Genomic DNA, 52,153 nt, shown 5'->3' with positions numbered 1-52,153 from the left:
CGGTACTAGGTTTTATCGAAGGAATATTGTTTTGAGAGTATCGAAGCGCTGTCCGAGTGCCGAGTCACCACCTACTCAGGTGAGTGCATAGTCTCTTTCATCTTACACATAGATATGAAGTATTTTATATAAACTACGTGCTATGTGTGCATATTATCTGAGTACTTGCTGTCTATGTTGGATGAACGTTTTATACATGTTTTAAAGGATTTAAACTGTATACATATTTTATATATACGAATATGTTGGGTATGAGATGGGTAGATGAATGATGAGAGATAGAAGATGACGTGAGTATACATTGGCAGCTACAGACTTAGTGCCTATGGGACAAACACCGGTAGCTATGGAATTAGTACCTTTTAGACGTTGGTAGCTATGGATTTAGTACCTGTTGGGAATTGGTAGCTATGGACTTAGTACCTATTAGTTAGACGCTGGTAGCTAAGGATTTAGTACCTGTTGAACATTGGTAGCTATGGACTTAGTACCTATTAGATAAAGACTGGTAGCTATGGATTTAGTACCCGATGAATAGACTATAGCAGCTATGGAATTAGTGCTTTATGAACGAACATTGGCAGCTATGGATTTAGTGCCAGTCCTATAACCCTGGAAGTAAGGGACTTCGGAATAAACAAATGCAGGATAGACGACTCTTAGGTTAAATCCTTAAGAGTAAAGAAGATAACGGGGATGGGTAATGGGGTTAATTGTTTGATGATTAAACATAACAATTATATTATTGTGGGTTGAAAACCCTATGTACTCACCAGGTTTCCCAACCTGACCCACTCATTTTATGTATATCACAGGTGACGAAGTGAAGTGACATTACACTGAGAGATTTAAAGAGATATAGATCACTAGTGTAAATCATTGTAAGTTCTGTTTATGCTTATGTTTCGGTATTAACGATGACATCCCAAACGTTTTAAAATGAAATAAATACATTTCCTCGAAAATGTTTTAATAACGTATTTACCATGTTTTTCTGGGAACAAATTCCGCAACCTTTTTATAAAATGAAGTACTCTGATTTTTATAAAGCATAAACAAAATCGGTCTTTTCTGGCCGTGATTTGGGGGATGTCACAGTTGGTATCAGAGCATTAGTTTAAGCGAACTAGGAATATGGATTTATTTCTAGACTTAAACTTAGAATGCTAAGCGATGATTGTGAGGTGTGAGCACTAGCTTATTTTAGGAATGATGCCTAAAATGCTTTTATGTGCTAAATACTTGTGCCTGATATGCTGTTAGTTGTTCGGATCTATGGTCTGTTGCCGACCGGATCTGGAAACCTTATGTGTTTAGGATTCTAAACGTACGAATACGATATTAGAACTAGCATGTAAATGTTTCGGAGTGATAAGGATGATTTAAACGTCAATCCTAAGTAAAGGTCTAGATTCACCTCATTAGGTGTATAGATCAAGATGGTAAGGACTCGTAGCGGAAACGTAAACGCGAATGGGAACAGGAACCAACCCCCAGTGGTTCAGCAAATACCTGTTGTAGAAGAAGTTGCGCCTGAGCCAGTCACCATGGCTGGAGTTCAAGCCATGATTCGGGCTATGTTGGCTGAACAAAGGGAAGAAATGAGACGGATGTTGAATAGGGACGAACCTACCGTACATGTTGAACCGACGGAGCCAGTTCCCGAGCAATCCGAGGAAGGGAACTACAGCCGCCAAGTGAGTCAAGTAGGGACTCAAGGTGAGCAAAGGGATGGCCCAGAAGGGAGAAACAACAAGGATGGGCGGATGTACAAGAATTTCTTGGGTGCGAAACCGCCAAGTCTCTCAGGAAGCCCGAAGCCGGTTGAGATTATGGATTGGATCTCTGAGATGGAGATGGTGTTTGAGAGCTGCAGCTGTAATGAGAAACAGAAGACTGTCTTCGCAGTAAGACAGCTGAAAACTGGAGTCTTGAGCTGGTGGAAGCTATTGGCAGATACGATGCCACGAGGAGAAGCCTTAAGGATGTCGTGGGAAGAGTTTTTGGAACAGTTGAAAATGCAGTACTGCTCAGAGGTAGATCTGATAGACCTAAACAACGAGTTTCAGAACCTGAAGAAAGGGAAGATGAGTGTTGATGAGTATGCCACCGCATTCACCGAGAGGATGAAGCTATTCCCCTACTTGGTGCCTACTGAACTCTCCAAGATTGATAGGTTTGCTAACAGACTGCCCACTGACTTTGGCCCAATGGTCAAGATGGCAACTACCTTGAAAGCAGCTGTTAGGGCAGCTAAGAACGTAGAGGCCCAGATAAGAGAAAAAGGTCTAGAAAAAGATAAGGCAGGAGAGAAGCGGAAGTTTGAAGGATCTTCGAGGTCGAACAAGGAAAGAAAATTCTCAAAGCTTGGAGGAGGAGATGGAGGTGAAGCAAGATGGTGTGATAGATGCAAGAAGAAGCATAGTGGGAAGTGCAATGAAGAAGTGACTTGTTACAAGTGTGGGAGGACTGGTCACTATTCCAAAGACTGCACACATGATGATAAAGTATGCTACGAATGTGGAGGCAAGGGGCATATGTCCAGAAGCTGCCCAAAGAAAAATAAAGCAGTAAGACCAGAAACGCCACCAAGGCCAAGGGCATTTCACATGATCCTCGACGAAGCAGAAAACCGTGCGAGGAATCAAGGATGAGGACTTCATATCAGAAGATCAAGTTATGTAGTAGCCATAGTATTTTATGATGTAGCCTAGTAGAGGCATAGTCTAGGGTGAACTTGAACACCTATGTAATCGTTTCAAGAATTAATATAAAACCTTCGTTTTGTTATCTGATGTGTCGAATGATTGTGTGATTTGCTGCATGGTGACTTGGGAAACTGCGAGACAATACTTGGGACGAGTATGAGTAGGTGTGAATGGTAGTAGAGGCCTATACTACCGGAAGCACAGGACTCACACTTGGATCAGGGAAAGTCACAAGGTTACCAAGAAGCTAGTAATTGATTTCGTTTTATTCAAGTGTGTTGTTACCATCGTTTCGGTAATGACTAAGAAGATTGTTGATATTCCGACCCTTGTGGTCATATCAAATCGAGTCCGACTACGATAAGTATGTTGTGTGGTTCAGAGAAACAAGTTTGATGTAGCGTCCGACATTAAACCAAATGGTTGAAATTAAAGCGATCAATAGAAGTATCGCACTCGTTGTTAAAGAAGTTGGTAGTTAGAAATGCCTAATGTTAAAGTGTGATTATATCACATTAGAACATGAAGGAAGGCATAGCTTGTTTTAGAATTTAACCCTAAGAGACCTAAGTCTAAGTGTTGCAACATACGATGATAGGTCATTAGAATATGACACATCGATCTATAGTAGTAATAAAAGAACTTATCTCAAGTTCGAATCCAGTAAGGATCGAGATTGTGACTTGAAGGTCATAATTTGGAGTCTAACCTGAGGTAGAGAGCAGGTGCACGATCGAGTACTCTTACAATCAATGAGTTTAAGAGATAGAATTGAAGGAATGTAGAAGTTATAATTATTACCTAGGATGAAGAGATGACATATGAAGTCATTATACGACCCTGTTTCGTTGATGATTCCGGGACGTAATCATCCTAAGGGGGAGATAATTGTAACGCCCGCAAATCCGGGCTAATCAAATTAGAGGCAATAGGAGTCGAAAATGACTTTTCGACAAAAGATTATTTAGAATAAATAATCTTAACCAAGTTGTAGAGTATGTCACAAGGTTTCCGTACATATAAAGAACGCCGAAATCCGAGTTATAACGAAGAAGTTATGACCCGTCGAAGTTTTACGGAAAAACCGGCACGATACCGGAAAGCGTAAATAATGAATTTACGATAGAGCGAGATTTAGCCTTAGCGATCTAAACGGAAGTCGTAGAATATGTTAAACTAAGAACATCGATAAAAAGAACGCCCAAATCTGACTTCGTATGAAGAAGTTATGATTTTTCGAAGTTTCGGACTAGCAGTGTACAACCCGAAATTCGAATATTTGATCGAGCGGTTTTTAGCCGACACGACCTAAACGAGAATCGAAGATCTCGTTGAGAGTAGCGTAACGAGAAAAAGATGGGCGAAAACGGATGTCGGATGAAGAAGTTATGAGGATTTAACGGACCAATCGTGTCCCGGCCCGTTAATAATATAAAATTTAAAATCGAGCCAAAATTAGCCGACGGAGTCTAAACGAAAGTTGTAGAGTACGTTCCCACCTTCGCGTGGATATAAAGAACGTCGAAAATGGAGCTCGTATGCGAAAGTTATGATTTTTAGAAGTCGAGAATGCAATTTGCGAAGGCTGATAAGGAGCTGATGACGTGGCGCATTGTGGGCCGTCCATCGCTGATCAGATCTCGCTTCGGATGAAGAACACGTCGCCCTCGCTTATGCCCCGCGTCCGAAGCCAGTACGCGCCGCGTACCCTCGCCCTGATCTATTCCGAGTGAGAGACAGCTGGAACCTCGCTGGAGCTCTTATCCGATGACTACGCCCCGCGTAGGTCCGAGGTACGCCCAGCGTACCGAGGCCTCGCAGGGCTATAAAAAGGGGCCGATTTTCCTTCATTTTTCACACCTTTCTTCACTCTCTCTCTAACTTCTTTCTCTCTCTAAGTGTTCTAAACATCCCTAAACCCTAGTTAAGCCCCTTAGCACCCTAGGGAAGCCCCGAGGCTCCCGGAGTCCCGAGAAAAAGGAGTTTTTCGGTTTCGAAACGCTGCTCCAATTAAGTCCCGGTTTTCGATAAAATTCGCTGTAAGTGTGCTACGCTTACGCAATTTTTTTATATAGCTTTCAAATAATTATAGGAATGTTATTAGGTCCTTAAAATAATTATTTGGACTATTATTATGAGTTATATTGAGCGTTATTAACGCTTAATAATAGTCAGACTAATTAATTTGTCGCGGTTATCGTTAAACTAAACCCTAGTGGTATCGGTACTAGGTTTTATCGAAGGAATATTGTTTTGAGAGTATCGAAGCGCTGTCCGAGTGCCGAGTCACCACCCACTCAGGTGAGTGCATAGTCTCTTTCATCTTACACATAGATATGAAGTATTTTATATAAACTACGTGCTATGTGTGCATATTATCTGAGTACTTGCTGTCTATGTTGGATGAACGTTTTATACATGTTTTAAAGGATTTAAACTGTATACATATTTTATATATACGAATATGTTGGGTATGAGATGGGTAGATGAATGATGAGAGATAGAAGATGACGTGAGTATACATTGGCAGCTACAGACTTAGTGCCTATGGGACAAACACCGGTAGCTATGGAATTAGTACCTTTTAGACGTTGGTAGCTATGGATTTAGTACCTGTTGGGAATTGGTAGCTATGGACTTAGTACCTATTAGTTAGACGCTGGTAGCTAAGGATTTAGTACCTGTTGAACATTGGTAGCTATGGACTTAGTACCTATTAGATAAAGACTGGTAGCTATGGATTTAGTACCCGATGAATAGACTATAGCAGCTATGGAATTAGTGCTTTATGAACGAACATTGGCAGCTATGGATTTAGTGCCAGTCCTATAACCCTGGAAGTAAGGGACTTCGGAATAAACAAATGCAGGATAGACGACTCTTAGGTTAAATCCTTAAGAGTAAAGAAGATAACGGGGATGGGTAATGGGGTTAATTGTTTGATGATTAAACATAACAATTATATTATTGTGGGTTGAAAACCCTATGTACTCACCAGGTTTCCCAACCTGACCCACTCATTTTATGTATATCACAGGTGACGAAGTGAAGTGACATTACACTGAGAGATTTAAAGAGATATAGATCACTAGTGTAAATCATTGTAAGTTCTGTTTATGCTTATGTTTCGGTATTAACGATGACATCCCAAACGTTTTAAAATGAAATAAATACGTTTCCTCGAAAATGTTTTAATAACGTATTTACCATGTTTTTCTGGGAACAAATTCCGCAACCTTTTTATAAAATGAAGTACTCTGATTTCTATAAAGCATAAACAAAATCGGTCTTTTCTGGCCGTGATTTTGGGGATGTCACAGATACCAACTGTGACATCCCCAAAATCTCGGCCATAAAAGATCGATTTTTCATTTATGCTTTTAAAATAATTTCAGAGTAAATCCTGTAAGTCCCTAATTTGCCTGTGTATCAATCAGATCCGTTTGATGGTGCGGAATCCCAATCAAACGGATGATGTCAGATAAAATAGAAGAGAAGGAGAAGAAGAATAATATGAATCTTGTATGTATTGATATGAATTATAGTTCCAGATACAAAAGATTCACACAAAATGCTCTCTGACCGTAAACTCTCTTCTCTCTGGCCGTAAACTCCTTAGGGTTCATCAATCTCCACTCCTCACCCTAACACCTATATTTATACTTGGAGAACATGGGTCGGATAAACATGAGCCGTAAATGGGTTTACGGTCGTAAGGTGTTTACGGCCGTAAACTCAACCGTAAACATGACCGTAAACTCCAAAAATATTACAGAAAAATATAATTGCCCAGAAAAGCAAAGTATAAACCATATTTTTGACCCAACAATCTCCCCCTTGGTTTATAACTTTCTTTTCTTAAATGACCCAACAAGCTCCCCCTAAAAAGTAGCTGGCTCTTCTTGTCAATATTCAATGGGAGCTTGGCTTCAGCTTTAACCTTCGGTTTCTTCACAGCATCAGGATGAACATATGAATCTTCAATGAATGACTTCATCTTGAACACTTGAGCTTTTCTTCAAGATTTGACATTGAACGCACATTGGGTGAGGAGGCTTCTTGTACTGATTCTTGAAAGATAACGCTTTCAGCTTGAGAATCTTCAGAGAGAACAAATCTTCTGGATCACTTCAGCAGGTACAACGATAGCAGCAAACTGATTGAGGAGGCTTCAATGCAATCCGTCATATAATCTTCAATTTCTGCTTCACCTTGCTTCTGGGGTTGAAAGATTGAATTTGAAAGAATAATCTTCATTTCTTGCTCCTTCAAATGAGAATTCTTCGATGCTCGCGAACGAGGCTTTGGCTCAGAAATCTTCAACACAAACTCCATGAGTTTCATCTTCACCTTAAATCACTTTTTAAGACAAAACAAAACTAAAAGAAAACTTAGCACACAAATTAAAACAAAAACAAAAATATTTTTGGATTTTTGATTTTTCTGAACAAGAAATAAAACAGAAATAACACTATTTTTGGATTTTTAATTTTTTTTATTTTTCTTTGATTTTTGAATTTTTCTGATTTTTTTTTATTTTCATTATTTTTAATTTTTAATTCTCCCATAATATTTAAATTAGAAGAAACTATGACAAATTTAACAAAAATAAAAATGATATTTAACTTTAAGAGTGATTTGGGATCAAAGTTGTTGGACAGTCTTATTCCACTTGTCAGTACCTTTATCTTCACATCTTCGTCTGATCGATCGCCAGTATTGTGGTCCACTTAAACACGAAAAATTTGTGACAATTATAGGACAATTTACCAATGACATGACACATACTTATATAGATGATTATAATTCTTCATTATCATGATTGGCCCTAATTCTTAAATAGATTTTTCTTATGACCATTTAACTGACTACAACCAGGGATATTGTTGTCCACCTAAATCGAGCAGCGAGATCTACAGACAATCTGTATGTGTTCAATTTTTAAGTGTACTAGAACGTGTTTCCCGCTTCCTTATATGCCCCAGCCATCAAGAACTTCCAGAGTACTCCTTACACCAGGTGAGTAGACAACCATTCAGAGAGAGAAGAGATTCAAAATTCTATTGCTAACTACTTTAGAGGGGTTGAGAAGAAGAAGGTTGCATATGATGTGTACCAGGTCAGATTAGAAGTCGCGCAAAGGAGACAACATATGGCTAACAGATAAGAAGTATTTCACACACACACACACACACACACACACACATATATATATATATATATATATATATATATATATATATATAGCCTGCAGAGAAATAGAGTTGCATATGTTGTGTACCAGGTCGGATTAGAAGTCGCGCAAAGGAGACAACATATGGCTAATAGACGGAAAGAAAGAAAATGATATTCTACAAACGTAATTTATCGGAATTTACCAGTCGCCCCATCCAACCGGAATTAAGGACAGAATCCGCACATCGAGGAAAAGTTAAACCACGGTTCCAAGTACAGGTTCATTTAATGTGACGAGTAGATTTCCATATATATCTCCCTGCTCAACCTATCCGAGCATTGTATTGTCAGGCTGAACGGATCTAACTAGGTCAAAGTTTGTCAAGTCTATAAATTTCCTAAGTTCAACTCTGCCTAGTCAAGTCCATTTAGAATCGTTCGTGCCTACCGACGCATCAAACCAGAGCATAGACCCTTCAACTTTGGGTACGTTACGCAGACTCAGGTTGCCTGTTATCACTAGATAATATCACTTCCCAAATCATCTCCCTCAAGCACATTTCATTTACACCATATATTTTTTTTTGATTTTCTAATTTTCTAATGTTTTTGGATTTTTTTTTTAAATTTTAAATTTTTTGTTTTTTTTTATTTCTCCCCCTAAATTTGTGCATAGGAGAGAAACGAAAGTAAATGCGCAAATTTAAACTATCATAAAACAAAAATTAGTCTTTAAAGCGAATCAGCTTAAGAAAAACTCAGAAGAATAGAGAAGAAAACGCAAACCGTAATTCACCGATTGAATCTGCATTCAGAAGGTCTGAGAACAGCACGCGTAATCTCAGAATAAATCCGAAAATTTTTCACGTCATTAAGAACTAACCCCATGAGTGATCCCTTCCTTTCTTCCCTTCCCACAAAGGACACATACTCTCAAATAATGTTCTGAGTGTTGTACAGTTGAGAAATGTCTCCTATCATGTGCCAGGAGCAGCCACTACCAACAAACCAAAGTCTGATGATATGCCTCCATAACTGCTCCGACACAGAGCGGGATCAGTTGGTCTTTGGAACCCAGTCCATTTTGAAACTGGGTCGACCTTTGTCATCAACGCACGATACCCTCTCCCATGATATATCCTGTTTATCACAAACAGAAGATGAAGAAATATTAGAGTCATTAGTTGATTTGGGAGATTGAGCCTTCGGAACCCATTTGTAGTTGGGTTTAACCCATTTCTTTTTCGATCTGATGGGTGGCTCAGTACTTGCTTTTGAACTTGATGTCGGCCGTTGAGATGACTTTGATTTTGGCTTCACGGGAGCATCTCTTGGATTGGACTTCTTGGCCGACATTCCCTTCTTGTCCTTGGGATTCGGATTCTTGGCCTTTGGAGTTTGATTCTTGGCCTTGGGAGCTGAATTCTTGGCCTTCATGGCATTCCAGTTGGCATTGTCTGACCGTGACCTTGAGGGGTTTCTTTTGAAGTATCTCCCTCTTGGCGCGTTTTGCCATCCTTGTGCATAGTAAGGAACGTATGCACGATTAGGACAATTTCTGGCAATGTGTCCAGGTGTTCCACAGTGAAAACAAGTCTTTTTCTTCATTGTTGTGACATCCCCAAAATCACGGCCAGAAAAGACCGATTTCATTTATGCTTTTTAAAATAATTTCAGAGTAAATCCTTTTGATTTAAACGTGTTGCGGAATTTGTTCCCAAAACAAAACATGATAAAGTAATATTTATCAAAGCATTTCATCAAGAGATGCATTTTCATTATATAATCAAAACTCGGGATGTCATGTTCCGATACAGACCATAAAGCATAAACGATAACATTACAAGTCATTCAACAAATATACATATACAGACTTGTAAACAAAACAACTCGATGATTCATCCAGCTTACGCCCTTGCGCCACTTCCTGTAGTACAAATAAAACTGAGTGGGTCAGGCTTGGGAGCCTGGTGAGCATATAGGGTTTTCAACCCACAATAATACATTTATTATATTGAATTATCAAAACAATCAACCCAAATACTCATTCCCATTATCTCCTTTATTTCTTAAGGATTTACCCTGAGAATCAACTATCCTTTATCCATTTATTCCTAAGGATTGACCCAAGGAATTGACACAAAGTCCACCACTGCCAAGGTCCACAAATTACGATTGGTAAACACTTAGTTCAACATACTTAACAAACACCTAGTTCTAACACTCCTAGTGAACAATTAATTCAAAACATCTGGTGAATACTTAGTTCTAAAACACTTAGTGAACACACTCAGTTCAACAACACCAAGTGAACACATCTAGTTCAAAAATACTTAATGAACACATTGAGTCCAAAAATACCAAGCGAACACATAGAGTTCGGAAATAACTAATGAACACATTGAGTTCAAACACCAAGTGAACACGTAGAGTTCAAAAATACCTAATGAACACATTGAGTTCAAAAATACTTATTATTTCGTCTCACATCAATTATTTCATCTAACGATGTTCTACCCAACATATTTGTAGATGCAAACACATATACAATTTAAATCTTTTAAAACATGTATAAAACATTATTTCAACATCTATCTCAAGTAAATAAACATTGTATAAACACCTAGCACGTACTTCATAGCAAATACTTCATATCTATGCGGTAGAAGAAAGTGAATATACATTCACACATATAACAACAAAATATACACATAACACGTATTTCGTATAAAATACTTTGTATTTATGCGTTAGAAGAAAGTAACCACACACTCACTTGATCAGAAGATGATCGGACAACACTACGACTTGAAAATTTAATATTCTTCGGTAGATCTAGAAGATCTTCACAAAAATTGAACTTCTCGCGGGCAGAGCTTCGGCTCGAGAATCTTACTTCTCGGAATCTTCAGGACCTCGGGACTTGCTTCGGGGCTCGGGAATGATACCGGGGCTTCGGGGTACTTCTGACACGCAAATCGATGAAAAACGGGAGAGAGAAGAGAGAAAAAGAGCAATTGAGTCGGCTGCCCTCGCATCCTATTTATAGGAGGCTGGAGCCTCGGAGTACGCGGGGCGTACGACGTTACGCGGGGCGTACTGGTCCGAAATCGTCATTGCTTACGTATCCGAAATCGTCATTGCTTACGCGGGGCGTACTGCGTCATGCTTCGCAGTACGCTGGGCGTACTTCGGATCAGATCGGTGACTCCTTCGGATATACATCCGAATTAAAGATTAAATTTAAATACAAATTATTTAATAAACTTCGGAAATTCATATCTTCTTCATACGAACTCCGTTTTCGACGTTCTTTATATCCACACGTAGGTGAGACTACGCTCTACAACTTTCGTTTAGACTTCGTCGGCTAATTTTGATTTATTTTTATTATTTACTTTTAGTAGGCCCGGACAGGAAAACTTCGTTATAAATTCATAACTTCTTCGTTTGACGTCCGTTCTCGCCTAACTTTTCATCGCTTCGATACCAACAACGAGATCTTCAATTCTCGTTTAGATTGTTTCGGCTAAAAACCGCTCGATCTCAAATCGAGTATTTCAGGCTGCATACCGCTAAGTCGAAACTTCGAAAAAAATCATAACTTCCTCATACGAAGTCAGATTTGGGCGTTCTTTTTATGTACGGAATCCTTGTAACATATACTACAACTTAGTTAAGATTATTCATTCTAATTAATCTTCTATCAAAAAGTCATTTTTGACGCTTATCGTCTCTAAATTGACTAGCCCTGATCTACGGGCGTTACAACTGTGAAGTTGTCTCTTCCTTCCCCTGAGGGCGTATCCTTGCCTCGTTTCTTGTTGTTCCCATATGCACACTTGCGACAGGCACTCTGTTGCGCTGGAATTGGAGGTCTGTATTTACCAACGGCAGGTTGATTAGAAGCAACAAATTTAGAGTTCAAGGGGTCGTTTGTTTGTTCAGAAGAACTCTCCTTGTTCTCATCCTCTGTTACTTTGCCTGCACAAGAAGTAGCAACATTAGTATCTTCAATATTAATAACTCCTCCTGACACAAATCCAGCTCGTTTGCCATATTGAAGATGTGCCTCCCTGGCAATTTCTTCCTGTGTCATAGGGATGAATGTGTAGTTATGATTGAAAGGTGGAGGAACACTATCATACCCTAGACCCTTGTTTTGATTTTCTTTGAATTTTAATTGGGTTTCATATAAGGACTCGACTGTCTGACTTGACGCAGTATAATTTTTAAAGCGTCAAGTTCTTCAGTTACAGCAGCAAGTTGTCTCTTAACATAATCATAATTTTCACACTTGTTGCTATACTCTTCCTGAAGTTTCCTAAAGTCTTTGGATTTTGCTTCTAACTCAGCCTTCAGGGGTTTCTGTCCTTTCCTGAGTTGATATCCTTCATATCTCAGGTCCTCAACTTCTCTTTTAAATATATCAATTTGTTCCCGAAGAAATTTAATCGTAGCTTCACAAGCTGGAGTACATGTAACTTTAGTGACCAGAATGTTTTCAGAACTCACTGTTTCTCTACACTTCAAAGCATCAAGTTCTTGATTTATATCAGCAAGACTAAGATGATTGAGATCTTTTGTCTTCTTGATGATGGCCACGTTCATATCCCACGATTTCGGAAGTGAATTCAATAGCTTTTTGTTTATCTTAGATTTGGACAAGAAGATCCCAACTATATTCATCTCAGTAGTGAGTGCAGTAAATCGTTGCAGCTGAGTTTCGAGGGTTTCTCCAGGGATATAATCGAAAATATTGAAATTTTGTCTTAACATATCCTGACCACTCTCTTTCATGTTTTCAACTCCCTCGTAGACCTTAAAATCAATTAAAAAACACAACTAGAAGCCAAAATCAAACTTAAAAGTCAAACCCTTTGATTATAAACCTCAAAAGTCAACCTTAAAAGTCAAATTTAAAAAGTTAAACTCAAAAGTCAAACTTAAAAGTCAAACTTAAAAGTCAAACTTAAAAATCAAACCGAAAAGTTAAATTTGAAAATTTAAAAGTTAAACGAAAAAGTTAAAGTTTAAAGTCAAAGGTCAAACTTGGAAGTCAAAGTCAAAATAAAAAAATCAAAAATAAAAAAAAAATTAATCATTTTTTATTATATTATTATTATTATTATTATTAATTTTAATTTTTTTTTTGAAAAAAGATGAAAAAGGAATTTAAAATTAAAAAAAAAAATTTGGGCTAAAAGTGTAAAAAATGTGAAATTAGGAACGAAAGGAACAGGTTATGTTTTAAGTTTCGAAGAGAGGAAACAAAAGACTTGCTAGCCGAGTTGGTAAGGCGCTTCTGTTCTTGACCTGGATGTCGTGCGTTCGATCCCCAACAACTCCGCTTCTGGTTCTAATTTTTTATATGCGATGCTGCTGAGTGCGAAGTGCGAACCGGAAACGATGTTGAGCAGTAAACTCCGAGCCGCAAGCTCGGGCCGTAAACGTGCGAGGCCTCGGACCGTAACCTCTGACCGCAAACTCCTCGGACCGCAAACACTGGCCGCAAACACTTCGGAAACCCTAGCTGCTGGTCGCCACCCCCTCGTTGATTACGACCAAAAACACCGATTTTTCGACTTTGAAGCTCCAAAAGTCGATCAAAAACCCTTTTTTATGAAAAACACGAAAACAAACCCCCCTTATTTTTCAGAGATCTATCCAAAAACGCAAGAATATTTCGAAAATAAGATCAAATAATGATCCAAATCTGACAAAATTGACTGATACAACTTGACTCTGATACTAATTGTAAGTCCCTAATCTGCCTGTGTATCAGTCAGATCTGTTTGATGGTGCGGAATCCCAATCAAACGGATGATGTCAGATAAAATAGAAGAGAAGGAGAAGAAGAATAATATGAATCTTGTATGTATTGATATGAATTATAGTTCCAGATACAAAAGATTCACACAAAATGCTCTCTGACCGTAAACTCTCTTCTCTCTGGCTGTAAACTCCTTAGGGTTCATCAATCTCTACTCCTCACCCTAACACCTATATTTATACTTGGAGAACATGGGCCGTAAATGGGTTTACGGTCGTAAGGTGTTTACGGCCGTAAACTCAACCGTAAACATGACCGTAAACTCCAAAAATATTACAGAAAAATATAATTGCCCAGAAAAGCAAAGTATAAACCATATTTTTGACCCAACAAATCCTTTTGATTTGAAAGAGTTGCGGAATTTGTTCCCAAAACAAAATATGATAAAATAATATTTATCAAGCATTTAACCAATAAATGCATTTTCATTATATAATCAAAACTCGGGATGTCATGTTCGATACAGACCATAAAGCATAAACGATAACATTACAAGTCATTCAACAAATATATACATATACAGACTTGTAAACAAAACCACTCGATGATTCATCCATCTTATGCCCTTGCGCCACTTCCTGTAATACAAATAAAACTGAGTGGGTCAGGCTTGGGAGCCTGGTGAGCATATAGGGTTTTCAACCCAGAATAAATAATTATATTTAATTTCACCAACCATCAATAACCCGATTACCCATTCCCGTTATCCTCACTTTATGTCCCTAAAACAACATCTATCTCAAGGGACCTAATCTAGGATTTTCATCGGGACGGACATTACTGCTAAGGGGTTTCCTCAACAATAGATATCCTAAAGGCAACCATGAGGGGGATAGAGTACACCGGTGAACACATCGTTCACAATACCTACAGGTTATTAACCTGCTAGCGTTCCACAAGAATGTCTAGAAAGAGTCTGTGGTCGTTATCCATACTCCGCTAAATAACTAGATCAACAACAACAACATCGAGGCCTCTCATCTGTTTATCACACATCAACTATCTACCCATGTTCTACCCAACATATTAGTAGATAAAAATATATATTTTTATACATATTTTAAAACCTGTATAGCATTCTCATTCAATACATATTCCACATAACAGATGAGGCACACCCACATAACACGTATTTCATAGAGAATAAATCGGATCTATGAGATAGAAGAAAGTGAATATACATTCACACTTATAACAACAAAATATACACATAACACATATTTTATATATAATACTTCATAATTATGCGTTAGAAGAAAGTAACTACACACTCACTTGATCAGAAGATGATCAGATAGTACTACGATTTGCAGAAGTAGTATCCGTCAGTAGATCTGGAAGATCTTCACAAAAACCGGGCTTCTCGCGAGCAGAGCTTCGGCTCGGGAATTGCACTTCTCGGGATCTTCGGGGCTTCGGAACTTGCTTCGGGGCTCGGGATTGATACCGGGGCTTCGGGATACTTCTAGCACGCAAAACGATGCAAAACGGGAGAAAGAGAAGAGAATTTGGCAAATGGAGTCAGCTGCCCTCGCAACCCTTTTATAGGAGGCTGAGGCCTCGCAGTACGCTAGGCGTCCTGCCTCGGATCGTCATTGCATGCGTCATCGGAGCACTCGAGTCCGAGGCGGTGCATGCATCGGGGTACGCTGGGCGTAGTTCGGATCGGATCGATGACTCCCCCTTCCTTCGGATAATATCGGAATTTAATAATTAAATTTTAATTTTAATTATTTAATAAACTTCGAAAATTCATATCTTCTTCATACAAACTCCGTTTTCAACGTTCTTTATATCCACACGTAGGTGAGACTACGCTCTAAAACTTTCGTTTAGACTCCGTCGGCTAATTTTGACTTTATTTTTAGTAGGCCGGGACAAGAAAACTCCGTTATAAATTCATAACTTTTTCATCCGACGTCCGTTTTCGTCTGTCTTTTCACCAATGCGCTACTATCAATGAGATCTTCGATTCTCGTTTAGATTGTTTCAACCAACAATCACTCGATCTCGAATCGAGTATTCGGGCTGCATGCTGCTAAGTGGAAACTTCAGAAAATCATAACTTCCTCATACGAAGTCAGATTTGGGCATTCTTTTTATGCACGCTCTTGGTTTAACGAACTCTACGACATTCGTTTAGATCACTAGGGATAAATATCGCTCTAACGTAAATTTCACTTTTTTTTTCGTCATTTAGCGTTGCCGGTTCCATCGCGAAACTTCAACATGTCATAACTTCTTCGTTATAGCTCGGATGTCGACATTCTTTATATATTCGGAAACCTCGTTTCAACTACTACAACATTATGCATAGATATCAGCTTTATCTAACATTTCATTTTGACGCTTATTTTTATTCTTAATTAAATTAAGACACACAATTAAGCACATAACACATAATACTCAAATAATACACTTCTATTATTTCAAAACGGGTTACAAAGGTTAACCTAGACTATTATATCAACATTAATGACAAGCCCAGAAACACAGATGTTAATTCTCTCCACCTTAGAATGATTCCGTCCCCAGAATCACACATCAACAAACAAATGCGGATAGCGACCCATCATGTCACTCTCTGTCTCCCAGGTGAGATTCGGCCCATTCGTGTGTTTCCATCGGACAAGCACTAACTCGACCATCTTGCGTCGCAACTTCTTAGTCTTTCGGTCAACGATTGCCTCTGGTTCTTCAATCAACCTTTTGTTCTCATCGATTCTCAACTCCGAAAGTGGAATCATGTCGGGAACTTCTCCCGTGAACTTCCTCAAATAACACACATGGAAACTGTTATGAATTCCATTCAGTTCTTCTGGCAGTTCGAGCTTGTAAGCTTGGTTCCCAATCCTCTGAAGAAATTTAAACGGTCCAATAAACCTTGGACTTAATTTTCCCCTTTTACCAAATCTTATAAGTCCCTTCCACGGCGAGACTTTAAGCAAAACCGAATCTCCAATTTTAAAAGTCACCGGTCTTCGCTTGTTGTCAGCATAGCTCTTTTGACGATCCTGAGCTGCTAACATTCTTTCCCTAATTATTTTCAACTTTTCAGCAGTTTGATGGACTATCTCCGGTCCTATAAACTGCTTCTCCCCAGCCTCAAGCCAACAAGACGGCGTACGACACTTCTGTCCGTACAAAGCTTGATATGGTGTCATCTTTATGCTCGAGTGGAAACTATTATTGTAGGAAAATTCTACCAAAGGTAAATGTTCATCCTATTTACCTTGGAATTCCAGGGTACATGCTCTCAGCATATCTTCAAGTGTTTGTATCATCCGTTCGCTCTGGCCATCAGTCTGCGGATGGTAAGCTGTACTTAAACACAACTTGGTACCCATTTCCTCTTGTAGACTTTTCCAAAACCTCGAGGTGAAACGACTATCACGATCCGACACAATCGTTAACGGAACACCGTGAAGCCTCACAATTTCCTTCACGTAAGAATTCGCAAGCTTATCCATAGACCATTTCTCCTTGGCCGCTATGAAATGCGCACTCTTAGTGAATTGATCAACGACCACCCAAATCATGTCGTGACCATTCTTTGTTCTAGGCAGTTTAGTGACAAAATATATAGCAATGTCTTCCCACTTACCCATAGGCACATGCAATGGTTCTAAACTCCCGTACGGTTTCTGATGTTGTGTCTTGACTCTCGCACAAGTCACACACTCGGCCACATACTTTGCAACATCAAGCTTCATCGTCAGCCACTAGTAGTAGGGTTTCAGGTCCCTATACATTTTAGTGCTACCAGGATGAATCGAGTACATGGTCTTGTGAGCTTCTTCCATCAGAAGATCTCTGACTCCTCCTGTCTTAGGTATCCAAATCCGATCTTGGAACACCTTCAGTCCATGACTGTTTATACCGAACACCAACGTTTTGCCCAAACGTTCCTCCTTTCGGTCATTCTTCTCAGAAGCTTCCTCTTGAGCTTTCTTTATACTTTCCACAATGGTCGAGACAACTTCAATTCTCAACGCTCTTGGCCTTTTCCTTTCAAGATTGACTTTCCGACTGAGAGCATCAGCAACAACATTTGCTTTACCGGGGTGGTAAAGTATCTCACAGTCGTAGTCCTTAAGTAACTCTAGCCAGCGCCGTTGCCTCATATTCAATTCTTTCTGATTAAAGAGATATTGGAGACTCTTATGATCAGTGAAAAGTTTGCACTTCGCGCCATAGAGGTAATGCCTCCATATTTTCAGAGCGAAAACTACCGCTGCCAACTCCAAATCATGAGTCGGGTAGTTATTTTCATGCTCTTTCAATTGTCGAGACGCATATGCGATCACCTTATCCCTTTGGGTCAGAACACAACCCAATCCAACCCCAGACACATCGCTATAAACAGCGAAGTTTTCAACTCCATCGGGTAGAGAAAGTATCGGTGCCTCGCATAGTTTCTTCTTTAGCTTCTCGAATGCTTCTTTATGCTTATCATTCCAAGCATAAGTAGCTCCTTTGTGGGTCAAAGCTGTTAATGGAGTAGCGATCGAAGAAAAACCTTGGATAAACCTTCGGTAATATCCGGCTAATCCTAAAAAGCTTCGGATCTCTGTGGGACTTTTTGGTTGTTCCCACTTCATTACAGCTTCAATCTTTGCTGGATCAAACATTATCCCTTCTTGGTTGACCACGTGACCCAAGAATTGGACTTCTCGAATCCAAAAATCACATTTGGAGAACTTTGCATACAGCTTCTCCTTCTTCAAAACTTCTAACACTTCTCGCAAGTGTCTGCCATGCTCCTCTTGGCCTTTCGAACAAATCAGAATGCCATCTATGAACACTATCACAGATTTATCTAGGAACGGATTACAAACCCTGTTCATTAAATCCATGAATGCTGTTGGAGCATTGGTTAGTCCAAACGACATAACCAAAAACTCGCAGTGTCCATATCGTGTTCTGAATGCAGTCTTCTCTATATCCTGCTCTCTTACTTTCAGCTGATGATATCCTGACCTAAGATCGATCTTCGAGAAATAGCTCGAACCTTGCAATTGATCAAATAGGTCATCAATCCTCGGCAACGGATATCTATTCTTTATTGTTGCCTTGTTCAGCTCTCTGTAATCGATGCACATTCTCATACTTCCATCTATCTTCTTCATAAATAAAACCAGAGCTCCCCAGGGTGATGAACTAGGTCTAATGAAACCTTTGTCCAATAACTCCTGAAGTTGCATCATCAGCTCCTTCATCTCCGTTGGTGCTAATCGATAAGGTGCTTTTGCTATTGGCGTCGTCCTGGTAACAAGTCTATTCTAAACTCCACTTGTCTATCAGGCGGTAATCCGGGAAGATCTTCGGGAAATACTTCCGGATAATCACATACGACAGGAATGCTCTGCATCGCCTTTTTCTCCTTCTTAGCATCGATCACGAATGCTAGATACGATGTACATCCTTTGGCCAAACACTTTCTGGCTTTCATCAATGAAATGATTCCATAATATACTCTGCATTTATCTCCATACACCATAAACGACTCTTTCCCAGGTGGGTTTACTTTGTCTATCTTCTTCTTGCACAATATCTCGGCGTCATTGGCGCTAAGCCAATCCATTCCAAGCATGATGTCGAAATCGTTTAGTTCGATAGGCAATAATTCCTCGTGAAATTTATTCCCATTCAAGTCAATTAAGATGTTTTTCATACGATGGCTAACATGTACAAACTTGCCACTAGCAATTTCGACTAATAAGGCATTATCTAGTCTATCAACAGGCAAAGCTAGTTTTCCACCAAATTCATGCGAAATAAATGAGTAGTTGGCTCCAGAACCAAATAAAATTTGGGCAGGCAATGTGTTTACGAGAAAGGTACCTAAAGAGACATCAGCTTCATCTTTAGCAGCTTCCAGTGTCATCTGGAATGCTCTCGGCTTCGGCTTCGGCAGAATGTTGGGTCTAGCTACCTCCTTCTTCTTCGGGCAGTCCCTCGACATGTGTCCCTCCTCACCACAACCATAACAAACTTTCTTAGAGAGGGTGCATTCATTGGCATAGTGCCCTGGATTTCCACATTTGTAGCATGTGGCCACTACCTCACATTTTCCATGATGCTTCTTCTTACATTTTTCGCACCACTTGGCTTCGCCTCCACCTCCCCTCGAACCAGACTTCGAGAACTTGTTTTTCTTGTTGGATCCTAAAGTTCCATCGAACTTCCTCTTTTCACCAAAACAATGCAAAACGGGAGAAAGAGAAGAGAATTTGGCAAATGAAGTCGGCTGCCCTCGCAACCCTTTTATAGGAGGCTGAGGCCTCGCAGTACGTTGGGCGTACTGCCTCGGATCGTCATTACATGCGTCATCGGAGCACTCGAGTCCTAGGCGGTGCATGCATCGGGGTACGTTGGGTGTAGTTCGGATCGGATCGATGACTCCCCCCCTTCCTTCGGATAATATCAGAATTTAATAATTAAATTTTAATTTTAATTATTTAATAAACTTCAAAAATTCATATCTTCTTCATACGAACTCCGTTTTCGACGTTATTTATATCCACGCGTAGGTGAGACTACGCTCTAAAACTTTCGTTTAGACTCCGTCGGCTAATTTTGACTTTATTTTTAGTAGGCCGGGACAAGAAAACTCCGTTATAAATTCATAACTTCTTCATCCGACGTCCGTTTTCGTCTGTCTTTTCACCAATGCGCTACTATCAACGAGATCTTCGATTCTCATTTAGATTGTTTCAACCAACAATCACTCGATCTCAAATCGAGTATTCGGGCTGCATGTTGCTAAGTCGAAACTTCAGAAAATCATAACTTCCTCATACGAAGTCAGATTCGGGTGTTCTTTTTATGCACGCTCTTGGTTTAACGAACTCTACGATATTCGTTTAGATCACTAGGGCTAAATATCGCTCTAACGTAAATTTCACTTTTTTTTTTCGTCATTTAGCGTTGCCGGTTCCATCGCGAAACTTCGACATGTCATAACTTCTTCGTTATAACTCGGATTTCGGCATTCTTTATATATTCGGAAACCTCGTTTCATCTACTACAACATTATCCATAGATATCGGCTTTATCTAACATTTCATTTTGACGCTTATTTTTATTCTTAATTAAATTAAGACACACAATTAAGCACATAACACATAATACTCAAATAATACACTTCTATTATTTTAAAACGGGTTACAAAGGTTAACCTAGACTATTATATCAACATTAATGACAGGCCCAGAAACACAGGCGTTACACTGGGCGCTCCGAGGCTTCCGCCTCGTGCTAGGGAGGTTCCCTAGGCTTTTCGGGGGGTTTAGGGCTTAGAGAGAGAGCATAGAGAGAGGAATGAAGGGTTAAGGTGTGAGGAATGAAGGAGAGGGTAGTTTCTATTTATAGGAGGATAGAGGAAGGTTCACGTCGTGAATTTTATATATTCACATCGTGAGTCAGGTTGGCTACAGCCAGCCACAACCTGGTGCTGACATGTGGCATCGTACACAAGATGGAAATCAATCGATTTTAAAAAATTCATAACTTTAGCATACGAACTCCGTTTTCGACGTTCTCTATATCCACGCGTAGGTAAAAACAAGACCTACAACTTTCTTTAGACTCTGTCAGCTAATTCTCGACCGATCTTAAATTTAACAGTACGAGGAGATTAGATTGTTTAATGACCGCGAAGAATTCGTAACTCCTTTATACGGACTCTGTTTTCGTCTGTCTTTTTACTGTTGAGTTCCTATTAATGAGATCTTCAACTCTCATTTAGGTTGCATAGGCCAAAAACCGCTCGAACTAGAATTCTAGTTTCGGGTTGTGCACTGCTAAGCCAAATCTTAGAAAATTCATAACTTCCTCATACGAAGTCAGATTTGGGCGTTCTTTTTATGGAAGCTCTCAGGTTTACATATTCTACAACTTTCATTTAGATCACTAAGGATAAAATTTGCTTTATCGTAAATTCACTATTTACGTCTTCCCGATGCCGTGCCGATTCCGTCGCGAAACTTCGACGGGTCATAACTTCTTCGTTATAACTCGAATTTCGGCGTTCTTTATATGTACATAACCGTTGAAACATATTCTAAAACTTGGTTAATATTGTTTATTCTAAATAATCTTTTGTCGAAAAGTCGTTTTCGACCCATATTATCTCTAAGTTGACTAGCCCGGATCTACGTGCGTTACAATTATCTCCCCCTTAGGATGATTACGTCCCGGAATCATCAACGAAATAGGGCTCACATGATGACTCCATACGTTATCTCTTCATCCTAAGTAATAACCGTAACTTTGATGTTTCTTCGAACGACTATCTAACTCTTGGACTTCCTGACTGCAGGCGGTGCCTGATCTTGGACCCGCTCCCCATCTCTCGTTAGACTCCAAATTATGACCTTCAAGTCATAAAATTGATCCTTACTGGAGACTCCTTCTTTTTAACAAACTTAAGATAAGTTCTTTTATTACTACCATGGACCGATGTGTCATATTCTAATGACCTATCATTGTATGTTGCAACGCTTAGACTCAGATCTCTTAGAGTCAATTCCAGAACAGACTATACATTTATTCATGTTCTAATGTGATATAATCACATCTTAAAAGGTAGTATTCATAGCTACAAGCAGCTATCGCGATACCTCTACCGATCGTTTTGATTGTCTTTCCCTTGAAGCTTCTAGCTTAGGTCAGATGCTACATCAGACTTGATTCTCTGAACCATTTAACATACTCGTCTTAGTCGGACTCAATTTGATATGAACACTAGGGTCGGAATAACAACAATCTTCTTAGTCATTACCGAAACAATGGTACGACATACATGATGTAACATCTGGACTTTCAGGGTTGTTATTGTGTAGTTTAATCTTTTGATTAAAGGGGAGACTCGACGAGTTGAGGATCCAACTCGCCGAGTTGAGTCGGGTTTCTCACGCGGATTTAATGAGAGGACTCGACGAGTCAGAGGAGGGACTTGCCGAGTAGGTGTTGGGCAGAGAAACCCTAATTTCTCAGGTTTGGGACCTATTTAAAGGTCCTTATGGCCTTCATTTGCGGCCACTACACCCTGAGAAACCATAGAGAGCAGAGAGGAGGCTTGTAGTGCAAGAGGAGGGCTAATTCATCATCTTTTTGGGTGTCTTAGCAAAGGTAAGGATGGATTTCGAGTTGGCCTGTCTTGTGGGACTCAAATCTTCCATCATTTCGTTCAGAGCTGCTGTGAGAGGTAAGGATTCATGTCCATCTTCGTTTGTTTAGTAGATTTCATGAATCTAGGGTTTCTTCATGCTTTATTTAGCTTGAATCTAGAGTATGAGAGGTCCCATGGTGAAATGATTCCTAGATCTGGACCTTAAGAGGTCCAGAGAGTCCCTTCCATTTTGCTTTATGCCTTTTCCTTGGAGTTATGAGCTAGGGTTGTCATGATATGAAGGATTTCAGCAAAATAAGCATAGAGAGCCTTGCATGTGTACCAAGATTCGACCTTTACGTGGTTATTGGTCCTAGGAAAGTCAGATCTATGGATTAGAGGAACAGATCTGACCTCAGAAGGTCAGATGAGTGTTGTCTTGGGAGCAACTCGTCGAGTTCATGAGAGGACTCAACGAGTCGAGTCGGGGTTGCCCCGCGATTCATACCAGGTGTAACTCGTCGAGCAAGGGGTTGGATCAACGTGTCAAGCGAGGCTAGGAGGAGGATTCTGTGGACACATGTGGACTCGCCGAGTCGCCCATGTGCACTCGACGAGTCAGGTCAAAGTTTGACCGTTGACTTTAGGGTTTTGGTCAAGACTGACTTAAGAGAGTTTGGGGAAGGGTAATGGTCTTCTACCTAATCTTTAGAGCTGAGAAAATGAGAGAGTATTGATCGGGGATGTTATTTGAATAATAGGAGGAGGCCAGGTCGGGACGTTGAGCACGAGAGTTCATCCGACTTCGTTTGAGGTGAGTCTTCTCACTATACTTTACCTAGAGTGGCAACAGAGTTATGTGACAATGTATTTTAGAGTTATATGACAGAGTTATTGTATTCTATTTATGTGATGTGTTGCACTGTATTATTTCTATGTGGTTTATGTCGTGTGTATATCAAAGTATATCAGAGTTAGAACCGGAAGGTTCACAGAGCTAGGACCAGAGGGTCCACAGAGTTAGGGACCAAGGGCCCGCAAAGTTATAGCCTCGAGTGGCTAGTATGTGTTATGTGTGGTATTTTGGGGAACTCACTAAGCTTCGTGCTTAGAGTGTTTTGTGTTATATGTTTCAGGTTTTCTCAGGATCATGGGACGACACCGGCGCGGTTGTACACACCAGAGGAAGCGTTTGTTTTGAGGATCCTAGTTTATTAATTGATTGAAAAAAAGAGTCATGTATTGTAATTTAAATAAAAATGAGATTTTTATGAAAAGTGTTAAAAAGATAAGCGAATTTAAATGAAAATTTTGTTTTGAAAATTTCGGTGTTACACATGAACAAAACGGAATCAATTACTAGCTTCTTGGTAACCTTGTGTCTTTCCCTGATCCAAGCGTGAGTCCTGTGCTTCCAATAGTATATGCATCTACTACCTTTCACACCTACTCATACTCGTCCCAAGTACTGTTTCGCAGTTTTCCAAGTCACCATTCAAGAAAATCACATAATAGTTTAACACACCAGATAACAAAACAAAGATTTTATTATTTCTTGAAACTATTACATAGGTGTTCAAGTTCACCCTAGACTATGCCTCTAATAGGCTACATCATATGATTCTATCCCTTTGGCTACTTCATAACTCGATCTTTGGGTATGAATTTCGTCATCCTTGATTCCTTGCGCTTTTTTTTTCTGCTTCATCAAGAATCATTTGGAATTCCCTTGGCCTTGGTGGTGTGTTTGGCCTTGCTGCTTCATTCTTCTTTGGACAATTCTTTGAAAGATGCCCTCCTTCTTTACATTCATAGCACACACCTCTTGTTGGATGTACACTCATTGGCGTAATGCCCAGACTTTCCACACTTGAAACATGTCACCTCCTCGCCGCATTTTCCAAAGTGTTTCTTCTTACATTTATCACACCATCTTGCTTCACCTCCTCCTCCTCCAGACTTCGGTAATTTTCTCTCCTTGTTGGACCTTAAAGAACCTTCATGCTTCCTTTTCTCACTAACTTCAACTCTCTTCGGACCCTTCTCTCTTATCTGGGTCTCCACATTCTTAGCAGCCTAGATGGCGGCTTTTAGAGTGGTCGCTTGCTTGACCATTGGACCAAAGTCTGTTGGTAATCCGTGGGCAAACTTGTTGACCTTGGAGAGCTCAGTTGGAACTAGATAAGGAACGAGCTTCATCTTCTCCGTAAAATTTGCAGCATACTCGGTGACACTCATCCTCCCTGTCTTCAGATTCTGGAATTCATTGTTGATCTCCAAAAGATCCTACTCAGAGTAGTACTGCATCTTTAATTGCACTAGGAAATCTTCCCAATACATCTTGCTTGCTTCTCCCTTGGGCATCGTGTTAGCTAGTAGCTTCCAGAAGCTCAGTACTACCGCAAGGGCGGTCTTTTGTTTGTTGCTACACTCGCTACTCTCAAACATTGTCTCCATCTCGGAGACCCAGTCCATAACTTCCACCGGTGATGGGCTTCCAGAAAGACTCGGGGGGTTTGGATGCCATGAAATCCTTGTACTTGCATCCACGTCCGTCATTTCCTCCATCCTGATTGTTTCGTCTAACTATCGGTGGGTTGGCTTGACCAACCGTCCCACTGTACTTCCCTCCTTCTGACTGCCCATCATTCAGCTCGGGCTGTTCAATATGCATCATAATTTCCACTCGATTTTGTTGAAGTAAACTCCTTGTTTCCTCCATTTGACGATCCAACATCATTTGGATCATCACTTGTACCCCGGCCATTGTGATTGGCTAAGGTGCAGTTACTACAACAGGTATTTGTTCAATCACTGGGGGTTGTTGATTCCTATTTCCATTCGTGTTCTCGACTCCACTTCGGGTTCTTGCCATTTCGATCTATACACCAAATCATACGGTCGGTGTGTAATGACGAGAATTAAGATAGGAAAGATTTTATCTATGATTGATGTATAAATCCCCTTATTTCTCCGAAAAGTTATATGCCAGTTCTAATACTGTAATTAAATGTTTAGAAACCTGAACACATAAAGTTTCCAGATCCGGTCAGCAATAGACCATAGATACAATCATATAATGCATATCATAAATCATTTAGCACATAAAAGCATGTTAGACATTTTTCCCTAAATAAGCTAGTGCTTGTGTCTATTCAGGTGTATTACCTAAGACACACTCTTCACAATCATTGCTTAGCATTATAAGTTTAAGTCTAGAAATAAATCCATATTTTTAGTTCACTTAAACTAATGCTCTGATGCCAACTGTGACATCCCCATTTTCACGGCTAGAAAAGACCGATTTTTGTTTATGCTTTATAAAAATCAGAGTATCTCTTTTAATAAAAACGCTGCAGAATTTGTTCCCAGAAAAAAAACATAATAATTTCATTATCAAAGCATTTCCGAAGAAATGTATTTTTATTCATTTTAAAACATTTGGGATGTCATCGTCAATACAGAAACATAAGCATAAACAGAACTTACATTCATTTACACTAGTGATCTATATCTCCTTAATCTCTTAGTGTAATGTAACCTCACATCATCACCTGTGATACAAGTAAACTGAGTGGGTCAGGTTGGGAAACCTGGTGAATACATAGGGTTTTCAACCCACAATAATATAATTATTATGTTTAAACATCAAACAATCAACCCCATTACCCATCCCCGTTATCTTCCTTACTCTTAAGGATCTACCCTAAGAATAAGCTATTCCTCGTTCATTTATTCCTAAGGATCATCCTAAGGAATTGGCACGAAGTCCATCGTTACCAAGGTTTATAGATTGCAACTGGTGAACATGTAGTCCAAAACATCTGGTAAACACTTAGTTCAAAAATAACTAGTGAACACACTTAATTAAAAAATACCTAGTGAACACACACTCAGTTCGAAAATACCTAGTGAACACACTCGGTTCGAAAATACCTAGTGAACACACTTAGTTCAAAAATATCTAGTGAACACACTCAGTTCAAAAATACATAGTGAACACACTCAGTTCAAAAATACCTAGTGAACACACTCAGTTCAAAAATACCTAATGAGCACCTAGTTCAAAAAAACACCTACAGGTTACGAGCCTGCTATCGTTCTACCGGACTGTCTAGTATAGTTTGTGGTCGTCATCTATACTCCACTAGATGACTGGATCACCGTCAACATTAATGTCTTTCATCGTGTTATCACACAACAACTATTTCATCTACCCGTGTTTTACCCAACACATTTTGTAGATATAAAATACATATACAATTTAAATTATTTAAAACATGTATAAAATCTTTCACCCAGTATAGACAACAAGTGTTCAGACAATATGCACACATAACATGTAATTTATATTAAAATACTTCATATCTATGTGTAAGATGAAAGAGACTATACACTCACTTGAGAAGGTGGTGACTCGACACTCGGACAACACTTCGTTACTCTTAACACAATTTTCCTCGGACAAAACCTAGTATAAACGGTACTTATATAACCTATAATAATAGCCCAATTACTTATTATAAGGTCCTAATAACATTACTATATTAAAACATAAGTTATACAAAAGATAGGTTAGGCGTAGCTCACTTACATCGGATTTTTCTCAAAACCGGGATTCGCTGGAGCAGTGTTTCCGAGCCGAAAGGCTCTTCTTCTCGGAGCCATCGGGCGCTCCGGGGCTTCCGCCTCGTGCTAGGGAGGTTCCCTAGGCTTTTCGGGGGGGGGGGGGGGTTAGGGCTTAGAGAGAGAGCATAGAGAGAGGAATGAAGGGTTAAGGTGTGAGGAATGAAGGAGAGGGGAGTTTCTATTTATAGGAGAATAGAGGAAGGTTCACGTCGTGAATTTTTGATATTCACATCGTGAGCCAGGCTGGCTACAGCCAGCCACAACCTGGTGCTGACACGTAGCATCGTACACAGGGTGGAAATCAATCGATTTTCAAAAACTCATAACTTTCGCATACGAACTCCGTTTTCGACGTTCTCTGTATCCATGCGTAGGTAAAAACAAGACCTACAACTTTCATTTAGACTCTGTTAGCTAATTCTCAACCGATCTTAAATTTAACAGTACGAGGAGATTAGACTGTTAAATGACCGCGAAGAATTCGTAACTCCTTCATACAGACTCCGTTTTCGTCTGTCTTTTTACCGTTGAGTTCCTATTAATGAGATCTTCAACTCTCATTTAGGTTGCGTAGGCCAAAAACCGCTCGAACTAGAATTCGAGTTTCGGGTCGTGCACCACTAAGCCAAATCTTAGAAAAATCATAACTTTCTCATACGAAGTCAGATTTGGGCGTTCTTTTTATGGAAGCTCCCAGGTTAACATATTATATGAATTTCATTTAGATCACTAAGGCTAAAAGTCGCTCTATCATAAATTCACTATTTACGTCTTCCCGGTGCCGTGCCGGTTCCGTCGCGAAACTTCGACGAGTCATAACTTCTTCGTTATAACTCGGATTTCGGCGTTCTTTATATGTACGAAACCCTTGAGACATATTCTACAACTTGGTTAATATTATTTATTCTAAATAATCTTTTGTCGAAAAGTCGTTTTCGACCCTATTATTTCTAAGTTGACTAGCCCGGATATACGGGTGTTACAATTTATCTACGAATTGTTGGCTTACTCGAGAAAAACGAAATATGTAACATCCTCAAAACAAACCTAAGCCTTTTTAGTGAAAAATAAAAATTTTGGAAAAAAAAATAATTTAATATAAAAATAAATAGTTAGAATTAATAAATAAAACATATGGTAAATATATAGAGTTTTAAAATAAATATAATGAGACTATTTAACAAGTATAAGTATTTTGACCTAAAAGGTGTAACCATAAAATGAATAGATTATAATTGTCAAATGGCAAACTGTATGCCTATTGTTGACTTAGCCAAAGACTAACTCGTTGAAAACTTGATTACGAGGCTTTTATATGAAATTGAGAAGTTATATTAAAGTGTGATGACGAATTGTACCCATTTTATGAAATAAAAACCTCAATGTTTACACTTTTCAAAAGTAAGAAATTTTAGTGCGATCTAAATTAACTTAAATTTTATATTTAAATGTCATGAATGTAATATTTATAAGTTTAAGTTAGAATTCTTAAATTAGAAATTGATGAAGATAGGACTAAAGTCATCAATTTTATAAAAATTGTGTTTGACTTGATTTTGACTTAAGTTAGGGATCAAATGTAAATTAAATTTGTTTAGAAATGATTTAAGTGGTAAAAATAGAAGTTGGGTGACATCTGTGTAATTTTGTAATGATGTTATGATATTAAGAGGAAATTATGAGGGCAGAATAGAGGGTAAATATGGAAACCGGGAGGTTAGTAGTGGGGAGAGTAGGAGGCAAGTCCACCGTAACCCGATGCTTCTCCAAGTATCCTCTCAAGTTCATCATTCCGACGAAGGTATCAAATAAATCCCTATCAAATTATTCTCTGCTTTATGAGCCCTGAGAAAAAATTTCAGATTTGATATGTATTGCAGGCAGGGCGTTCTGAAATTGATGCCGTTTGGATCTACACCCTCACTTATGGTGGTGGCATTGTTTCTGTAAGCATTTCGATTAAGCTATGATAAGGTTTGAGTGAAACAGATGGTTTTGTATTGTTTAGGATTGACCTTTCTTATAACGCATGCTTCTCTCTTTCTTTCTTTCTCTCTTTCCAATTTAGGGTGATTGCATTTCGGTTGACCTTACCGTAGAAGATGGTTGCACTGCCGTTTTGACAACTCAGGCATCTACCAAGGTCAGTCTCCTTCACATCACAGCTATCTGATTGCATACCATGTGTTTGTTTTTATGCTTCATATGCTCTCTCCTGTAAAAGCTGCAAAATTTCCTTTATGGATGCCTCAATTCTTAAAATAATTTCCGTGTTCCCAATTACAGCAAGTTTGTGCTCACGAGTTATAGAAATAGTGACATTTTCAACCAATTATCTAGCTTCATTTCATATTTTCATGTCATTTCATGTGCATAGTATACATAATTAGGGCCTAACTTTAACACCAACACAAAAGACATTAAATTCTGTTATCCGGATATACTTTGCTGCATCTAGGGTACATACCTTCTTGTCTTCTTGATTGTTCCAAAATACTAAAAGATGGAGGGAATTAAAATCTTTGCTGAATGTTTTCATTAAAATAACAGAAGTTTCACCTGGTTATATAGGTGTACAAATCAGTGGCCTTGAAGTGCTCTGAGCAAATGATGGAGGTAATAAGTTGTCCTGTTTTTTTTTTCTTTTTGCATTAAGTGCTGCTTATTTCATTAGCTTCATTTCAAATTTAAATTTATTACATAAAAAGATGGCTAGTTAACATATGTAATCGACACTAAAAACACTTAATGATCTTAGAGTTGTGATTCTCATCAATCTCATCAACCAGATTAAAATTTAGAATGTAGAATGGAATATTAATTTCATTACTTATATATTTTAATGATGCTAATGTTTTGAATGTAGTAGGCAAGAATAGGGAGTGATGCCCTTTTGGTTGTCATTCCAGATCCAGTGACATGTTTTTCTACAGCAAGATACTCCCAAAAGCAAATCTTTAGAATGGTTGGAGACTCAAGTTTACTGATTGTTGATTGGATCACTAGTGGGCGTCATGAAAGTGGAGAAAAATGGGATTTTGGGCTTTATAAAAGCACCAATCACATATATCTTGATACAAAGCCCATGTTTCTTGATACGGTATCTTTCTTTCTTTCTTTTAGGACACCGGATTCCAAAACATCTACAATACTTTGTCTTTGACATAAACTAATCACATATTTAAACCAAGTTATTTGTTTTATACTAGTTAAAACACATATGAAAAAAGAAGCATTACAATGAGTATATCTCCATTTGTTTGATTTTATTTAGGTACTACTTGAGAACACAAGTGTTTCAAGTATTGGTGAACGAATGCAGGATTACCAAGTAATTGCAATGGTTATTTTGCTAGGGTAGGGTTATCTTTTTGAAGTATTCTTGTGTGCTTTTTTGCTTTCTTGGTAATAATATGAAATTTCAATAAAAAAAAAATCATGTTTTTGGGTTGGGTTATTATTTTAATTTAGGCCTAAGTTAAAGGAAATACAAAACCAAATTCAAGAAGATGTGAAGAAGATGATGTCAGAGCAATTACGCGCTCCATCTATTGGAGGAATCTCAGTCTCTAAAGCATGTAATAGTGATCGATATACAAAGCCTTCACTTATTGCTTCTTGTAGCCCTTTTGGTCCAAAGGTAATTTTTATTTTCTCCTTTATATTGTTTCCTTTTTTAGTAAATTATAGAAATGTCCTCCAAATACAAAGCAATTTTTATCCTAGCTACATTTGGATTTGAATTTATTAAAGTATAATATAATGTCCTAATAACAAACAATTGAAAGAGTATAATGCTATAGTTGGATAAAAGCTTTCAAAGTAGAATGCCTTAATAAGAATAAATAAATGAAAGTAGGTTGCCATTTGTTGCAGGGGACAGGTGTGGTTGTGAGAATAGCTGCCACAACAACCGAATCGGTTTATAGGTTCCTTCATCATCAATTGGCGGGTATGGAATCAATGCTTGGTTTGTGCCCGTATCAATAGATCTTACACATTTTATGAATTCGTTTTTTTATTGGATTTATGTAGTAAACACTAGTTATATGTTAATGTTAGTTTTTTTTAATGGATTTATCTAGTGAATTTTATTTCGGTTAATAGAAATAGCAATGTATTTTTTGTCTCTCTTAAATAAAGTACCCAACTTTTTCAACCAAGTCATTGCATGGATTAAGTAGCTTGTTTAATGTACATTTATGAGAATATACTTGTTATTGCTACTCCCTAATGAGCAATGACCCACGACTTGTTTCTATATTATCTCGAGTTAGTAAAACACCAAAAAAAAAAAAAAAAAGACATTTGTGATTTGTCTCACGAATTTAATTGATTGTCAAATCATCTTTCTATTTTTTATACAACTCAATCAAAAAATTTCTATAATATATTGAACTTTGCAAAATTCAATGGAACATATTTTTAATAAGACCATCCGGAGTACCTTCAACAGAGGGCTCTGATGTGTACATGGCACCAACCACAATGTGAACACAACATTGGGTGTTTAGTGGTGGCTAGTGGTTGCAAGTTTTTGTGGTCATTTGTGGTGGGTAGTACGGACAACCACATCCAATTATCTTATTTCTCTCTCTATCTTTCTCTACCTCTCTCCACATTTTAAGCAAGGTTCTAAATAAGGTTATGTGTGATTGTGATGACAATGTCAAGCCTTAATTTTTTACGTAACTGAAGTTTTGTATATAATCAATAATTATATATATTTTTTCTACTATTATTTATTTTTATATACATATATGACTCAAAACAACGTTTTGTTAAAGCGTGACAACATTTTGTTAAAGCGTGGCGGCAAGTACAAGTCTTAAAGCCATAGCACGTCATGACTAGCTTTTTAGAACCTTGATTTTACGTAATTAAAATATATATAGTTTTTATTTAAATAATAAAAAATAAGAGGAATATAGTGGTGTATATACAAACCTTTAGTGGTTGTGTGTGGTGATGAGATGACACCCACCACATTAGTGGTTAGTGGTGGGTACTCCGAATGACATAATTACGGGGGTGTTTGAAATTGTTTTTGAATTTCAAAAGTGTTAATTGACTTATGGTGCTGATACAATGGGTTTTTAGAAAAAATGTTTGGATTAACTTTTATGATATCAATAAGTCAATAAGTTAAAAAATGTTCGGCTAAAATTTCCTTTTTGAAGCTATTATGGGTGAAAAGCTAGAGTTTCAAAAAGCCAAATTTTACATGTTTTTCAAAACTCGTTTTTGAAGACTTTTGTAAAACTAATGAAAAAGTCATTTTGACATTGGCAAATATTTTTTTTGACTTATTGGATTTTCAAAAAGTCAATAAGTTGTTTTGAAAAACAATCCCAAACACCTCCTAAAATGTTCTTTTTCCCATTAAAGAGTTCAATGGTCATTAATTTCATATTCATTGAATGTCAACATATCATCCCACAATGGTGAGTTTAATCATTCAATGCCGATTCGATATGTAACCTCATTCAATTATTCTATTAAATTATGCATTAGAGACGCTTTAATTTTTTTTCCTATAATTTAATCCAATTTCTCAAATTTCCACTTTTGCCTAGTCCTAGTATCATTAGTTTTTAATAAAAAAAACTACATTAAATTGAATCATATACACCTCTAAAGCAAATATATATTTATAATTTAGAAAGACTTTTAGATTAAAGATATTGCAATTATCAAAATACATTTGTAGAACAAAATATTTACAACTTCAATGATACGACAAAATCAATCTTTTTTACGATTTGGTTTTGCATTTATGCATTCAACTAGTATGATATTATTTTTATATATGCATTGCTACAATTGATTATTTATCAAGGTATGTTTATCTGGAATTATTTAACTAATAATGCGCTTAATCTATTCATTTAATGGTATGTTTTTTTAATATCTTTTTGACTTTGTTCATTCGACCCTACTTAACAATTGACAAGTAATTGAATGTTAATACTTTGAAGATGTTGATTCTTGACCTTTGAAAACCATTGTTATCAACAAGGTGAAAAAGTCTAGCATTCAAATCCATTGTTATCAACAAAGTGAGTGAAAAAGTCTCGCATTCAAAGCCATTGTTATCAACAAAGTGAAAAAGTCTAGCAAGTGTGTCAAATCTTCCTTTAATTTTTTTTCTTTTTTGGAACCGCTTAATTTTATAAAGATAAACTAGCAAGACGCTAGAACAAAACAAAACAATCACATTTTAGCTACCAACACACGATTATGTATCTAAACAACCTGATTGACATGCAACTTACTTTGATTCATTGCCCCGATCCGGTTAAAAGAAAATAAAACTTTTTTGTTCATTCTTCCAAAAATAGTGTTTTGACGAAACTCCTTAGAACCAAAGACGAGAGCATTACCATAGTTCCAAATGAAGCAAATCGTAGTCATCCAAACAACCTCCATCATCAACCTCTTCCACTGTTAGTATATATTCATTAATATCAAATGTAGTACTAAAGTTTCAGTAGTACAACTATTCCCATCAATTTATAAAGAAGATGGCAGTTTAATTCGTTTAATTTGGTGGGAAAAGTACCAACTATTTCCAACGGTTGTGACAGTTGATATTTGTGGGCAATCTTCTCCGGGTCAATTTTTTCATTAAGGATCTGGTCCGCCAAGGGCTCTACCCTTTGACCCGCTATAGGCGATGCCCCTAGATCTCGCCAGGGGCTAAGCCCCTTGAATCCACCAGAGGCGTTGTTTGTCTGTGGACCCCACATTCCTGAGTCCTAATTAGTTATCTTAGTGTACACTTGACACCTCCTCATAATATAACCAAATATAACTCAACTTGTATCAAATAGAATCATGACTGCACTAAATGTATTGATGACACTAAAATCACCTACACATGTTAATTTCTATAGCGAGTCAACACAGACATTCATTCAATTTTGTGTATATTTAGAACCATCCACTCCACAACGCAACTATCAACATTTCATCCTTTATTCCAAAAAGAACTTCTAAAATATCCTGCATCGTATTTTCAGTTTTTCCTCAAGGATAAATCCCTATCCATTAGAGGATTATATAACGTAAACATATATACATAATACATCATTAGCTACTACCTCTATCGTTAGCTGATAACCTCCTTTTTTAGTATCACCCACATTTTTTATAGTGGTAACGGAATCAAGTATGTTAATCACCCTGCAACAAACACAAACATCAGCCTCAGTCCAATGTTGTCATGTCATGTCAGGTGTAACAAATGGGGTCTAAAAGTAAACATAAACTTACCAGCTATATAGATGATATCCAAATATGTCATTTGATTTATTTTTTGTCAAAAAGGTTTAGAAAACATGTTAGATCGAGAAGAGACTTTTGATTGCTGACGTGGTCTCCTCCCTTCAAAGACACTACTGTCACTAAAACTCCCTCCTACTCCATCATCATCCCCTTCAGAAAATTCCTTACTCCATGAATTTAAAGGGATAACATGACTATCATCTTTAGAGCTCTTTATTCTCTTCTCATGTCTTTTCACATTTTTTGATATTTCATGAAAAGTTTTATTTATTTTCGCTATTCCCCTTTCAACCGGCTCCACCACATGCGAAACCGTAAACTTCATATCATCAACCATCTATATTCAACAAAAATAATAAAAAAAATGTTAAGTCACAACAAAACACTGTCAAGATGTGAGATGTAAATCAGGTACACAACAGTCTAACTCTGGCTCTGCTACTGGAACCCTAGGTTAAAAGTTATGGGAACTTACGATTTCACCACTTCCAACGACCACATCACGGACACTTTGATGTAACTTCATACGCTTTTCAATTTCACCATGAGGACCAAACCGTAATTTTGTGGTTCTCTCACAATCCCGAACCTCATCCGGAGCAGGTTCCGAACCTAAAGATGCATAGTCCTCCATCACAGCAACATTGCGTACGCATCTTTCACCTCGTTTGTAAGGTGCTGCGGGAAATACATATATATGCACCACCGCAGCAACACCCATCTGTATGTAAACATACATATGTTTAAAAACCCTAAACCCTAAACCCTAAATCAGGTGTTATATATATAAAAAAGGAAATAAAGCCCAAAACTTGCCTCGATACAGATGATGTAATCTTGAATGCGGGTTTTTAGTTCTTGAGCTAAAGACCCTTGAAGGGCACCCATGGAAAAAAGAAAGGCAACAGCAACACCTTGCCACCATGTTAGGAATACTATTGACTTAAAAGTCAGAAACTTGGCTAAAGGTTTAATTGGTGCTAACTTATCTTTGATTACTGAATAAAACTGTATCAGACAATACAAGGCCCAACTTTGGCTGAAGTTAAGGACTAGTGCCAAGTATGGATAGCTGCAAACAAATATAACAACTTGTATCACATTTTACAAATTTGCCCTCGTTTAACCAGAAAACATTTAATGGAGAAAAAAGGCAGGAAACAGGGACTTACGCATATCCCCATTCAAATTTCCCTTCACCATAAACTCCAAGAAACTGAAAAAATATTGCTAGAAGTGAACATATGGGCTTCAGGATCATCTGGAAGCAAGAATTTTCATGAGATTAGATAAGGAATAAGGAGTAAACCACACTAGAATTATTAAACCTAATTGTAAATAAGAAAATTCATACGTATTGAACAATCCCAATTTTTACAGCTTGGTAGAAATCAGGGCCAAGATACCACTCCCTGAGCATGTAATTCAGTGGAAAAGGATGTTCCACAATTCCATAAGTATATGATTCTTCTATAAGTGGGATGCTTGAGGTGATTAGGCTTTTACTTTCCATGAACTTAATAGTATTATCCTCTCCACCTTCAATCACCATAATATTTTTCAAAAGGGATGAACATAGACATATGAAAGTGAAATTGTAAGAGTTAAATTTAGAAAAGAGCATACCTAAGCAGGCTATGAGATATCTCTCAAAGCAATATAATGCAAAAGCTTCATAGCAATCTCTGACTACCTCATAGTTGAATGCAGCATCTGAATCCAATAGAGATAAAAGCTGTCCATGTTACAAAAAAGGTGAAAATTAGATAATTGTAAAGAATATAGAAAAGTATCAGAAAAGAAATAGAGAATGGATGTTATACCGATACCAATGCATAAACAGGGACCATTAGGATAAGCCCAATTAAAAACTTCTGCTCCTGAAATACAAGTAATTTGAGATGATAATTATATTCAAATTTAACAGGGAATCAAGAATTATGATGTATAAAGATGGTACATAACAGAAATACCTCAGGTTGATTGTATGCAGATAAGTGCTCAAACATTAGACACATTGAGAGGATAAGAGCAATAAGTACACAGAAGCTTGCACTGAAGATTGTCCACTTGTATAGAAAGGAAGTTTCAGCACCAATGTTACTTGATGACAATGGTAACATTCTGCTTGAGGACTCCATCACCATCAGAGAGAATGATAGAACAATAACTATTCTTTTCCATCCCATCAGAATCATACGATGATAACACTTCCACTACAATTGCGGATAACGGGCACTGGATCAAAAGAATGTCAAAACAAGTTCCATCAATATGTAAATAAACAAAGGAAAACAGTATAGCCTTTTACAAAAAAGGGAATCAGAAATTGAAGTGAGATAAAGAGATAAATTCCGATAAACCTTTTTCACAACCCAAAGATAAAGTTGATTCAACGGATATTCCAGACCATGGACGAAAAATCCAACGTTTCCCGAAAAAGTACGATTAAGTGATCACCATGAACACACAAAAGCAGATACATATTCAAATTCACTAAAAACTAAATGTGTATCACATAGAACCCTAGAGAAGCTTTAACTTACAAGATGAATAAACCGATTATCTAATGTAATGCTGCACGAAGACTTAGAAAGATTTGTGGACGTAATTTCAAGCTGAAATTCTCTCGACGGAAGTGAAATTTGTGAAGAAATCTTTTGGAGTTTGGAATTTGATCGCGAGCCTAGGCGGTTGGGGATGACGAGGGGTTTGGGATATCTTGTGGGGTTATTATCTCGGGGGAGAAAGTTTCGGTAGACTCGAAACATACGGGGCTTTCGGAGATCTTGTGGGGTTATCTCGAGGGAAAAAGTTCCGGTGACCGGCTCGATTGCTCCGGTGACTGTCAGTTAACTTAGGAATGAAGCAATTGTTTCCATCAATTTGATGATCATTTTCTGTGTTGAGGTGAACCAAAGAGCGAGCTCTCTCAAACCGATTATCATCAGATTTTAACAATACACTATTTTTTTGTCCATAAAAATGGTGCTAAGATTATCTTTAACCTTTTACTTTATTTTTTATAAAAAAATTATATCAAAATGAATATTCTAAATATGATTTTTTAAAAAAACTGGATTTTGTAAATATCCTTTTTATTTATTAGTTTTTTGTATAAATTATCGTTACAACAACTATAAAAATTATTTTAAAAAGAGTTTAGGACAGTTTTAAATTTCTTTTTTCCATTTTGATTTAGGTTTCACATTCACCATTATAATTAAAAAAAAAAAAAAAAACTTTTTGGACATGTATTAGCATACTTTAAATTTTCTACGTTATTATATTTGACATCCTATTCAAAACTGAAAAATTAAATATATTGTATTGCAAGTTGAAAAATGGAAAGGACATGGATTAAAATTAAAATGTTTCTTTAATTACATTGAAACTTTTGGTTAATTACTATATTGAACGATAGTTAAATAAATAGTATTAAATTAATTTAATATAACTATAATAAAAAATTATATTAATTATAAATTACATATAGTTATATTCATATTATCATATACAAACTAAAAGAAGGTCTAAAAATCATTCTTAGAAAAATCAAAATATCCAAATAGATAGGTTTTAAAAATAACAAGAATAACTATAGTTATAAATTTATATTAAATCGAAAATAATTCAAGACAATAATAATTGAATTTCATCACATATCTGACACGTCATCATTTTCTCAATCAATTTGACCATTTTTGGTGCTATTGTAAAATATAAGGGCCCAACTAGCCAAGCTCATAGTTCAAGGGCCAAAAATGAAGTATGTCAATAGCTTAGAGAAATTTGCATAATTTGAACATAAATTTGACTGCGGCTGTACGAGCTCTGACCCTCTGTAATAAAACATTTAACGCTGAAGCAGACTCCATTAATGTTCTTTTCCTCACCAGTCACCAAAACCATATGCGAGACTCAATGTTGCTCTGATATTCTCTTGTATTCAAGATCCGAATTCGTAAGTTGGAATCACATGCAATAGAATTATTTTTGGGAGTCAACAGTTATGTTCGTCTGCTCCTAATTTTCATTTTCCGCAGATCACAGATGCAACCCTGCTGAAATTGATTTTACAAGTATGAGAGGACTCCTCGGTGCTTCGCCTACTCCAATTGAGCCTAGACATCGGCTCTCCGTAGCCAAGTAGATCCTTCCTCTCTTTTAACTTTAAAATGAGTTGACAATATATGCAAACCAGGTGTTTGTGAAAATGCTTGTTAGAAGAATTATTTGTGTCCTTGCATTGGTATTTGCTTATTTGAAGTTTTATTTGGTTAGATTTAACAAAATGATGTCGCAAAAAGTTGATTTTTATGAACTTATTTCATTTGGGTCAAAATGGAATTGGAATTTAAGCTTTTATCGTTTAGATTCAGAGACCTCTTTCTCTATGAAGTCCACTCAATTGCAGTTGAAAATGCGACTTTTATCTAATAAACTTTTCAGAAAAAAAACTCTACTGATTGCAGGATCAAAGAAACTATTATCTTATCTATTCTAGTCAATGTGTATTTGGTGTCAGCATGTAAGATAAAGTTTGACTATTTGACCATCTATTCCAAAACCTAAGAATAGTGATACACTGTCTTTTGATTTGTTAATCTGTCAACTTTAAAGTTGATGTAAAATTCTAGATTTCAAAGGCTGATATTGACATTGATTGTTATAACGGATACACAGAATGACAGAATAGAAGTTGGTGATTAGATTTGTCATATCAATGTCACATTCAGAAATTGCTAGTTATCAAAACGTTTGTTACAAGTTACCAAATTTTGTATTCATAATCAGGAAAAAGTGGTCCCATATTCTTGTAGATCTTATTATCCTTTTGAATTGTTTGGTATTTGTAGTTGATGCATAGTTCAATTGTGTTTTTCATTTATTTCTACATGTAGCCTATAAGTAGATAGCTATAGCTGCTAAAACAAACACCAAAAGGAATTAATTACCTCTCTTCTTTTACCAAAACTACCTAAGCCCTTATTTTAGATCTGTAGTTGATTTGACTCTTCGGTTTTAAAATCCAAAACTTTCATCACACTTTCTGCCCCATCATAGAAAAAAGGTGTATATCCCACCCCTCCCCACTGACAACATGGAGGAGGTAAATCACAAGGGGATGCCAAGGTTTGAACCTGAGACCTCTCTTATGGATTATATTACCCTTGAAAATCTAATATCAAATATAGTTTATGCTGTGTTTGGTATTTCATAGTCATGAATCTATAAGATGTTTGAAGAAACTCATGACTATCCCTTGAATATTTTTATTATATATGTAATAAGAGAAATGAAGTATGAATATTTTAAAGCATTAAGTTTGTATCAGTAGGGTCTTCATAAATATTCTCACTTGGATTTCTTTAAATTTAATTGAAGATTATGTCATATTTTCATTTCCCATTTTATAGTAGAGGTAGAAGATCTGTGATGTTAGTGAAGTCATCATAGAAAAAGGGGGTCACTTTGGGGTTATTAATTATCTCTAATTGATCAAATAGGTAAAATTAGGGAAAATTACACAAAAGCCACTATGTTATCAGTTCTATACCTAAAAAGCCATTATGATTTATTTATTTTTTGCATAAAAGCCATTGGCATTTTTTTTTTCTTCCCATTTTAGCCATTATCGACCTACAAAATCAGTTGCAAGGTTTGATTTGCTTACATGGAATTTTTTTTAATAAGGTGGCATCTGATGTGGCTAGGGAAATGTCCACATAAGCATGTGTTATACTAATGGACACACTTAAGAACAACACTTTCACATTTCCATTCCCACATCAGATGCCAACTCTTTAAAAGTTGTCCATGTAAGCAAAATCAAACATAGTAACCGGTTTTTGTAGGTCAATAATAGCTGAAATAGAGAAAACAAAAAAATAAACCAGCTTTTTTGTAATCTGCCCATAAAATTAACCAATTTAGCTATAAAATGAAATAGTTCATACAGTCTGAAAGTCTTCCAGAACGTTTATAATGTGATGCATTATGCATATGGATATGACCTCTTAAATTGTTTTATTCAAAAAGTTATATTATTATTTTATAAGATATTAAACGTTTTTTTATGTTTCAGTGAAGATACAAGCAAAAGAAGGTCTTTTGGAAGTAGAAGCTTTAAAGATGGTGAAAAACCATATCTTAGTCCCAACCAAGACAGAAATGCAAGCTGCAAATTTCCTACTTTAAAGCTTGTTTTGGTTATTATAATATTGGGAGCACTTTTTACGCTCCTTCACTCGCCAGCTGTATATAACACAGAACGCCCTTCCCATTCCGGATCCCGGTACGTTATATATCCTACTCTCAGCAGTATACAGTACACAGTAAATATTTTCTTACATCATGTGCACACAGGGTGAGTTTGGTAGAAAGAAGGGGAAACAAGAAATCTCTCTCAGACGATGAACGCTATCTATCCCATTTAAAAGTCAACTGGAATCACATTTCCGGGGTAATTAGGACGCTTTCTGACGCAAATGAGTACAAGGGAATCGGTCTATTAAACTTCAACGAGAATGAAACCGATCAATGGAAGGAATTACTCCCATTACCCGAGCACATTACCCTCCACCTCAATCCTGCTAAAAACATAACTTGGGAAGATCTATATCCCGAGTGGATCGATGAAGAAGAAGAATATAAAGTTCCCATATGCCCTAAATTACCCTTGATTGAAGCTCCAAGAAAACCAAGAATTGATTTCATAGCTGTAAAGCTTCCGTGTGTGAAGACACGGGATTGGTCAAGAGACGTGGCTCGTTTGCATTTGCAACTTGCGGTTGCAAGATTCGTTGCTAAATCTAGAGGGGTTCATCCGGTTAGAGTGCTTTTGGTGACCGATTGTTTCCCGATTCCAAATCTTTTTATGTGTAAAGAGCTTGTGATGCGTAGAGGCAATGTTTGGTTATATGAACCGGATCTTAATTTGTTGAGGGATAAAGTGCGGCTTCCGGTTGGGTCTTGTGAACTTTCAGTCCCTCTCATGGCTAAAGGTTAGTTCTTAATAAATTCTTAAACATAAAGTACTGTGATGTGTATTGGATTAAAGTGTCTATCAACATGCCCAAAGTTGCAATGTGATGTGCCCCACCTAACAAACATCTTATCTTTTGTTTGTGCAAAAGACATGAATGCTACTTGTCATTGAAAATAGCCTTAAAAAGTTTCAAGGACCGAACATGTACAATTAAAAGTCTTAGGGACATGAATGTAAAGAATGAAAAAGTTCGTGGTCATTTCATAACCTTCACCTTAATTAATGTAACAAATTGCTCTAGTACATAAAGAGTGTATGATGATTGATGAACTAATTTGATGTTTGTAACAGATTATAGATACTCCGGGAATCCAAAACGAGAAGCGTATGCAACAATTCTACACTCGGCTCATGTATACGTATGTGGAGCAATTGCTGCAGCTCAAAGCATTCGGATGTCCGGGTCGACCCGTGACTTGGTGATACTCGTCGACAATACAATCAGCGACTACCACCGCGAAGGTCTTCAGGCCGCCGGGTGGAAGGTCCACACAATTGAACGAATCAGAAACCCAAAAGCCGAACGAGACGCCTACAATGAATGGAACTACAGCAAGTTTCGTCTATGGCAGTTAACCGATTACGACAAAATCATTTTCATCGACGCTGATTTACTTATTCTCAGAAACATCGACTTCCTCTTCGAGATGCCGGAGATTACCGCTACCGGAAACAACGCCACGCTTTTCAATTCCGGTGTAATGGTGGTTGAGCCTTCGAATTGCACTTTCAAGTTGTTGATGGATCACATTGATGAAATTGAATCGTACAACGGCGGCGACCAAGGTTACTTGAACGAGATCTTCACGTGGTGGCATCGGATCCCTAAACATATGAATTTCTTAAAGCATTTTTGGGAAGGCGATGAGGAAGAAAAGAAGGTAATGAAAACACGTCTTTTTGGCGCCGATCCTCCGGTTCTTTACGTTCTTCATTACCTAGGGTTGAAGCCATGGTTGTGTTTTCGAGACTATGATTGTAACTGGAACGTGGCGAAGATTCAGGAGTTTGCTAGCGACGTGGCGCATGAACGGTGGTGGAAGGTTCATGATGCGATGCCGGAGAATCTGCATAAGTATTGTTTGCTTAGATCAAAGCAGAAGGCGGCGTTGGAGTGGGATCGGAGGGAGGCGGAGAAAGGGAACTATTCTGATGGGCATTGGAAGATTAAGATAAAGGATTCGCGTTTGGAGAGTTGTTTTGAGGAGTTTTGTTTCTGGGAGAGTATGCTTTGGCATTGGGGTGAAACGAATTGGACTGATAATGGAACAGTGAATGCTCTGGCTCCACCGCCACCGGCGACTGTTTTGACGGCGGCGTTGTTATAGTGATCGGAGAATCTGTTTGAAAGAGTGTAGGTGATAGTTGCAGTTTTATGTAAGTTGAAAGTTAAATTTTCTTATATGGGTAAGTGGATGTGGGTCATAGACGATATAATAGCACATCGGGATTATAATGATCTTGAAATTATTAAATTGTTTGAAATGGTAATTTGTGTTATATATATAATTTTTGTTTTAGCAAAATTGTAAACGTGTATTATATTAAAACCATGTTGAACATGTTTTCACTTTTTATAAATTTCCACTGAACACTCAATTTATTTTTTGTGCAAACTGGTTTGTGATAAATAATTGAGTAAACTACAACTTTGCTCTTTGTGTTTGCTAAAAAACTGTTGATGGAGTCTAAATCTTTTTCAATTTGCACAAATGGCTTAAAATCTAATTTTTCTTTTTTGGTGGTTTTGATCCCTTAATTTAACTTATGTCAAAAGGGCCCCATTAAGTAGAACATATGTCCTCCCTACGAGAACATTTTTAGCATTTTTGTCTTTCAAGTCTATACCTTTTTTATACACCATCGGCTTCAACGGGTCTTTTATTATTCAAACATAAACTCATTTCCTTCAACGATGGTGTTTTGCTTGCTTGGAAATGTGATGATTGTGCGAATGTAGTGACATCTCTTACCCCTGATCACCAATTTGATGCATGTCGTAAACAGGTTAGCAATTTACTTCAAACATTTTCCTTAGATTTGAGCTTAATCCTTTTCTTTTTTTCCTGAAAATTTGAAGGATTCCATATGGAGGTTTATAATGTGTTGAAGACCAACTGGGTTTATTGGTTACTAGGAACAAGTAATTAATAGACATTGGGTGTCTTGGGGGAATTTGCAAGATAGAAGCAAAACATGGGTCTTGTTTGTGGTTATTGTGTTGTTCCGGAACTAGGGCATATATGTTAAGGTTTTGGTTGTTATTTTTCTATTTATTTATTATTTTTTTAGAAACCCTTATTTGTATGGTAACCCATTTCAATGTCTAAATTAGTCTCTCATAATGTTTGTTTAAGTTGATTGTGTTGTAATAAATTGATTTCTTTAACTTAATAGTATAATGTTTGTTTAAGTTGATTGTGTTGTAATAAATTGATTTCTTTAACTTAATAGTGTACTCGTACATAGATTAGATGGTATATAAAGTAACACACACAAACTTATGATTTCAAAATGAAAAATATCGGTTTTCAAACAAATAGTATGACATAACCATCCATAGTCACAATGTCATCAACATACCATACACAAAAGACATAACCAAAAGGGTGGTAAAGTCAAGCATGTTCATAATTATACCATCCACAAAAGACATAACCATCGATAGTCACAATGACATTATTATAACTATTTCTTAAACAACCATAGTTTTCAATATAAAAATATTGTTTTTGAAACCTTAAACGACATGAAAACCATACCAAAAAACATCAACCATGCACCATTTTCATCATTACACCATGACAACCCTTGCACCATATCAATTTCTTGGTTGACTGCTACATGTATTCTCTTGCATTCTCTCTCAGACTTTTGTATGTTCTTGAATTTGACTCTTGTATGTTCTTGAATTGTGATCCTTTTGTTTGCACTCACCACATGTGACACTTATAAATTTCCTAGTTAAAGGGTGTTTGGGAAACTTTTTTTGTACTTGAGTCAAAGAAATACATTGACAAGGCCCATGGATGAAGAATATTTTGGATATGTGCCATTGTATCATATTTAACCTCCTATAGCCCGTCGCAATGACCAAATCATTACATTTTACAAAAGTTGAAGATCTAATTTAATAAATTTAAAGTTCTAAGAATTAACGGCGACAAAGCCAAAAAAATTCATGGCTAATCTAACAATTAATCCTGGAAAATAAAAAAAAAATCACAAAGTATATGAAATTCATTTTATTTGTTTTTTAAGTTTGATTGGTTCGAAAAGTTAGACCCCTATTAGTGAGTGTAGATTGAGGCTTTGAAGATAAAACGAATACAAACTTCCTATGTTCCTCGCTAAAGTGTTTATTTATTTTTCATAACGTTTCATTCTCTTTATTTCTTAATTGGGTGAAGGAAAAACCAACAAACTAATCTACAAGAAGAGTGGTTTCTTCTCTTGTGGAAAAAAATGTTGAGTAATGGGGTGAAACATAACATCCCATCTATAAACTTTATTAAGACGAAATCTAGGTCGATATGAGTGAACGAGTATAGTTTGATTCAAAGTGTTGAAATGAATCAGACTATTTAGACTATTTGAACCTCTCTTATTTGATTATTCTATCCAAGTGAAAGCACTCATTTGGTTACATTTTAGGTTTTGTTGCATTCATGTTCCATATTGTAAAGAATTGTTTCTTTTCCAAAATAATTGCAAATTTTAAAAACCTTAGGGACTGTTTCGTAAATTACTATTTTGCGACTGTCCTTCGGTAATTTCAAGATTCTCAGTTCAACCCCCAATTCCATATATCACCTAAATCACTAGTTGACTCGTACAATTAAATGACCTAAAATCTATGCCTTAAGAAAAGAAGATCCTTTCATTCTTCAGATTGCTGCTACTGAACAATGGCGAGAGAGGAACATAATCACAAATAATTCAAGGGTTTTCATTTCTTCACTTACAGGTATTCATCATTCTCTCGCGCTTTTCAATTAGGGTTTTCGTTTTCCTTCATTCGTTAGACAAGTTATCAACTTTTTCGGCCTCTAAATTTGTAATGACGCTATTAATGAGAAGTCTTCTTTCTTGTACGTATCGTTGTGAAATAAATGTAATTTGACAAGGGATCTTGTATTTATGCTTAGCTTTTGCCCGTTAAGACATGTAACTGAAGTGACTGGTGTTTTTTTAATTCCGTGATCGATTCAACTTTCATTTATTAAGAAAAGTGAATTAATTGACGCTAATTCAGCTCCCAATAGTGCTAAGTGTTAGACATATATGTAATTCAGCTGCTATCTTCTAGTATACAACTCCCGTGTGCTCTCAAAGTGTGCATGTTCCCCCCTTCTTCCATACTATGGAAAGTTTCTTATCTTAGCTTGATTTATGTCGCAACAGGCAAATAGCTTTAAGAGACTTGCGACTGAATTCTTAGGTAGCATTGAATTCACAGGAATTGGGTGAAGATCAAGGATTTAGGTCATCTCTCCTTTTTTTTTTTTTATAAAGTTTCTCCAATAAGTTCTCCTAAACTTTCTATTCCCTTTCATTTGGTCTGCTTTTATAGTACATAGAGTGACTTGATATATAAGAAGCCACTCCTTTTCTTATCATGCATTGAGACCTTCAGGAAAGAGGGTGTCTCTAACCAAAATTTTAAGTGGCTACAGTGTCAGATATATAGACCTAGAGTGTTGGTGTATGTGGATATTTTTGTTGTGACATTTTATTATCTTTTGTTGCGTATTCATTCATAATGTAGATCCCTTTTTTTATGGTTGTTGAGTGTGATTGATTTACCACAACTTGTATATCATCAGAACTACTTTTTATTTGAATTCTTAGTTGATGTTCATTTTAAGCTTTATTGTGTATCTAGGCACCTTGTATATCACAGCCACGTGATATGTTCTTGATTCTTTTTCTTTCTTTTTGTGATCTTTACATGTGTAGATGGCTGCGTTTTTTCTGGGCCACGTGATATTGTGCTGCCACATATCCAAATAATGGAAAATCCTCATTGCCAACCTTTCTTGATCTCCAGCAACATATCTTTCCCTTTGCAACCAAATTATGGGAATTTAATCCAGAAATATAATAATGAAATCCACTCTTCAATGTTGCTGAACTATCGTTTTTAGGCACTTGTTGCTTTCCAAGTGTCTTCCATGTGACATTGGTTATATCAATCAGTGATCATGGTGGAACTATCTTCAAAATGCTCGTAACAACCTTTGACAAATCTGAGGGGCAGATTTGGAAATAAATCAATAATATATAAAGCTAATGGCGAATACTCTCAAAATTAAGAAGCGTCATGTTTTGAGTTTTGCTATACTTAAAGCTTTGCAATGTGAAGCAAGTTTGTCATGTCGTGAAGGTTGATGCATGTTGTGGCTGTGTGGCATATGTTGGATAGACATTAAGAACATTAGTTGGCATCAACATCATGTCTAAAACGGGAATTTTCCATCAACTTCTACAAATCAAGATGTAATTGGTGCTCTAAAAGTCAAGTGTCTTGAGTGATTACCTAATGTCCTTACTCTCTCCCTTGAGAGAAAAAAAGGTGGGGGTGTATTGGTTCGTTAATTTAGTGAAGATTGTGGAATGCGCTTCATGTTGTCTTCATTTTCAGTGGTACAAAGTCTAAGTTAGATGTTAAAACTTTTATGAAGTGCTTACATGTCAACTATTGAAATCTAAATCTAGTAATTGGATATCTTTGAAGAAAGCAAGGATATGTTTTGGTTGAAGATTCTTTTCGAACAAACAATGGGATGCAACTTGGGCAAGTTGTATGGCAAATCATATAACCAAGGACAAGAAGAATGTCTAGAAGGGTCTACATGACTTGGCCAATGAGTAAGTCACACATCATTTTGCAATCACAAAAAGTCGAGTAGGTTGCAAATGGAAGGTGCTTTTAAGGAAAAATGGAATTAGGTGAGGAGGCTAAGCAACTTGCATGTTGCCTACATATAACAAAAGGGTTTTAAAGGCTTTTACTTTGGGACTTCTTCATTTATTATACTTCACTTTCACAAAAGGCTATTTTTTTCCATCTTGGGAAAGCAGTTATTGAAAACCTTGAAGGACTATCATTGTGTTCTTGGGTACTAAAGATATGGATGTGTTAAACCTAGAGTTCATATTTTCTAAAGTAATTTGCTTAAAACTAGGGTTTTATCTTAGGGCTTGAGTGGTTTAGTAAGCTAAACGCCTAAACGGCTAAATGTTGTTATATTCATGTTATTTATGAAGATTATCTATGGTTATTATGAATTTGTTCTAGAACATCATTGATGGGTATGTTGGACTATTAAGGTTTTGTGCTTTGCATGATTTATCTACGTTGATCTTTGTAAATTACATGGGTTGTGGGTTATTGATGAATACTCTTAAAGTGATTGTCCAAACTAGTGATGATAAATGTAGTTCACGTGACATTCTAGACACCATCACACATGTGTGCCTTGGAAAGCAAGCACACCATGGGAACAAGTATGTGTCAAAAAGGTCATATCATGAAGTACTTATTTGGTTGAAAGAGTGTAGTTGTTTCATTTAATCCTTAGGCAAACAAGTATAGTGAATTGCACATAACATTTCATGATTTATATGTTTTACCATGTCTCCAAATCACTTTATTATGTTCGGTGGAATGTTCTATATATAGTGATGTAAATCTTGTTATGCGTAAAACTTATGTCCTCACTAGGTTATTAGCCTAACACTTGTTCCTTAAAATGGATATTTAGAGGTGAGGTTGTAACAAGCATTTATATGAGGTATTGTGTTTAGAAGATAGTTGAATCTTTTAAGAGATCAATTGGAAGATAAACTAATATTGCGGTTGATATTGTGTGTATCTATTTTTAAGTATTAGGGGATGTTTGGGCTTTTATTCATATAAGGTGCTTATTAGCTTATTGCGATTTTGGTAGTATAATTTATTTGGATTGCACAAAACATGAAGCTAAAATCTATTGTTCTATTACATTATAAATTGGCAAAATTGTTAGCAACACAATGTTGATGTATTTAGTTACCTTATGCTATTATCCAGATTTTAGGGTGTTAGATACGACCTAAATTGGCTTCCATGGTTAGAGATGGGTGCTCTTGTTTCCATTGGTGTCATTTTTTTAGTGTTTTTGAATGAAGTATGAGTAGACTTTTGTTATATTTCTAATCATCAATCCTTAGATTGGAGATTATTGAATATGAAGCCTAATTTGTGTTTCAAGCATATCTTGTTGAATCATGCAAGTGTGAAACGTGTAAATTTGAACTTCTTTTTGCAAAAACAGATTATGCTGTAGCTTGAGTAGAGAAGGTAAAGAAAAAAGCACTAAAAAGTGGGACAATGAGTGGTGCACGTAGAAGATCAAAATCCTTATGGGACAACAAAGAAGAAGCAATCCCTCAAAGTGGAAAGATTCTTGATTCAAGCTTTCATGGAGACACTTCACCAAAACGTTCAAATTCAGAAGCTAATGATGTATTCATGTCTGATGATTTTTCTCATGACCCTATGCAACAACAACCAAATGAAAACATCCCATATAGGTTTGCATTTGCAATTCCATTACACTGATTATCTAATCATTGATTATTCAAAACATCAAATAATCATTTTTCAAAAAAACCCTTTTTTATGTTTTTTTCTTTCTTTTGAATTCTAAATAACATGTAGAGGTGGCAACCGAGACCGGAGTAGGAGTCCACCCCGAAGCCGAGTCCGGGACCGGGATCGGAATCGGGATGAAAGACAGGAATCGTATGATTCCGGTGACATAAGAAATGATTCGATTTCAAGGGCATCATCACATCGATCATCTAAAGATTTTGCTTCTGGAAACTCTAGAAGAGGTAGTCAGGGTAGATTCGTCCACCCGGAATCAGGATTCCGTGATGACAGGAATAAGGATTCCGATGGACATGGTCATAGGAAAGATGCTGATTACCACAGAGACGGAGGTAATAATAATAATAATAGGAATAATTCTTATGATAATAATAGTGTGAAGCCCCCATGTAGGTTTTTTATGAGGGGTAATTGCAACCGAAATCGTTGCAAATTTTCTCATGATGTTCCAAAATCAGAGGATTATGTAGAAAGGTCACATGATGAAAATAACAAATCTTGGAATGATCCTTCATGGAATCAAGAATCCCAATCCCGATATGAACAAGATTTTACTCAAAATCCAATCACTTTAAATGAGGCTGAAAAAAGTCATGACATGAACGGAGGACCAAAACTTGAAGAAGGGAAACAACCTCTAGAAGCTTCTAGAAACGGGATCCCAACTGAAAATAAGGAGCAGGAGCAGTTTTCTCAAGCAAATGAGAAGCAAATTCTCGCAAGTGCCCTTGAGTTGCTCTATTCCCTTCCGAATTCCGGATCTTCTGGTGCCCCTGTGAGTGATCCCATCAAAGCGGGAATCTTGGCTGATTCCGTGGAACAGGGGAATCAGATTCCGGTGGAATCAGATGTGAAGGAGGAGGAAACCGAGAAGAAAAAAGATGGGAATTTAAAGAATACGAATAATAGTGGGAAAAATGAGGTACAAGGGAAAGTGGAAGAGGGTGATGAAAAGGCAATGAGGCAGTTTAAGATTGTGCTTGTGGAATTTGTTAAAGAGATATTGAAACCAACATGGAAAGAAGGTAAAATGAGTAGAGAAGTTTATAAAACAATTGTGAAAAAAGTGGTTGAAAAGGTTTCAAGTAGTATTCAAGGAGTTCAAATTCCAAGAACACAAGAAAAGATTGATCAATATCTCGCGTTTTCTAAATCCAAAATCACTAAGCTTGTTGAGGTCAGTTGTTATCTATCATGTTTTTTATGCATCATGGTTCCCCTTTTTTATTTATTTATTTTTTTTTCATTTATTCGTAGGCATATGTGGGAAGGCATCTAAAGGCTTAACAAATGCTTTGATAAAATGTTGTTGAGATTATTACATAAGGTGAGTTGATAGTTGAGAAAGGAGGTATTTGTTGAACCATGTATTATTATTATTATTATTATTATTATACAATAAGTTTTGGCAACTGCTCTATTAAATTTATTTATTTGGTCAGTCATTAATTCACTATTAACTTATGTTACAATAACCTTTTTGCCCATGAAGTTAAAACCCTTGTTGTAATGTTATTATTATTTTTTATTGGGAAATTGCAATGGGCAAAAAGTGGTTGAAATTGAAACATGAGGGACCATGACCGAATAAATAGTTTTTTCTAGTGCTAAAATGCTAAAACTTATTTTATTTGATAGGGGATTTGTAGGAACAAATATTTGGTTATAGTTGGTGTAAGAGATGTTTGTTTGTTTAGTGTTGTTTTTAATTTGAAATATTTGTATTGCTTTGTACTTCTTTATAGATCCGTTGCTTGGTGGTTTGGTATCTGTTATGTTAAAACAAAAAGAATGGGTTTGAAGGTATTTTTGGTAGCATTAATATCTTGGCGAGATGACAAAGTTATTTGTTGAAATTCCAAAATACTAATTTAAAAAGAATGTTGCAGCTATAGTAGTAATTATTCAAGAGAAATTAAATATCCGCGTACATTTATTCTTACCAATTCTCCTATCCTTGTTAAACTGTGACATGTGTTACATTTAAGTATTAAAATATTATTAATTTTATTAAATATGACATATGTCACCATTTAACATGAGTAAAATGATTGGTATGAAGAAATTGTAGGAGGATAGCATATGAAAATCCTATTCCAGAACATGTAGATTATTAGTATGTGCCTTAATTTAAAGGTTTTCATGTAATTTCAGATTTATGGCAGGTCCTCTCTTCAATCACTCAACATACTATTTAAATCTTCAGCAAATTGGAAAACATGATGAGATATATAGGGTTTTCAATCTTATAATGTTTTAATGATAATAAATCATATATCTCAAACCTAAAAAACCAACTGTTATCAACACAAATATATCATATTTATAAAAACAATCTACCTTATCATGTTGATCCTCACATACGGATCCTATACAACTACCTTACAAGATCTATCTACATGGATCACTGTAAACAACAAATTAACTATGCTATTTCGAGATTCCCTGGCAGCATACTAGGGTCAATAAAGAAAACGATTGATGGGAATGGAGTACTTGATTGAACATGCAATCCAGTCTCCTCATCAATATAATTCATTAGCACCGCAAGACTGTTAAGTCAAGGGTGGCTATCTATACTTCATTAGATGACTTAGACAACAAATGAGGGGAAATGGAGTGCTCGAATGAACACACAATCCATACTCATGGATTGTATGATTCATTAACACCTACATGTAATGAACATGCTGGTGTT

General features: G+C 36.9%; 4 protein-coding genes across 13 annotated transcripts; 3 read left to right on the top strand and 1 right to left on the bottom strand.

Moving 5' to 3' along the window:
- The first annotated feature begins 29,117 nt into the window (after nucleotides 1-29,117).
- Nucleotides 29,118-31,619, top strand: URED (urease accessory protein D). Of its 2 annotated transcripts, none has more exons than XM_079005101.1 (8): nucleotides 29,118-29,261; nucleotides 29,341-29,406; nucleotides 29,529-29,603; nucleotides 30,032-30,076; nucleotides 30,330-30,560; nucleotides 30,735-30,817; nucleotides 30,932-31,100; nucleotides 31,337-31,619. In XM_079005101.1, the coding sequence occupies exons 1-8, from the start codon at nucleotides 29,163-29,165 to the stop codon at nucleotides 31,448-31,450; spliced, it is 882 nt and encodes a 293-aa protein (XP_078861227.1). In that variant the 5' UTR covers nucleotides 29,118-29,162; the 3' UTR covers nucleotides 31,451-31,619. The 2 variants fall into 2 exon arrangements, with proteins under 2 accessions (XP_078861227.1, XP_078861228.1); XM_079005102.1 differs by having other exon boundaries at nucleotides 31,320-31,619.
- A 2,797-nt stretch (nucleotides 31,620-34,416) lies between these two features.
- LOC145057297 (organic solute transporter ostalpha protein (DUF300)) lies at nucleotides 34,417-37,717 on the bottom strand. Of its 4 annotated transcripts, none has more exons than XM_079005097.1 (10): nucleotides 37,111-37,717; nucleotides 36,721-36,985; nucleotides 36,571-36,627; nucleotides 36,374-36,482; nucleotides 36,102-36,286; nucleotides 35,920-36,008; nucleotides 35,564-35,819; nucleotides 35,223-35,468; nucleotides 34,736-35,084; nucleotides 34,417-34,645 (listed from the first exon to the last, which is right to left on the bottom strand). In XM_079005097.1, exons 2-9 carry the CDS (start codon nucleotides 36,943-36,945, stop codon nucleotides 34,782-34,784), a joined length of 1,470 nt encoding a protein of 489 aa, XP_078861223.1. In that variant the 5' UTR covers nucleotides 36,946-36,985; nucleotides 37,111-37,717; the 3' UTR covers nucleotides 34,417-34,645; nucleotides 34,736-34,781. The 4 variants fall into 4 exon arrangements, with proteins under 4 accessions (XP_078861223.1, XP_078861226.1, XP_078861225.1 ...); XM_079005100.1 differs by having other exon boundaries at nucleotides 36,721-37,110; nucleotides 37,294-37,717; XM_079005099.1 differs by having other exon boundaries at nucleotides 37,294-37,717.
- Nucleotides 37,718-38,572: 855 nt separating this feature from the next.
- PGSIP2 (plant glycogenin-like starch initiation protein 2) lies at nucleotides 38,573-43,324 on the top strand. The gene is made up of 5 exons (XM_079005096.1): nucleotides 38,573-38,711; nucleotides 38,794-38,896; nucleotides 40,836-41,045; nucleotides 41,117-41,754; nucleotides 42,090-43,324. Exons 2-5 carry the CDS (start codon nucleotides 38,832-38,834, stop codon nucleotides 43,124-43,126), a joined length of 1,950 nt encoding a protein of 649 aa, XP_078861222.1. The 5' UTR covers nucleotides 38,573-38,711; nucleotides 38,794-38,831; the 3' UTR covers nucleotides 43,127-43,324.
- A 2,287-nt stretch (nucleotides 43,325-45,611) lies between these two features.
- Nucleotides 45,612-51,189, top strand: LOC145057295 (uncharacterized). 6 transcript variants are annotated; one of them, XM_079005094.1, is made up of 6 exons: nucleotides 45,620-45,765; nucleotides 46,758-47,444; nucleotides 47,536-47,669; nucleotides 49,118-49,376; nucleotides 49,504-50,632; nucleotides 50,713-51,189. In XM_079005094.1, exons 4-6 carry the CDS (start codon nucleotides 49,174-49,176, stop codon nucleotides 50,740-50,742), a joined length of 1,362 nt encoding a protein of 453 aa, XP_078861220.1. In that variant the 5' UTR covers nucleotides 45,620-45,765; nucleotides 46,758-47,444; nucleotides 47,536-47,669; nucleotides 49,118-49,173; the 3' UTR covers nucleotides 50,743-51,189. The 6 variants fall into 6 exon arrangements, with proteins under 6 accessions (XP_078861215.1, XP_078861220.1, XP_078861219.1 ...); XM_079005093.1 differs by having other exon boundaries at nucleotides 47,536-47,750; XM_079005091.1 differs by having other exon boundaries at nucleotides 46,758-47,669.
- Nucleotides 51,190-52,153: the final 964 nt, after the last annotated feature.

This window comes from Lactuca serriola, chromosome 6 (genome assembly GCF_051521515.1).
Source record: "Lactuca serriola cultivar US96UC23 chromosome 6, Lser_US96UC23_V15, whole genome shotgun sequence".
In the NCBI taxonomy this organism is placed as follows: domain Eukaryota; kingdom Viridiplantae; phylum Streptophyta; class Magnoliopsida; order Asterales; family Asteraceae; genus Lactuca; species Lactuca serriola.
The sequence above is the reverse complement of the archived record's forward strand: the minus strand, read 5'-3'. Positions and strand labels throughout refer to the sequence as shown.

Bases quoted from the DNA above. Each gene is read 5' to 3' on its own strand.
- PGSIP2 (XM_079005096.1), top strand. From the start codon at position 38,832: ATGAGAGGACTCCTCGGTGCTTCGCCTACTCCAATTGAGCCTAGACAT. The intron at 38,897-40,835 runs GTAGATCCTTCC...TTTATGTTTCAG, and splicing joins CATCGGCTCTCCGTAGCCAA to TGAAGATACAAGCAAAAGAA. The intron at 41,755-42,089 runs GTTAGTTCTTAA...TGTTTGTAACAG, and splicing joins AGTCCCTCTCATGGCTAAAG to ATTATAGATACTCCGGGAAT.
- LOC145057295 (XM_079005089.1), top strand. From the start codon at position 49,174: ATGAGTGGTGCACGTAGAAGATCAAAATCCTTATGGGACAACAAAGAA. The intron at 49,377-49,503 runs GTTTGCATTTGC...AATAACATGTAG, and splicing joins AATGAAAACATCCCATATAG to AGGTGGCAACCGAGACCGGA. The intron at 50,633-50,712 runs GTCAGTTGTTAT...ATTTATTCGTAG, and splicing joins AAATCACTAAGCTTGTTGAG to GCATATGTGGGAAGGCATCT.
- URED (XM_079005101.1), top strand. From the start codon at position 29,163: ATGGAAACCGGGAGGTTAGTAGTGGGGAGAGTAGGAGGCAAGTCCACC. The intron at 30,818-30,931 runs GTAGGGTTATCT...ATTTTAATTTAG, and splicing joins GCAATGGTTATTTTGCTAGG to GCCTAAGTTAAAGGAAATAC. The intron at 31,101-31,336 runs GTAATTTTTATT...CATTTGTTGCAG, and splicing joins GTAGCCCTTTTGGTCCAAAG to GGGACAGGTGTGGTTGTGAG.
- LOC145057297 (XM_079005098.1), bottom strand. From the start codon at position 36,945: ATGATTCTGATGGGATGGAAAAGAATAGTTATTGTTCTATCATTCTCT. The intron at 36,483-36,570 runs GTATAACATCCA...TAACATGGACAG, and splicing joins CTGTTTATGCATTGGTATCG to CTTTTATCTCTATTGGATTC. The intron at 36,287-36,373 runs GTATGCTCTTTT...TGGTGATTGAAG, and splicing joins ATATCTCATAGCCTGCTTAG to GTGGAGAGGATAATACTATT.